At 40.3% G+C, this 63100-nt stretch overlaps 3 protein-coding genes across 3 annotated transcripts; all 3 read left to right on the top strand.

The window, feature by feature from the left end:
- The first annotated feature begins 5090 nt into the window (after window positions 1-5090).
- Window positions 5091-10044, top strand: LOC115782633 (kelch repeat and BTB domain-containing protein 12-like). Its single transcript, XM_030732927.1, has 10 exons — window positions 5091-5227; window positions 6102-6285; window positions 6453-6634; window positions 6776-6908; window positions 7243-7476; window positions 7590-7948; window positions 8038-8311; window positions 8724-8871; window positions 8956-9153; window positions 9354-10044. The coding sequence occupies exons 2-10, from the start codon at window positions 6115-6117 to the stop codon at window positions 9500-9502; spliced, it is 1848 nt and encodes a 615-aa protein (XP_030588787.1). The 5' UTR covers window positions 5091-5227; window positions 6102-6114; the 3' UTR covers window positions 9503-10044.
- Window positions 10045-10653: 609 nt separating this feature from the next.
- LOC115783459 (bone morphogenetic protein receptor type-2-like) lies at window positions 10654-31089 on the top strand. Its single transcript, XM_030734289.1, has 11 exons — window positions 10654-10700; window positions 23685-23882; window positions 24349-24504; window positions 25105-25206; window positions 26041-26147; window positions 26235-26453; window positions 27660-27774; window positions 28130-28287; window positions 28727-28877; window positions 29387-29523; window positions 29597-31089. The coding sequence occupies exons 1-11, from the start codon at window positions 10664-10666 to the stop codon at window positions 29711-29713; spliced, it is 1497 nt and encodes a 498-aa protein (XP_030590149.1). The 5' UTR covers window positions 10654-10663; the 3' UTR covers window positions 29714-31089.
- Window positions 31090-40537: 9448 nt separating this feature from the next.
- On the top strand, window positions 40538-52103 carry LOC115782483 (NUAK family SNF1-like kinase 1). Its single transcript, XM_030732661.1, has 7 exons — window positions 40538-41083; window positions 44632-44752; window positions 45414-45565; window positions 46884-46949; window positions 48552-48671; window positions 49132-49264; window positions 49354-52103. The coding sequence occupies exons 1-7, from the start codon at window positions 40751-40753 to the stop codon at window positions 50517-50519; spliced, it is 2091 nt and encodes a 696-aa protein (XP_030588521.1). The 5' UTR covers window positions 40538-40750; the 3' UTR covers window positions 50520-52103.
- The last annotated feature ends 10997 nt before the right edge of the window (window positions 52104-63100 follow it).

The raw sequence follows: 63100 nt of genomic DNA, 5'->3' as shown, positions 1-63100 counted from the left end.
CCGTCATTTGTGAAACTGCTGCACAGAAACATCTTATCTTTATGGTCAGTGAGCTAAAGTAAAGAGATAAAGTAACGACAATTTCATTGTCAATGGAAACTCTGTACCACATGATGCTTCTTTCAGTGTTCAGTATGTTTCTTCTAATCTGGTGGTCGAAGAAAACAGATTACACTCTCCTGATCTAAATGTGACCAACTGATATCCCAACTGCATGCTGCATGTAAGGTAACTTTCTCAAACATGAGAAGTTTGAAGACTTATTTTATTACATACTGAAAGTCAGAAACAAAACAAAAGATTTAATTAATGCAAAAAAAATAATAATTTTTTTTTTCATTTTCCATTTTTCACAGAACATGAAATATTTGGCCAAATTCATCAGCCACACCGCTGCCACATGCATTGTTTAAGATGAGCTACTGAACATTTCGATTAAGGTAAAGGTTCTTTGTCAAAACGACGTTTACTGTTGAGCACCCAAGTGGCTCAGTGGTGGAGCAGGCGACCACGTACATGTGCTACCCTGTGGTGTGGGTGGCGCATGTTCGAGTCCAGGCCAGTCGCCAATCTGCCCGTGTGCCTTTTCCCCATTTCCTGTCTCTACACTGTCAACAAAGGCTGCTGTGGCCAAAAATCAAAAAATTCTTCCACTGTTGGCTGGACTCTTCACATTGTGGAAAAAGAAGAATCATAACATAGTCAGAAAAAAATGACTGTACTAGCTGAAGGGTTTGTAATTTTATAGTCAATAGGGTTTATAGTCAAAAAGGCAGGTATATTTTGAAAAGCAGCATGGTCTTTGTTGTCTTCAGTGTTTAATTTTATTAGATTTTATCATTCTTTTCATTTTTTCTTTCTTTCTTTTTTTACATCTTTACATCTTTTTTTTTTCCTTTAATGCGCCCATGGCAGCATTCCAATGAACTGGGCTCAGCAGGACATGTACTGTAGACAGATATCATTTATGGCGTTTTGTTCTTAATGGTTCACATTTTAAACGTTGTCCTCAACATTTCATGCTTTTATGATGGTTATACTGAGGATGAGGAGTTGCTGAAGAAGACCCATCCATATCAGTAAAAAATAAAGCTGTAAAGCCTAGCCTTTTTTTCTGTTTTCAGTTAACTTAAGTTGTGAATAAAATGAAGTTGTTTCTCACTCTGCGACTCTGAATGTTAAAAGAAAAAGTTTAGATTCATTCTGCAGCCAGTTTGCATTTCTTTGTGTTTACATGAACCTATGTGTTTATTTTGTCATTTGAAAAGAATAGAATGCCTTTATTATCATTATACAGGATATACAATGAGATTTGAGCATCTTTTTTGGCTTTTTTGTGAAATTTGTATGATCGAGTGACAGCAGACAAAGCAATCATTATCACAGGTCTATAGTATCTGTGTGTGGGAGCAGTTTGCTCCCAAGAGGACACCCCCCCCTCCCTTTTTTAAACTCAAATAACTAACAGCAATAGGAGAGTGTTCCAGGTGTACCTGTACATATTAACCCTGATTCCTGTCACACACATGTAAACGTGTGTAGTTAAAGCTGGAACATTTTGATGACCAAGCAGCTCAAAGGATAACTAGCATGGACTGTGAGAGGATTCTCCATTAATTTATAATTCTTTAAACAACCACTGCTAAACATATACTTAAGCCAACCTGAAAGTAGTTCAGTCAAAAATTGTGTTGTTTTGATATTAAACTTAAACTTCACTCTGCATACTTTTATAAAAGTGTTTCCTGTTAGAGGGACTCATCCATATTTAGATCTGGTATCTGTAATTAGCTGGATTTGGAAAGCTGGATGTTCTCCAGCATATTCTCATTTTAGCAAAACAATTGGACGCCAGTTACAGCTCTGGGGATTTTGAGGGAAATTAAGCTGCATCCACAAGCTTGTCCATGTAGCCCTAACTGTGAGTTTCACATTTATTACAAGCAGAACAACTAAGTGAAAGAAAAACAAATATTTATAAAACACACTCACTGTCATGGTGTGATGATGTGACATTAATGGAAATACATACCGAAAGACCTTTAACTGCAGTGATGAAAAGGTGACTAGCTGGGGTCACTCCGAATTATCAACATTTTACCCCCCCAAAAGTGTACAAAAAAAATGTTGATATTGTTTTATGATATTTAATTTCACCTGGTTCTTTGTTCTTTTAATGTAATAGGAAGTATTAAAAACACATTCCAGTGTTGAAAAATGCTGGAAATCTTGGTATCAAATTACTCTATCTATTAAAATATTGTATTGTTGCACTAATAAAAATCCGTCCATCCATTCTCTTCAGCTCATCCTTTTCAGCTGATATAGGGTGAGAGGCAGGATACACCTTGTAATAAACAGATATACCTATACATTAGAATTTATAGGGTGCAATAAACTGATTTGAATTTCAGTGTCAATATGTATTGCACCACATGTACACAAAATATACATGCCGCCACAATGAACACAGTGGCAGTGGAGCAATTTGTCATCTGAATAGCTGGTCTTGTGTCAAAAAGTGATTTCCAGTACTTGCTAAAAAAATTATTGCTGGTATTTATATTGTTGTAAATGACTTGTGGACCTATAATCTGTCAAGCGTAATTCAAACATTATCTCTTAGTAATGATATCAAATAATTTTGAGTCATAAAGAACATTTCTGTCACATGGTAGAAGCTGCAATCAGTTTTTGGCAACAACAGCAACCTTATCTCCACCCCCAAGACTCCAGAAATCTCTCTCACTGAGCCTCAGAACAGTGGACTCTCTGATTTCTTTTAAACAGCAGCTAAAAAGAAAATTATCTTTTTAAACTTGCTTTTGGGTAACTTTTTATAGTTTTGTTTTTAGCTCTTTAACTCTATTATTTTTAGTTACTTGTTGACAGTTTTAGATTTTTTTTGTGATCATTTGTATGTTCTCCCCGTGTCTGTGTGGATTCTCCCTGGATACTCCAGCTTTCTCACACAGTCCAAAGACATGCATTTAGTGGGGTTAGGTTAACTGGCGATTCTAAATTACCCATAGTGGTGAATGGTTTGTGAATAGGTTTCACTGGTGAAATTAAGCTTTGTTTGGTCTTTTTCCACCTTTTCCTGACCTGACGGCCTTTTTCCTGTTGACTTTTGTTCAGATTTAACATGGAAACACTCCTACATATCATTTCAGATGGCAATTCACTAAAATACCTGTGTAAGGATTCTAAATCTGGGTTTACCAGTTGCGATGTGTAAAGTTTCATGCTCCCAACTTTGTCAGATCAATTTGAGGATGACCTCTTCCTGTTCCAACATGACTACACACCGGTACACAAAGCAAGGACCATGGATGAGCGAGTTTGGTGTGTAAGAACTTTACCGGCCTGCACAGAGTCCAGACCTCAACCCAATAGAACACTTTTGGGATGAAGTAGAGTGGAGACTGTGAGCCAGGCCTTCTCCAACATCAGTGTCTGACCTCACAAATGCACCTCTGGAAGAATGGTCATAAATTCAGATAAACATGCTCCTAAACCTTGTGGAAAGCCTTCCCAGAAGAGCTGAAGCTGTTATAGCTGCAAAGGGTTGGCCGACATCACATCGAACCCAGTGGATTAAGCACAACATGTCACTCAAGTTCACATGCGCGTGAAGGCAGACAAGCAGTTTGGCAATATAGTGTATGTGGCCAAAGGTCCTGATGGAAAATTGGAATCAGAGCTGGCAGTGTGACAGCAGGTCAGGTAACACAAGGAGGCACGTTTCACATGTGAAGCTGTTGCTATACAGACGTTTGGAAAATGTGTCACCGATTAATCTACACTGGCTGTAATCTGCAAGGACGACACTTTGTGCTCATGCTGTTGTGTACTGCAGTATGCTTGACTGTGTGTCTGAACAGTGTCAGAGAACAATTAGACAATTATGACCTGTCTGGAAATTTATATCACCTCAAATAACCTGTCTGTACAGTAGACACACCTCCTGACTATTTAGCCTGGTGAATACGTTTATACACTATACAGCAATTAACATCATGTGCTTTTTGTGTGTAGGCATTTTTGAGAACATTTCACTGTGTCCATTCAGTTTAAGGGACCCACATAAAATGTTCCACCAAAGGTTTATTTTCAGCAATCATTTGCTTCTGTCAACGTTTGAACTAAGCTGCCGCATGATAGCATCAGCGGAAGCCAGTCCACCTAGCCACTGTTATGTTTTATGCTTTTCATGTGCTTTCCCAACAGTCAACAGTTTTTTGATTATAGCATCTAAAAACTGTCTGGTCTTTCTTCTCTTTGACAGACTTACTGAGGAAGGTCTTTTTCTATAAATGTTTTATAGATTACCTTTTAGCTTGCAGCCAAATGTAGCTCAGACCTTTCTTCCATTTTTTCCCAGTATCCCTGACTGTCACAAACGTAGAGCCTAACAGGATTTAAAGCTCTAAAATCCTGTAATTACCATCTGTGCCCACAGACGCTGCTTTTGCCCCTGCTCAGGAGAAAGTTACACAATGCTCCTTTAAGTGACAGAATGGTTTATAATTTACAGGGTCTGTAATTTTTATTTACAGACCCTGCAAATATAGCCTTTTATTTATGGAAAACATATTTATTGAGCTATATCTGAAATATTTTATAAATTTACAAGTACACATGTATAATATGTGTTCATTATTTCATTCAGACTGACATATATCCCACTGCAATGTGTGGAAACCTGTTTCTGCCACTGAAAGCTTTTTTTCCACCCATACATTTGCAAACTTATGGAAATTTAGAGTTAAAATTTCAAGTTAGGTGTCTCAGAATTTTGATTAACTAACTGAAACATCAGAGAAAATACCTCAAAATTAAGAAAAATAACTTTTTAGTTAGTAATTCAAAATTTGGGGATAATAACAACATAATAACATTTTGACTTATGGATACATACCAAATAGTTTTTTTTTTCTCTGTATGGGTTGAGTGTCACACAAAATCTTCACACACATCAACCAGCAGCTGACACGACTGGAAACCTGAACAGGCCAACAGTCCCACCAGCATTTGCTGGTCTATTTTAATCTTGTCTTTTCTAGTGAGCACACTATTGCCCCCTCTCCCTGAAAGAAAGTGGCACAGAACACAAGAGAGAACTGCCAGCAAGCAAAAACAGCCCAGCCTGTATTGTAGCTTTTAGGTAGAAACTGACATCAACTCATTGCAGAAACTTCTAAATCTTGGCCTGTAGACAGCACTGGTATGATAACTGTTTTTCTGCATGCGCCTAGCAAGAGTAATGCATGACACTAGCCCTTTTCTGAACTGCCTGTGCATGTCTGTTTGCTGTTTATGTTTTGCTTACCCTCTGACACTGTCATTATCGGCTGCAGGGGTGGAACCAGTTTGAGATAACGCCAACACGTAGAGGAAGGCTTCTACGAATAGAACACAGCCATTTAGTTCCCCTCATAGCCAACAAATATGCAGTCTCAGGACCTGCCTTTTCTTCTGTTTATAGTAGTAAAGTTTTATGGCGCATATTAAATTTCTCAAAAGCTGAGGGAAACAACTTTGTATTGATTGGCATACAGGTTAAAGTGATTCATAAAAACCAAGGAGTAATGTAGCCATTTTACAATACCTGCTGTCTCCACTTAACAGCATGACCAGGGTTGACACTGCTTATGCTTATATAATGTACCTGTCCGGGGTTAACTCACTCATAAAAACACTTCATGCTGAGCTAATGAGTGTAGCAGAAAGAAAAAAAAAGTGGAACTAAATATGCTCTGTGCATGGATCAGGCTTGCAGGAAGAAAGTGCATATTCATGATTCATTCTTAGTTGATTCATTCAACTTCATTCTTTGTGTGTGTGTGTGTGTGTGTGTGTGTGTGTGTGTGTGTGTGTGTGTGTGTGTGTGTGTGTGTGTGTGTGTGTGTGTGTGTGTGTGTGTGTGTGTGTGTTTAAATATGCAGTACTGAAAATAGAAAAGGTGTACTAGTGGAAAGCAGGTAGATACATTTGTGACTGTATACAATTGTATACAAGTGTGTAGGCCAAACTTTTCACAGATGTTGATGGATGTTATTTATTTATTTCACTGTGTTCACTAATGTGTTTTGCCGAAGGTTTTTTTTCCCCATGGATGATGAAGTGTCGCACTCTGCTCAGGTAGAGCATGGCTCACTTTTGCTACGGCAGCTGGAGAAGATGAGAGCAGCTAGGGAGCTCACTGATGTGGTGCTGTTTGCAGAAGGGATTCCCTTCCATTGCCACAAGGTGGTGCTGTCTGCATTCAGTCCTTACTTCCAGGTAAAGCAGTCAGGAACAACACCAGCCCGAAGGAAAATGCAAGAAAAAAATATTGCTTTTTTTTTTTTTTTTTTTTTTTTTAGAACTGCTGTGAGCAAATATGTTGATAATATCACAAGGCTGTAATTGTATCATTTCTTATTGTTTTGATAAATCATTGTATCCAGGCCATGTTTACATGTGGTCTAAAGGAGACCCAGGGAGGAGAGGTACCTCTCAGAGACACCCCTGCTCAAAGCTTAAGGCTGCTGCTGGACTACATGTACTGTGCTGAGCTCCCACTTTCAAACAGCAACATCCAGGGAGTGGCTGCTGCTGCCTTTCTGCTACATGTAGACGGCGCCTTCAGGTGAAAAAGAAAAATGGGAATGGGGTGAAACTGAAAGAGGGGTACATGGTAAAGGTAGCACCTGTTAAAGTGAAAGTGGCCTGCTTAAGAGATACTGACAAACTTTCACTCCCTTCATCTCCTTGTTTTTACTGAGTTAAGGTTGTGTCAGAGCCACATGGAGGCCTGCATGGACCCATCAAACTGTGTTGGTCTGTACCACTGGGCCAGAAACTTGGGAGCAACTGGTCTTGCTGACTGTGCCTTGAGATACCTTTGTCAACACTTTGCACAGGTGGGGCATTCAGTAATACCAATGTAATCCCTCCACTAGTGAATTCTTCTTGACCCCAAGATTAATGAATCCACTTAGATTCAGCCTGCCTCAGAAGAATCACTCTTTGGAGACCCTCTTTTGTGAAGCTTGTGAGCACTGCCGGTTGGGGGCAGAAATGCACATTTAAAGAGAGGACAGTGACCAATTTGACAAGTGTGCATGTTCAACAGTCTCTACCATGCATCCATTATATATTATGTGTTGTTTTTATTTATTTATTTATTTTTTTAAGATTTCCTTGTCATTACTTTTACATCCTTTTTTTTTTTTTTTTAAATCTTACATTCTCTAGGTTTGTGAGGAGGAAGAAGTGCTAGAGCTGGATGCCCAAAGTCTTGGGGAACTGCTTGGTTTAGATGACCTTAATGTATCACAGGAGGAGGTTGTTTTGGACCTGGTGTTGCGTTGGGTGGAAAGACGTAGGGGTAACTTGCAAAGCGAAACCCAGGCTGTGGAGTTACTCAGACATGTCCGGCTGGAGCTTGTGGACCCTGGATTTCTCCGTAAAGCAAGAAGGAGAAACCCGGTATGAAAGGATGGGAGTAAGGTGCAAGTATAATAAGGGACAAGACTCCATATCTATTTTTATCATCAGACAAGTATATAGAAATATCATTCTTATATTTATGACTCTCTTAGGTGCTTCTGCGGGACGATGAGTGCTTTGGGATGATTGATGCTGTTCTCCAGACCTCAGGCCTCTGCGAGACCTCAGCTCCTCCTCGCCGAGCTCTTCGCTATGGCATGGAGACAACTGATTTGCTGCTCTGTTTGGGTGGAGTGAATCAGGACGGGGTGCCTGCCCGGCGTGGAGGACTTGCTGACCTCAGTTTTTGCTTTGACCCCCATGTTAGGAAGATTTGCTACATCCCCTCTCCACTGAAGGCCTGCGGCAGTGTGGGACAGATCACAGCAGGAGCAGTGAGTCGAGAAAACATTATAGTAGTGGCTGTAGAGGCAGAAGACCAACATCGAATGAAAACGATTGATATCTACAGGTGTTTATGCACTCATATATCAGAAATCCATCTTTTCATCAAAAGACACTATATTAAAATAAGAAATTGACTACTTGCTTATCTTCCAGGTATGACAGTTCAGAGGAGAACAGCTGGGTGAAGCTGTGCTCTGCAGCGTACAGGGACATGTATGCATTAGGGCTCATAGGAGACGCCCTGTATTTGATCGGTGGCCAGATGAAAGTACGTAACCACTATATCATCACAGACAGCGTGGAGAGATGGTCACTGAGGAGAGGAGGCAGCTGGCTCAGCTTTGCTCCACTGCCTCTTTCATTAGCTTGCCACTGTGTTGTGAACCTAAAGGAGCATCTTTATGTGCTGGGGGGCTGGACACCACAGGTACACAGGCCTACCAGTAGATCAGATTTTGCAGCTTCTGAAACAGTCTCAAGTAATGAAGTCCTATATTAGGTTCTGGTTAGTGCCATTTTTATTTAAGGTAGCTACTGCTTTTACTTTATAGTTTTAACTGTGTGTAGCTCAGCTGGATGGAGGTAAATTAGTGATATTAATATTCAAATGTGATGGCACTTATGTTTTTTTTCCCCTCTGGTCATATCACATCCACATGGACCTGAAGGAGCACACTCATTTTTAAACTTGATAAATAAAGGATTTTTTTACATGTGCATTACATTTAGTTGAAAACTCTTATTCTTTTACAGAAATACTTGGCTGAAAACACAGCATCTCTGTTGTTATATCTTCCCATTTCCTCATCTATTTCTTCATCTCTCTTCCCATCTTTCAGGATCACCCTGATGATGAGCCTGACAAGCTCAGTAATCGTGTGTTTCAGTTTGACCCCGGCAAAGACAGGTGGACAGAGTGTGCCAGTATGAAGTACTCCAGGTACCGCTGTGGAACAGCTGTCCTCAATGGTGAAATCTACATATTAGGTCAGACTACTAAAGTACATTGCTGTATCTGTATTAGTATTATTAGCTTGATGCACTGGAGAAAAAGAATGTGTTTGTTTTCAGGTGGTATAGGATGCGATGGAGAGGACCGTGGACAATCACGTCGTTGCCTGAGCTCTGTGGAGATCTACAACCCAGATACAGACACCTGGAGGGCAGGACCAGCCCTTCCTACATCCCTACTTTCCCTTCGAACCAATGCCTCCAATATAGGAGTAGTGGAGGGAAAGCTCTACCTCTGTGGATACTACAAGGGGGCCGGTCAGTTACTGAATATCTGCCAAAGTGCTTTTGCATGCTCTCCAAAACTATTTTCTACTGCATTCTTGCTGTTTCCCAAGCACAAGGCACACTTTCTCTTTGCACCGGAGTTAGGCAATTTAAACTAACTGATGAGGCAGCGTCTCTGGAAATGAGATATTACTCAGTCATCATTTATATACCTTCTCTCATGGCTGCAGGTCGTCATGAGATCATCACCAAGGAGATTTTGGAACTGGACCCTGCAGACAATGTGTGGACAGTTGTGGAAAGACGAGCAGCCATGCACGACAGCTATGACGTCTGTCTGGTGGCTAATCTTAATCCTCGAGACCTCCTCACACCCTAATGCATCCCCTCCTATGTATATAGAAAGTAAGCCTAAACTCATAGAGCCTTATTCCATAAAGCTTTATTTGCTTTTGGAAGTTAAAAACTCAACTTAGGTTGAGTCTTCGAGTGTCTGAAAAACAAGGATATTTTTCACATTCATTATTTATCACACCAATTTGAAATCAAAAGGAGAGAAGAACATTCTTTATCATTAACTAGCAATTTTAAAAAATTTTTTGGACATCACACTTTGCACAATGTAATTTAATTGCCACATGTAAATAACATGTCAGTGTTAGCTTAAAGGAAATGTATATTGTCTTGTATGATATATTTGTAACTTACTTTAATTTTTAAACAAAAAACACCTGTTCTGTGGAGTCACACCACAGTGTAAGAAAATGCCAATTCTGAGGGGTTTTTAAGGTGTGCATACTTGTTGGGTCACATAAGACAATAAGATCCATGAAGAAAACTAAATAGGGGTTAAAAATGAAATACTGCATATGTTCAGTCAACAGTATGTGTGCTGCATGTCCTGTCCAAACAATTTATTTTACCTGTAAATATAAATGGGAAAAAATTTTGTCCTGTGTATTTTCTGCATGCAGCATGAACCCTTACACTAATATGTCTTTAAAGTGACAAATATCATCTCCACAAAAGTCATTTCCACCACTTTAAATCTCCATTCAATAAAAGGTAAGTAGCAAATTGTGCATTTGTAAGTAACAAAAGTAAATGTTTTAAGCGTTTCAAAAACTATGTTCTTTTTCATTGCATTCTCACAGTGCCTGGTCTTTTCATGCACATTAAAAAAAATATTAAAGTAATATAGTCACACACAAAAAACTTGTTTTAATTGTTGAAATACATAAATTTGAATTCTGTAAGCTTAATACAGATTTCAAAGCAATATGTAATACACCTCGATCAGAAACATAAGTCTACGTCTCACATACAGCTCATATCTCTAGTGTTCTTTGAAATTGCCATTTTGTCAGTCCTTGATGATGATGGATGATGGGGAGGCTACATTCAATCATGTTTTAGACAACAAGTGTCCTTCTGCAAGGATACAACAGCAGGTGTGGGTGAGTGGGAGGGAGGCAAACGTGGGAAACTCCTCACACATTCCCAGGACTGATTCTCCCAGCTTGGCTTGGACTCAGAGTGGATGATCATGCAGTGGTGGCAGTTGAAGTTGGCTGTGGGTAAGTTTCCCGTCTTCTGCTACGGTGTGTGTGTTATTATCTGTCTTTTAAAAATTGATTTATGTTGTTTTTGATGTACAGTTTGCAATTTTAACCCTCTGGGTTTAATATGACGTAGCAGCTGGATGCTGCTTCGCTGACTCTCCATTTCAACATGAGTTGAAAGTGCGGACTTCAAACTATGTACCAGTTTTTAAATCGTGCCGATCATACAGAAGCCGCACTGAGCGCTGAGTTGTACATTAACGTCGCTGCCATATTAGATGTGGCAAAATCGGCAAACATAACACAACAGAGATGCCTCACTGCTGTGCTGCGTGGAGTTGTTCCAACCATTTCAACGTTGAAACCGGATCACATGGGATTACTTTTCACAGGTAAGAATGACTTTTTTTTTTATTATTTATTTATCGTATTTGACCATTCTAACATTTTGAAAAAAGAATTTGCTGACCTTGATACTGTGAAGTCCCGTGCTTTTATTATGAATTCCATGGTGAAACCAGCCTCCAAACAATGACAAAGTCTGTCTTACTTAAATTACAACTCTGATTGTTGTTAAGTGATTGGCTAATATTTTTGATGCCCCTGGTTATATTCAAACTTCATGTCACCCCTACCCCCTTCCTCCATCTCCCTTTCCCGCACTTTCGGATATACGTATGTACACATGTGCACAACCCTGTAATGGACTGTGGCTATAATATTTCCTCCTTGTTTTTACTAGGACCACTCCTATACTCTGCCTTCGTCACCTGACGATCTTAGAGCCAGAGTCAATGAAGCCACAGCTGGAAAGGGTGGAGAGTCTGGAAAAAGAGAAGATGAATGCACAGGACAGAGAAAGAAGAGCAAAGGACAATGTGCGTGGCCTTCTGGAGGATCTCAGAGGGAAGCAGCTGATAAATGAAGAGCTGAAAGAGGCTCGATTTATACTATACTACAATTTATACTATGTTGTGATTTGTTGCCAGACAAATAAAGATTGACTGATAAAAGAAAAGTTGGAAATAGCTCTCTGTTTTTACTCTTTTAACCAAGAAATTTGATTATTTATAATAAAACAAAGATGTACAATTTTAGTATATATATTTTCACAGCTAAAATAAAATGAAGTAGATCACTGCCAATTACAATCTTATTTTGATTAGCAAATTGTGTTAATTTTTTTGTCTCAAATATTAACATATGTAGGTTTATTTAATTACCAAAAGTAAACATATAAACATTAGAAAAATATGTTGGTAGTAGAGTATTCAACATTTATAATTATGAGGGTGTTTTTGTAGAAAGGCGCTTCTGGAAGTTCAGTCCATTTACTTTTATTTAAAAGGCAGATCTGCCACATCCAATATGGCGGACCCGCTGACGTATCGCAGCAACGGGCCGACCGGCTCAATGTGTGAACCGTCTTGTGCAGGGGTGTAGGAATGAGTTTCCTATTGGGGGGACACAGAAACCTGACAGATCCATAAATACTCTGAGAAAAGCATTTAAAAAATGCTATTTGATCCTTTACTTTCTTATTTTTCAAATGTTTCTTGGAAAAATAGCGTTGTGTACACTTATATGATTGTATGTATAATTTACATATGTATATGTTTTATAATCGTAGGATGTGGGCAAACTGGCTTGAGCACAGATAAATGTTACCAGTGCATAGTTACCAATGCACAGATAATTGTTACCAATGCATAGATAATTCTTACCAGTGCATACTTACCAATGCACAGATAAATGTTACCAGTGCACAGATAAATGTTACCAATGCACAGATAAACGTTACCAGTGCACAGATAAATGTTACCAGTGCATACTTACCAATGCCACAAATGTTACCAATGAACAGATAAATGTTACCAGTGCACAGATAAATGTTACCAATGCACAGATAAGTGTTACCAGTGCATACTTACCAATGCACAAATGTTACCAGTGAACAGATAAATGTTACCAGTGCACAGATAATTGTTACCAGTGCATAGTTACCAATGCACAGATAATTGTTACCAATGCATAGATAATTCTTACCAGTGCATACTTACCAATGCACAGATAAATGTTACCAGTGCACAGATAAATGTTACCAATGCACAGATAAACATTACCAGTGCACAGATAAATGTTACCAGTGCATACTTACCAATGCACAAATGTTACCACTGAACAGATAAATGGTACCAGTGCACAGATAAATGTTACCAATGCACAGATAAATGTTACCAGTGCATACTTACCAATGCACAAATGTTACCAGTGAACAGATAAATGTTACCAGTGCACAGATAATTGTTACCAGTGCATAGTTACCAATGCACAAATGTTACCAGTAAACAGATAAATGTTACCAGTGCACAGATAATTGTTACCAATGCACAGATAAATGTTACCAGTGCATACTTACCAATGCACAAATGTTACCAGTGAACAGATAAATGTTACCAGTGCACAGATAAATGTTACCAATTCACAGATAAATATTACCAATGCACAGATAATTGTTACCAATGCACAGTTAAATGTTACCAATGCACAGTGCACAGATAAATGATACCAATGCACAGATAAATGTTACCAATGCACAGTGCACAGATAAATGATACCAGTGCACAGACAAATGTTACCAATGCACAGTGCACAGATAAATGATACTAATGCACAGATAAATGTTACCAATGCACAGTGCACAGATAAATGTTACCAGTGAACAGATAAATGTTACCAGTGCACAGATAAATGTTACCAATTCACAGATAAATATTACCAGTGCACAGATAATTGTTACCAGTGCACAGATAAATGTTACCAGTGCACAGATAAATATTACCAATGCACAGATAATTGTTACCAATGCACAGATAAATGTTACCAGTGCATATTTACCAATGCCACAAATGTTACCAATGAACAGATAATTGTTACCAATGCATAGATAATTCTTACCAATGCATAGATAATTCTTACCAGTGCATACTTACCAATGCACAAATGTTACCAGTGCACAGATAAATGTTACCAGTGAACAGATAAATGTTACCAGTGCACAGATAAATGTTACCAATTCACAGATAAAGATTACCAGTGCACAGATAATTGTTACCATTGCACAGATAAATGTTACCAGTGCACAGATAATTGTTACCAATGCACAGATAAATGTTACCAGTGCATACTTACCAATGCACAAATGTTACCAGTGAACAGATAAATGTTACCAGTGCACAGATAATTGTTACCAGTGCATAGTTACCAATGCACAGATAAATGTTACCAATGCACAGATAAGTGTTACCAGTGCATACTTACCAATGCACAAATGTTACCAGTGAACAGATAAATGTTACCAGTGCACAGATAATTGTTACCAGTGCATACTTACCAATGCACAAATGTTACCAGTGCACAGATAATTGTTACCAGTGCATAGTTACCAATGCACAAATGTTACCAGTAAACAGATAAATGTTACCAGTGCACAGATAATTGTTACCAATGCACAGATAAATGTTACCAGTGCATACTTACCAATGCACAAATGTTACCAGTGAACAGATAAATGTTACCAGTGCACAGATAAATGTTACCAATTCACAGATAAATATTACCAATGCACAGATAATTGTTACCAATGCACAGTTAAATGTTACCAATGCACAGTGCACAGATAAATGATACCAATGCACAGATAAATGTTACCAATGCACAGTGAACAGATAAATGATAACAGTGCACAGACAAATGTTACCAATGCACAGTGCACAGATAAATGATACTAATGCACAGATAAATGTTACCAATGCACAGTGCACAGATAAATGCTACCAGTGAACAGATAAATGTTACCAGTGCACAGATAAATGTTACCAATTCACAGATAAATATTACCAGTGCACAGATAATTGTTACCAGTGCACAGATAAATGTTACCAGTGCACAGATAAATATTACCAATGCACAGATAATTGTTACCAATGCACAGTTAAATGTTACCAGTGCATATTTACCAATGCCACAAATGTTACCAATGAACAGATAATTGTTACCAATGCATAGATAATTCTTACCAATGCATAGATAATTCTTACCAGTGCATACTTACCAATGCACAAATGTTACCAGTGCACAGATAAATGTTACCAGTGAACAGATAAATGTTACCAGTGCACAGATAAATGTTACCAATTCACAGATAAAGATTACCAGTGCACAGATAATTGTTACCAGTGCACAGATAAATGTTACCAGTGCACAGATAATTGTTACCAATGCACAGATAAATGTTACCACTGCATACTTACCAATGCACAAATGTTACCAGTGAACAGATAAATGTTACCAGTGCACAGATAATTGTTACCAGTGCATAGTTACCAATGCACAGATAATTGTTACCAATGCATAGATAATTCTTACCAGTGCATACTTACCAATGCACAGATAAATGTTACCAGTGCACAGATAAATGTTACCAATGCACAGATAAACATTACCAGTGCACAGATAAATGTTACCAGTGCATACTTACCAATGCACAAATGTTACCAATGAACAGATAAATGGTACCAGTGCACAGATAAATGTTACCAATGCACAGATAAATGTTACCAGTGCATACTTACCAATGCACAAATGTTACCAGTGAACAGATAAATGTTACCAGTGCACAGATAATTGTTACCAGTGCATAGTTACCAATGCACAAATGTTACCAGTAAACAGATAAATGTTACCAGTGCACAGATAAATGTTACCAATGCACAGATAAATGTTACCAGTGCATACTTACCAATGCACAAATGTTACCAGTGAACAGATAAATGTTACCAGTGCACAGATAAATGTTACCAATTCACAGATAAATATTACCAATGCACAGATAATTGTTACCAATGCCCAGTTAAATGTTACCAATGCACAGTGCACAGATAAATGATACCAATGCACAGATAAATGTTACCAATGCACAGTGCACAGATAAATGATACCAGTGCACAGACAAATGTTACCAATGCACAGTGCACAGATAAATGATACTAATGCACAGATAAATGTTACCAATGCACAGTGCACAGATAAATGCTACCAGTGAACAGATAAATGTTACCAGTGCACAGATAAATGTTACCAATTCACAGATAAATATTACCAGTGCACAGATAATTGTTACCAGTTAACAGATAAATGTTACCAGTGCACAGATAAATATTACCAATGCACAGATAATTGTTACCAATGCACAGATAAATGTTACCAGTGCATATTTACCAATGCCACAAATGTTACCAATGAACAGATAATTGTTACCAATGCATAGATAATTCTTACCAATGCATAGATAATTCTTACCAGTGCATACTTACCAATGCACAAATGTTACCAGTGCACAGATAAATGTTACCAGTGAACAGATAAATGTTACCAGTGCACAGATAAATGTTACCAATTCACAGATAAAGATTACCAGTGCACAGATAATTGTTACCAGTGCACAGATAAATGTTACCAGTGCACAGATAATTGTTACCAATGCACAGATAAATGTTACCAGTGCATACTTACCAATGCACAAATGTTACCAGTGAACAGATAAATGTTACCAGTGCACAGATAAATGTTACCAATGCACAGATAAACGTTACCAGTGCACAGATAAATGTTACCAGTGCACAGATAAATGTTACCAATTCACAGATAAATATTACCAGTGCACAGATAATTGTTACCAGTGCACAGATAAATGTTACCAATGCACAGATAAATGTTACCAATGCACAGTGCACAGATAAATGATACCAGTGCACAGATAAATGTTACCAGTGCACAGATAAATGTTACCAATGCACAGATAAACGTTACCAGTGCACAGATAAATGTTACCAGTGCATACTTACCAATGCACAATTGTTACCAATGAACAGATAAATGGTACCAGTGCACAGATAAATGTTAGCAATGCACAGATAAATGTTACCAGTGCATACTTATCAATGCACAAATGTTACCAGTGAACAGATAAATGTTACCAGTGCACAGATAATTGTTACCAGTGCATAGTTACCAATGCACAAATGTTACCAGTGAACAGATAAATGTTACCAATGCACAAATGTTACCAGTGAACAGATAAATGTTACCAGTGCACAGATAAACGTTACCAATTCACAGATAAATATTACCAATGCACAGATAATTGTTACCAATGCACAGTGCACAGATAAATGATACCAGTGCACAGATAAATGTTACCAGTGCACAGATAAATGTTACCAATGCACAGATAAATATTACCAGTGCACAGATAAATGTTACCAGTGCATACTTACCAATGCACAAATGTTACCAATGAACAGATAAATGTTACCAGTGCACAGATAATTGTTACCAATGCACAGATGAATGTTACCAGTGCATACTTACCAATGCACAAATGTTACCAGTGAACAGATAAATGTTACCAGTGCTCAGATAAATGTTACCAATTCACAGATAAATATTACCAGTGCACAGATAATTGTTACCAGTGCACAGATAAATGTTACCAATGCACAGATAAATGTTACCAATGCACAGTGCACAGATAAATGATACCAATGCACAGATAAATGTTACCAGTGCACAGAGAAATGTTACCAATACACAGATAAATCGTCCTCTTAGAATTATAAGGTTCTGACATTTTGATGAAACTGAGTTATTGTTATATACTTATTTGCTGACCGCTTATCAACAATATGTAAGAGATTTTTTTTTCAAATATATATATTTTTGGGCATTTGGTACTATAAGGTTCTATCTGTGACCCAATAGGCACTTGAAATGTTCACAAGAGAGCCAATCAGGCTGCTTCTTTTTTGTAATGTTGGTCCCAATGTCAAGCAAAGGAGCAGAGGAGATGCTAGAGAAAATGTTTCATGGTAAGCTGGGGCTGTTTACAAGACATCTAAAGCTTGAGAATTTCAAAAATGAGTTGACAACAGACAGAAGTACTAATGGCAGGAAAATTCTTAACTTTTGATTTTTTTTTTTTAATATTGAGAATAGTCAAAGGTCAGAATATAAGTTACCTCACTTATACAATATTATTGATTGAAGAATGACTTCCGATTTTAATATATTCTGTGACCTAGCAGTGGTACCATGCTAATGAGCTCTGTCTATTTTTATTTCTGTCATCAAACTCCAGAAGAGCAAGTAAAAGGAAAAAACACCAGAAAAGGGACGGCAAAGAAATTGTTACATTTTTCCTGAATAAATACAACCGAAAGAAAACAGTTCATTGTCAGTGGCATTTTTATTTTTACATTTTTTAATTAAAGATCCAAGTTTAAAAAATCTACCTTTTAAGTGGGATGAGTTTTTATTTGGATTTTTGTACTCAGTGGACATGGACTCAGAATCTAAATGCTTATTCAGAATTTTAAAGAATGCTTTTTCAGGTAGATTGCAGCTTGTAAAATTTAAGAAGATCTAGGCTAAATGAGAAAAAAAAAACATTGTGGTAAATTATCCAGAATTTGTTTGACTCTCTGTACAAATTTTATTGAAATTTGAGTTTATTTATATGTCAAAGTATACGCCTCCTAAATTTATATCAAATGTTTATTTTGTTCTATTTATTTATTATAAATTTTATTTTTACTTGTTGGTTTTCACATAATTATATGTTGAGTTATCTTAAGAAAACTTTGGAAAAATAAAGGATGGGAAAAAAGAGGGCTCAGTCTGCAAACATGAGTTTAATGAAAAGTTTGACTTTCTTTTTTTTTCTATTACACAATTTTAAAATTGTGTAATAGATGTTGTGCAGCAAGGCGGCATGGTGGTTAACACAACTGCCTCACAGCTAGATTGACATCTAGGTCCGGGTTCGATTCCACCTTGGCCCAGGTCTCTCTGTGTGGAATTTGCATGTTTTGCCCGTGTCTGTGTGAGTTTCCTCCCACAGTCCAAAGACATGCAGTTACTGGGGTTAGGTTAATTGGTCACTCCATAGGTGTGAATGGTTGTCTGTCTCTCTGTGTTAGCCCTGCGACAGGCTGGCGAGCTATACAGGGTGTACTGTACTTCTCACCCTATGTCAGCTGTGATAGGCTCCAGACACCCCCCCCCCCCTCCCTCATGGAGATGTTGAAACATTCAAAGTTCAAACTTTGTCAAGCATCATCTTCTAGTAAAGGGAAGGGAAATGTGTCCGTAAAAACAGTTTACCATGAAAGAAGAAACTTAAAAAATGTCACAGAATTCATTAAATTTGATTTAACCATACTTGTGGACACTCTATTATATCTATAATTTTATGGTTTAAAACTTACTATAAGTTAACTGTTTTTCATTCCTTGAAAATCAGTAGTAGTTATCACAATTTGCAGATAGAACCTTATAATTCCAAACAAAAAACGAGTTTTTAGAATTAGAAGGTTCTATCTGCATTATACTTGTTCAAAAAAACAAAAAACAAAAAAACATTTGCACTAATAGCATTTTGATATTACTGATTTAGAATCCATATAGGGTGTGTTTCATAATCATGTATGAACAAGACTTATTCCATGTGTAATTTTTGCTATACAGAGTGCAAAAACTTTAAAGCTCAATATCACAAAACTGGTCAGAATGTAGATAGAACCTTGTCATTCTAAGGAGACGAAATGTTACCAACGGACAGATAAATGTTACCAATTCACAGATAAATGTTACCAGTGCACAGATAAATGTTGCCAGTTCACAGATAAATGTTGCCAGTTCACAGACAAATGTTACCAGTGCACAGATAATTGTTACCATTGCACAGATAAATGTTACCAATGCACAGATAAATGTTACCAGTGAACAGATAAATGTTACCAGTGCACAGATAATTGTTACCAGTGCATAGTTACCAATGCACAAATGTTACCAGTGAACAGATAAATGTTACCAATGCACAAATGTTACCAGTGAACAGATAAATGTTACCAGTGCACAGATAAATGTTACCAATTCACAGATAAATATTACCAATGCACAGATAATTGTTACCAATGCACAGTGCACAGATAAATGATACCAGTGCACAGATAAATGTTACCAGTGCACAGATAAATGTTACCAATGCACAGATAAACATTACCAGTGCACAGATAAATGTTACCAGTGCATACTTACCAATGCACAAATGTTACCAATGAACAGATAAATGTTACCAGTGCACAGATAATTGTTACCAATGCACAGATGAATGTTACCAGTGCATACTTACCAATGCACAAATGTTACCAGTGAACAGATAAATGTTACCAGTGCTCAGATAAATGTTACCAATTCACAGATAAATATTACCAGTGCACAGATAATTGTTACCAGTGCACAGATAAATGTTACCAATGCACAGATAAATGTTACCAATGCACAGTGCACAGATAAATGATACCAATGCACAGATAAATGTTACCAGTGCACAGAGAAATGTTACCAATACACAGATAAATCGTCCTCTTAGAATTATAAGGTTCTGACATTTTTGATGAAACTGAGTTATTGTTATATACTTATTTGCTGACCGCTTATCAACAATATGTAAGAGATTTTTTTTTCAAATATATATATTTTTGGGCATTTGGTACTATAAGGTTCTATCTGTGACCCAATAGGCACTTGAAATGTTCACAAGAGAGCCAATCAGGCTGCTTCTTTTTTGTAATGTTGGTCCCAATGTCAAGCAAAGGAGCAGAGGAGATGCTAGAGAAAATGTTTCATGGTAAGCTGGGGCTGTTTACAAGACATCTAAAGCTTGAGAATTTCAAAAATGAGTTGACAACAGACAGAAGTACTAATGGCAGGAAAATTCTTAACTTTTGATTTTTTTTTTTAATATTGAGAATAGTCAAAGGTCAGAATATAAGTTACCTCACTTATACAATATTATTGATTGAAGAATGACTTCCGATTTTAATATATTCTGTGACCTAGCAGTGGTACCATGCTAATGAGCTCTGTCTATTTTTATTTCTGTCATCAAACTCCAGAAGAGCAAGTAAAAGGAAAAAACACCAGAAAAGGGACGGCAAAGAAATTGTTACATTTTTCCTGAATAAATACAACCGAAAGAAAACAGTTCATTGTCAGTGGCATTTTTATTTTTACATTTTTTAATTAAAGATCCAAGTTTAAAAAATCTACCTTTTAAGTGGGATGAGTTTTTATTTGGATTTTTGTACTCAGTGGACATGGACTCAGAATCTAAATGCTTATTCAGAATTTTAAAGAATGCTTTTTCAGGTAGATTGCAGCTTGTAAAATTTAAGAAGATCTAGGCTAAATGAGAAAAAAAAAACATTGTGGTAAATTATCCAGAATTTGTTTGACTCTCTGTACAAATTTTATTGAAATTTGAGTTTATTTATATGTCAAAGTATACGCCTCCTAAATTTATATCAAATGTTTATTTTGTTCTATTTATTTATTATAAATTTTATTTTTACTTGTTGGTTTTCACATAATTATATGTTGAGTTATCTTAAGAAAACTTTGGAAAAATAAAGGATGGGAAAAAAGAGGGCTCAGTCTGCAAACATGAGTTTAATGAAAAGTTTGACTTTCTTTTTTTTTTCTATTACACAATTTTAAAATTGTGTAATAGATGTTGTGCAGCAAGGCGGCATGGTGGTTAACACAACTGCCTCACAGCTAGATTGACATCTAGGTCCGGGTTCGATTCCACCTAGGCCCAGGTCTCTCTGTGTGGAATTTGCATGTTTTGCCCGTGTCTGTGTGAGTTTCCTCCCACAGTCCAAAGACATGCAGTTACTGGGGTTAGGTTAATTGGTCACTCCATAGGTGTGAATGGTTGTCTGTCTCTCTGTGTTAGCCCTGCGACAGGCTGGCGAGCTATACAGGGTGTACTGTACTTCTCACCCTATGTCAGCTGTGATAGGCTCCAGACACCCCCCCCCCCCCCCCCCCCCCCCCTCATGGAGATGTTGAAACATTCAAAGTTCAAACTTTGTCAAGCATCATCTTCTAGTAAAGGGAAGGGAAATGTGTCCGTAAAAACAGTTTACCATGAAAGAAGAAACTTAAAAAATGTCACAGAATTCATTAAATTTGATTTAACCATACTTGTGGACACTCTATTATATCTATAATTTTATGGTTTAAAACTTACTATAAGTTAACTGTTTTTCATTCCTTGAAAATCAGTAGTAGTTATCACAATTTGCAGATAGAACCTTATAATTCCAAACAAAAAACGAGTTTTTAGAATTAGAAGGTTCTATCTGCATTATACTTGTTCAAAAAAACAAAAAACAAAAAAACATTTGCACTAATAGCATTTTGATATTACTGATTTAGAATACATATAGGGTGTGTTTCATAATCATGTATGAACAAGACTTATTCCATGTGTAATTTTTGCTATACAGAGTGCAAAAACTTTAAAGCTCAATATCACAAAACTGGTCAGAATGTAGATAGAACCTTGTCATTCTAAGGAGACGAAATGTTACCAACGGACAGATAAATGTTACCAATTCACAGATAAATGTTACCAGTGCACAGATAAATGTTGCCAGTTCACAGATAAATGTTGCCAGTTCACAGACAAATGTTACCAGTGCACAGATAATTGTTACCAATGCACAGATAAATGTTACCAATGCACAGATAAATGTTACCAATTCACAGATAAATGTTACCAGTGCACAGATAAATGTTGCCAGTTCACAGATAAATGTTGCCAGTTCACAGATAAATGTTACCAGTGCACAGATAATTGTTACCAATGCAAAGACAAATGTTACCAATGCACAGATAAATGTTACCAGTGCAAAGACAAATGTTACCAGTGCATAGACAAATGTTACCAATGCATAGATAATTGTTATCAGTGCATGCACAAATATTACCAGTGCATAGATAATTGTTACAAATGTATAGATAATTGTTACCAGTGCACAGATAAATGTTACTAATGCATAGTTACCAGTGCACAGATGTTACCAGTGCACAGATAATTTGGTACCACTGCACAGATAATTGTTACCAGTGCATAGACAAATGTTACCAGCGCACTAGCATAAAGTTTCATTACAAATGTATGTGAGCTTGGGGGCCCCCTGGTGGTGGTAGCCGCATATGTCGCCTATGCCTCAGTCCGGCTCTGTTCATGGCAACAATCCAGACAGACCTCATTCAAGAGTTTCTGACTCCTGCCGCTGTCTCCCACCTCCCAAACACTCAGAGCTGTTCAGAAGAAGGGAGGGGGGGCATGTTGTACCTTCAAAATAAAAGCACGCGAGTTAAAGATTTCAAAATCAAGTATTTTTCTCCTCCGCTGTGTAATTTTTGGTTGGGACAAATGCGCCTTTCTCCAATATTGGGGGGGACACGGCTTCTCCTGTATATTATCCTCAAGTGCAGAAAACAGAAACAAAAACGGTAAAAACTGGATTTTCGCTGGCAGGAAGGACTTGCACGTGAAAAAATTTAAAAAAAAAACACAAAAAAAATCACGACGTCCTTTTGTCCTATTTGGGAAAAAATGCACCACATCAACCAATCAAAAACTTATATGGCAAGGTGTGGCATTTGGTTGCTGAGGGACAGGTGAAAGGTGGTGAAAGACTGGTTGATGGCAGGTTTTGCCTGTGATGGGCTTCTCTGTCTTGTGGAGAAGAGGAACTGTTTTGTCACAAATAATTTGTGAAGCATCTTATTGTGGGACCTTTTTTTATATATATATAAAACGAACTAGATTTACAACTTAAATCACAAATATAAGTTATAAATTTCAAGAATGTATGCACAAATTTAGCAAACAACAAGGCTATACAACAATTTACATTAATAGCCCAATCTTTATAATCACAACATGCGGGATGGTGTAAATGCAGTAAACTAGTGTGCTGGTTAGTGGTTCTAAGCTAATTTAAACTGATTTTGTTTGGCTGACTTAATCATCGTTGTCATCTTACAGCATTAATGTGGTTTTCTTTTTATTCCCAGAATGCATATTTTTATGTGTCTCCAGCCAGTCCTTACAGCAGAAGAGAAGGTGTTTTTTCAAAGTGAATGAAACAAGTAAGAAGTACGTACTCACTGCTGGTGGCAATGTGAGCGGGTCTGTGCAACTCTGTGAGAACAGCCACTGCTGTGTGGGCTACTACGTGATCATTAACGGCACACCAAAAGTCAACGCTCTTGGTAAGAAGCCTGAATGCCTGGACAAGCACTTGATAGTTTAAACAAAAAAACAAACAAACAAAAACATTTTTACCACAATAGCAAAAACATTGTCAAATGATTGATGAACAAGTTTAATTAAAGCCCTAAAACCAACCAATATCAACTGAAATGGACCGCTTGCTGTGAATTATTGTGTTATGTGTGCATTGTTTGTTGTACTGCTGATTTTTTTTCTTCAGTTTTTATTGCATTACTGCACTACTTCTGCTTTGCACTACTAAACCCCCCAGACTGAGCATTTTATTGACCTCTGTATAAACACTGCTCATGTTATCATATGCTCTCTCTCTCTCTTTTTTTTTTTTCTTTTATCACAGCTCAAGCACTTCTAGTTAAATGCAGTCTGCATTTCATTGCACTATAATTGTGACATATGCAATGACAATAAACTGAATCTAATCTAATCTAATTTTTTCGGTTGCAGCTTGTGACAGGTATGAAAAGTCATGCCCAGATCCAATCTGCAAGGCACAACCCCGCAGCAACAATGAACATTTTGTATGTGTGTGTAACACAGACTTCTGCAATGGCAACATTAATTGGGGAACAGAAGAGAACTCATACAACAACTCTTTTTCAGGTATAATAATAATAAGATTATATGACAGTGAATTTCTGAATAATTGCTGGATATAAATAGAAACATTTATAAAAAGCTTAAAGTAACCCCTTTTGCTCAGTGTGTGTTACAAGGGGTCACCACAGCAGGTAGTGCTACATGTTTTTGAGCTAGAAGATTTTACTACACCTCGTGCCCTTCATGACCCCAAAGGGATTTGTGTCCACTCTCAGGTTCAAACCAGGGGTCGTTTGCTTATTAGGTGAATGCATAACCCACTCATTCACTTGTGCTCAGTATATACTGAATATACATTCAAATGGGTGACAAATTTAAAGATTGATATAAGTGTCAGATTAAGCTGGCCTTGGTGTTGATTTTTCTCTAGATCTTTACTGGAGGGAGCAACACACTGTTCAAAAGATAGTCCCTCATTTGCTGCTTTATTGAAAGTGGCATAGAGCACCCAAACCATGCCAGCAAAATGGTTCACACACCATTACAGAGACGCACCAGAGCCCCTCACTCAAGGGTTTGAGTTTTTCCTTTAATATGTCAGATAAATAGCACCCCTGTATGTATATAACAATGTTTTGTTTTGCTTTTTTTTCCCCCCTTTAGTTGTGTTCATGAAAACTGCCATAAAGCTGGTTGTGATTTTGATCTTCATGTGTTTCCTGATTATTGCTGCTGCTAAATGCAGAAGTGGAGCAGAAAAGAAAAGTAAGGTCCTTTGTGCATTCAGAGGCATTATTTAAATCCTGCTTTAGTAATTCAGTTTGATTTGACTCCAGTCTGCCTGTTGCTGTTTTTTTACCGCTTTGCATTGGTACCACAGTGAGCACACAGCGCTTAACAAACATATTAGACCACCACCCAATGTGCATGCTCTTCAACTGAAATGAAAATTGTAATGCAAAAAAATATAATTATTGTTTCTATTAATGTTCAAATGTACTTTTTTACAAAACAAAGCAGAAAATAGTAAAGCACATTATTCATTTTTGATTAAGATGCCAAATTATAGTTACATGCATTCTAGAATAGAAAAATAAATGCAGGGAAAATGATGCACATGATAAAAGTTGACACATTAAGCTTGCCAGCCCAGAGGTTTCAAGTCAAGATTATATTCTCAGCCTTTGGGCAGATTATATGTATTAAGTTTTACATCATGCATACTTAATGCTTGCATTGCATGTTCACATCAGTCTACTATTTTTATGCCTATTACTGTGGTACTGTAACAATGTATCCATTTGCCTTGTTAAGTTCCTCTGCAGAATGAAGCAACTGTTTCCACATTTTCTGAACTTAAATTAAATTCTCATGATGTCTTTGTTTGACCTTGAAATGCTTTCATTCTATGTGCTGCACTGACCTTGCTTTTTATCTGTGCTATGGTCCTCCCTTTTACCGCTGCCTCTCTTCAATCACATCTCTGTCTCTCAGTAACTTTCTAATCAGGCACCTTTCACATGAATGGTGCCTGTATTGTACTGTCAGATTATCTTCAGTGAGTGGCAACTACAACACTTCTGTGCGATCATATTTTAGAAGAGAAGCTACAATCCTGCAGTCACGATTTTGGGGTCCTGCCCTCCTGTTCCTCCCAAATGACAAAAGCCTCTGAGATCAACATCAGTCAGATTGAACTACAGCAGGTAAGCTCTGCTATGAAATGAGATTAAGTATCGTGTACACAGTATTTGCAAGAAGCTTCTGATATTTTATTTGTTCATATCTTACAGATCGTGGGCCGAGGGCATTTTGCAACAGTTTTTCAAGCAGCATACAAGGGCTCAGTGGTGGCTGTTAAATTTTTACCTGCAGCCTATGAACAGTTTTTTACCACAGAAAAGGAGATTTATAAGCTACCATTGCTGAAGCATGCTGGGATTGTGAACTTTCTCGGGACTGGGAAAGCAGATGACAAAAGCTGCTTCATCGTGCTGGAATTTGCTGAATATGTGAGTGAAAATCTTTGCATGAAGAAAACCGCTGCTCAAGGAAAAGGGGCACGGAAATGACCACAAAAATATTTATAAATGTCAGTGATATTAAAAGTCCTTTAAAAGCGACAAATAGAATATATAAGAAAAAGAAAATAATAGACAATAAAAAAATGAATTATTTGAATTAAAGTAAGTAAATGTTAAAGAAAAATTAACACATTCAAAAACAAGCAAAACAATAAAAAAATTAGAAAAAACCCTCCTCAAATTACAATAATACAAGAAAATATTAATTCGAAAATTAAGCTGCAGAATACAGTCAAAACAAACTGAAAATTATAAAAATATAATACTATTCTACATAGACACTAAACAGGCTAAACCAATAGGTTTTGAGTCTACATTTCAGATTACTCTATCTATATCTCTTGTTCATTCATAATAGTTTCAACTCCTTTCAGATCCTGTGAGAGGCTGAACAAAGCATCTCTGAAGGATGATTTGTAGGACTGTGTTTCATTCATCATTAGTATTTCTGATTGCCTCATCCAAGACTGTGTTATCATGGAGTAAGGATAATAAAATAATTGCAAACACTAACAGGCAATTACTATAAAGATTTTAAGATGGGTATAATGGATGTCATATTAATTAGTTATAAACTGGGCATAGATCAGAGAATACAGCACTGTGTGGGCAAATGTTGCTTGTTGCACTTTGATTGGTCAGTAAGACTAAAAACATTACATACAGCAAACTAATGCCTACTAAGGGCTGAAACAGAAAACAAACTTTTTTTTTTAATAAAATAGTTTTTCTTTGTTAAGGGTTTAATAGTTAATGTTCCTAGCCCTTAACATATCTATTGTTTATACCTCGTTATGTATTTGAAACCGTGTCTGCGTGGGTTTCCTCCAGGTACTCCGGTTTCCTCCCACAATCCAAAGACATGCAGTTGCTGGGGTTAGGTTAATTGGTCACTCTAAATTGCCCATAGGTGTGAATGTGAGTGTGGATGTTGTCTGTCTCTCTGTGTAAGCCCTGCGACAGGCTGGCAACCTGTACAGGGTGTACCCTGCCTCTCGCCTAATGATAGCTGGGATAGGCTCCACCCCCCCACCCCCACCCCCCCGCGACCCTGAACAGGATAAGCGGAAGAGAATGGACGGATGGATGGCTGCATACTTCAGATATAAATAACTGGTATTCCTTTGATTTCAGGGATCTCTTCATTCCTTTCTGAGCAAGAACACCATGAGCTGGATGTCGTCACTGAAGTTGTGCCAGTCTTTATCACAGGGACTGTCCTATCTCCACTCTGACCTTCTCAGCCATGGTAGTGGCCAGAATAATATTGCAACAAATTTGTATGTGTGTGTGTGTGTGTGTGTGTGTGTGTGTGGGCTATCTGTTTGATGGAGAAAGCATACAGTGTGTGCTTTTAAACTATCATCACACAGAATAAAGGTGAGTTAATTTTAGCCAAACAACTATATATTGCAGAGGTTCATCTAATGTGGCCACATATCCTGTGCTGTATATGTGATGTACATGTGTATGTGTATACATCCTGTGCTGTATATGTGATGCTGTCTTGATATGGGACAACCACTGCACTCATACATACAGTAAGTTACAGGGACAAAATCTTTTTGCAATTATACATTTTGTTTTGGGGATTTTTCATACAGGTGTGCACAAACCTCCCGTGGCCCACAGAGACCTCAACAGCTTCAATGTGCTGGTGAGAGCAGATGGTACCTGTGCCCTGTGTGATTTTGGATGTTCTGCCATCCTGTGTTGTTATTCAGGGGGTTACCGCTGGCACAACCAGAGCACAAATATAAAGGTGAGACACAAGCACTACAGTTAATCCAAGGTATATTTAAATCACCTTATTTAAACAGGCAAACAAACAAACAAACCAATAAAACCCATGAGGATCGAGATTTGCTTGGCTGTAAAAGGTTGCTGCTTTTTGAAGCAATTAAAGTTTCTCCCTAGAATTAAAGAACCAATCAAATGAAAACAAAACATCCATCATTAATATATTTAACATTGGCAAGTTTTTCATAGGCTCAACCTACAAATGTATTTTCCTTACAAATGTGGTGCCCAAAAAATAAACAAAACAAAAAGAACAAATGTGGTGCCATTGGAGGGGAAATAAACAGCCTTTCCACTGGTACAAGATTTATTCCCAAGAAGCATTTTTACAACAATAAATGACCAAATACAAATTTCCTTACTTTTTGTGCTAAGTTTATATTTAAAATGCATTTCTGTAGGTTATCAAACTGGGCACACTGAACTACATGGCTCCTGAGATCCTGGAAGACTTTGTAAACCTGAACAGCATGTTCCTCATGCAGGCGGACGTTTATGCTTTGGGTCTACTGCTGTGGGAGATCTGGATGCGCTGCTCTGATTTATTTGAAGGTTAGTCATTGTGAGTAGATGTATGGCATGAGTTCTAGTATTCTAGACTCTAAAACATAAATGTCAAGTCATACATTGTGCATTTCTGATGTTTTGAGGGGCCAAAAATGATATTTCAATGTAGTCTGAATTAAGAAAGAAAAACATTACAGGTCATTAAGTCTTTAGTGTCTAAAAGACAGGCTTATTGTTGTAATGGATTGTCATTATTACCAAGGTGTACAACAGTACAATCACCGGGGTGTCCAACTTTCATTCCTCTCAACAGAGACCGATTACCTGAGTTGCTTTTTTAGTGGGTGTGTCACTGAAAGGAGAAAACAAACCTGAATCAGAAACTGAAATCTGATAGTTAATGCTTTGTTTTCCATTCTGATGAGACAGGCTTTCAATTCACTAAGCCGAGACAATGCTGTGACGAGACCTCATTTACTACAGATACCATTATCAGAAAAAGGACACCTGAATGTATGTTAGCCAACAACTAACACAAGTGTTTCCACTGGTAGACAACGCTACACCACAACATCTTATGCCATACGAATTGGAGCTGGGAACCAATGCAACATTGGAGAATTTCATCCAGTACGTGTCGTATATGGACCAAAGACCCTCTATACCTGAACACTGGGAGCTGCTACCACAGGTATTCTTACTTTGTAGTTCCACTTACAGCTGTTTTGGCTGTAATATATTGACTAAATGTTTATTGTTTTCAGGGAGCTGACCTGACGGAGATCGTAACAGACTGCTGGGACAGTGAGTCAGATGCTCGACTGACAGCTCACAGGGTCGTGGAAAGATTAATCTCTCTTCAGTCTTCTTCCTCTCTGTGACTTATTTGTCTTGGTTTTAGGTTTACCCGATTTTTACTGTTTTCCTCTAGAGACCTTCAGTTAAAGAGTCTTCTAAGAATTATTTAACATTTAGTAACAGTCAACATTTTATTTCTCCTAATCAGAATGAGACAGAACCTGTATCTTCCTGTGGTAACTCAAAGCTGAGTTCAATTGCAGATTAGATTTGATCTCATTACAACCACTGATGGATAAACTGGTTTTGCTGTTTCTTTGAGTGTCCACAGCATTTGTGGACATTTGTCCTGCTATATTAAGCCTCCAGCCTGCTCCTAAAAAGGAAGAAAAAATAATCTCCAGTCTTTAAAACATCCTTTGTAGCCCTTAAATTGGAAAATTATCTTTATTTAACCAGGAAGTCCTGGGATCAAATATATTTTACAAGAAAGACCAAGGCCAAGGTAGCAGCCATACAAGTTCAAAACATCTCAAAAATGCTACAGATGTATATGTATTTACAAGATCTTCAACATAATATATAAAATACAAGCACTCAGAACATAAACTATTCCTCCAATTGTTGCTTCAGACATACAAACGCAATTTAACTTTCCCTAAACTGTGATTGCAGCACTGAAAAACAATGATCATCTCTTCTGTACATATCCTATATGGACAAAAGTATTGAGGAAGGTGTAATGTGTAGGCGGTCCAGTACTTTCGTCCACATAGGCATGAAGTCTTTTTTTTTGTTTTGTTAAATTTGGCTTTGTAATTGTCTATTTTATTGTGCTACAAAGACTGAAACACTAACTATTGTAACCACTGTACACTTACACTACATGGTAGTGAAAAGAACTCAGTCACAGCACATTTCTTTGAATGGCAGTGCATAGGACATACTCCATTACATGATATTCACAAACATTTCTGTAGCGTGCACGATCACAAATGTTCACAAGCTAAAAGTTATCTTTAGTTGTTTGACACAAACAAAAAAGCGAGTGAGTTTATACTGTTGTTGTTGTTGTTGTTATTTTTTAAACCTTATACATTTTTTTAATGCACCATTTTTATTCTTGAGAATCCATCCATCATTTTCTTCTGTTTATCCTTTCCAGAGGGCTGAAGCATGTCAGTATTTTTACTACAATACTTGTAGTAAAAATAGCAACTATGGATGTTGTATTACTGTTACCAGCATAATAAAAAACAAAAACATGTTTGTTTTTTTAACTTTAATGAGTAATTGATGCGGTGGGTGGTGTTACCTCACTTGACTGTTTCAGAAAGCTACTTTAATAATTAAATCTAAGGCTTACCTGTGAGTTAACTAACGGTCTATGACTAAGATGGTCAACAATGATCAGAATAATCAGGTGGATTCAGAGGGGTAAATATAAATGTAAGATGTACTGATGCCTGGACATGGTCACATTCATTGCTGTGGATCAGAGGATGTGCAGTTTGGAGTTCACTGAATCAGTCATCTTCCTTCCTGTGAAAGCACACTTGACAGTTACTCAGTTTTACTAGAGCTTTGACATACTGTAAATCCAAATGCTCAAATTAATGAAATAAATGACAGTCCTACTAACTCAAACAGCTTAAGTTTGTCTAACATTTTTCTTCCATTTGAACTAGTTCAACTTATTATTTTTGATCAATGTTAACTACTTGGCAAGTTATGTCCCTGCCGCTTAAAATAATTTTATTTTACTTATTTATTTCAATTATATGGCAGTCGTCTTTGGAAGGTTTTGATTGCTGAGGTGTATTAGCTGGATTGATTTAGATTTTGATAAAAGACAATGGAGTAAAATGTCTTTTTTTTTTTTTTTTACACATTTATTTCTTCTATTAAAGAGTCCACTGGGAGGTAATTTCCTATCAAATAAGGAGATCCACCAACTCTGCAGTTGTTTGCTTTTCAAATGTGTGCAAGCCTAGAAACACTGGCCACAGACGATCAGGCATATTAGCAGGTATCACCTTTGATATGAAAAATGACATCATGTGTTTGGACTGGGATTAATGTTTCTTTTATTCTCATATGTTGCTTATATGTCATGTCATACTGAGGTTTACAGTTACAAGTATTTATTTCAATTTTAGATTTCTAAATAAATCTCAGTTTCAGGAGGTCCTCAAACACAAAAACGTGAAATTAATATTCATGTTATTGATATATAGTTTTCACTAACTTTACTATCTCAATAATTGAGTGCAATAATTGTTGAATCCCAGAAGACTCCCCAGTGCAGATTAATTCAATTGTATAAATGAACTGCTTCTAGTTTAATCTCTATAATGTTTTTAATTTTTAATGCCGTCCACCATTTATGAAGCAGATGATGACGGCAGGGCCGAACTCCAGTCTTTTATACCCATCAGCGGCTGTAGCTGGGCTTTGGAGGTGGAGGAAAACTTTTGACAGTCGAATGGGTTACTACACATTACTACACATTAACGTTTGAATTTATGGTCCTTATTGAATTTATTTTGAAGATGCTTTGAAAACTCTGGCCACTAGATGGCAGTGTTCATTTACATTTATCTACCATTGAGGAGAAATAATGAATTATAATCTCATCATAAGTCTACTGTTCAACATGTGGCCTAATTATCAGTTGCTTTTTGCTGTTATTAGACTGCTTAACTTAATAATGTCACTACAGTCTGCGCTCACTGGTGAACCAGACAGTAAAGATTAGTATCTGTAATAAAGTATCACCTTACTCAAGATGTTTTAAATGGCTTACACTTAAGCTGACCATGTACTGATAACACTTTAGCATTCAACAGAAATGTTTTCTTGTTGTTTCAGTGGTGAAGCTTCCTGCTATGCATCAGCAGCACGTATTTGGATCTCCATCCTTCCATAACTTCAAAACTGTTTCTCTGACATTGTGTCACTTAAAGCTGGAGTAGCTGAACACATCAGATTACATGTGTTTATTGCTCATATGTGATGGTCTTCACAAAGTGATTGTGCTTAAATGTTTGTGATACCTTTTAGAAATGTATTTCAAATTTTAACAGCAGTCTTAAAGTAGATAAAGAGAGTTGTTATTAACCTGAAAATAGATTCCCACCTAAATCCACACAGCGTACTACACCTCGCTTCAACCCCTGCATATAACGGCCATCTGAGCTCTTTTGATGTTATCAAACACAAAAGTAAGAGATGTCATATATGGCAGGCTAACTCGTTTGCAGATATTCTGGGTGATTTGGTCATACATGAAAACATTCACAAGAGTGGTCACAATCATGCTGACTCTGCCTGAAAAAAAAAAAAAAAAAAAAAAAAAAAACTAAATAAATGCATCCATTGCCATCAACCTGTTTTTTCTTTTCTTTTAAGAAGTAGGGTCATTGCGGTATTTTGTTATTTCATCAGCCTGAAACACACTGGCTTCCTTGTCCAACATACAATAAAGCTTAGAGCTTTCCGCTGAAACTGCACTGACACAACTTATTGCTTAGAATAACTTTTGCTGCTGCTGCTTCACTCTCTCTGGCTGTGTCTGAAATTAAGAGCCACACATTCCATGGTGTTAAATCCTGCTCTGTAACTTTGTTAGATATGATGTCGCATCTGATGCTGGCTCATCATCTTTACAACTGCTGGCAGCTAAAACATTCTTAACCTGTTAAATGTGCTCTGTTCGCCTTTCTTTGGTTAACAGCTGACTCCCCTCAGTTTGAATCCTCTCCCTCTTCTTTATTTCTCTTTTTTTTTTTTTTTTTAAATGATCTGCATCACCAGTGACCTAGAAAGTCAGTACGGGGTCATTTGAACCATTTGAAACCATTTTGCTTCATTTGTAAGAAGTGAAAGCTGCATCAGAGAGCATCCAGTATTTTTATTATTATTATTTTAATTTTTGGAATAAAGGTTCAGTCACCCTTCTGTTTTATTCAGACTATTTGCTTATGACACGAATTACTCAGAAATAAGAAACTGCAAACAAAAACTTTTCATTCCAGGCTTGCAAGGGCCCTCCTTGTATTGTATCGCAGTGTATTGTACCTTTGCTGAGCAGACCATATAAGCTATATAAGCTTAATAAAATTTGTTTTTGATTGTTTGAAATGCAAATAAAATAATAATTAAAGCCGCAAGCGGCGTTAAAGGCCCTCGCCGCCTGCGAGCCCCCACAAACCCCGCACGAGCCACATGCAAGCCTCGCAAACTCCCAGCGAGCGGCTTCTTCTGCCAAATGTAAAACCCGAGTTAGAGCTGTTACTGCACGTGTTTCCAGTAGGTGGCGCTGCAACTGGCATTCAATAATGTCATGTGCATGAGTGCAGGAGTGGATCCTTATCACACTTGTGAAGTGTGGTCCAGATTGGACGTGTTTGAAATAGAGCAACTTCCTGTTTCCACTAGGTGGCGCTGTGATTGTCATTCAATGTCATATGGATGTGTGCAGGGGTGGGTCCTTATCACACTTGTGAAGTTTGGTGCAGTTTGGACAATGAGTGTTTAAAATAGAGCAACTTCCTGTTTCCACTAGGTGGCGCTGTCACTGTCATTCAGTGTCACCTGGATGTGTGCAGGGGTGGGTCCTTATCACACTTGTGAAGTTTGGTGCAGATTGGACAATGAGTGTTTGAATTAGAGCAACTTCCTGTTTCCACTAGGGGCGCTATATCTGCATTCAATAATGTCATGTGGATGTCTTCAGGGGTGGGTCCTTATCACACTTGTGAAGTTTGAGGGTAATCGGATAAAGTATATGAGAATTAGAGGCAATCGAAACGTCATGGCGAAGGATCGAAGCTCGCCATGGCGCCAGGGCCACGCCCCTCTGCAGTGTAACATCAAGATGGCGCCGGTGAGGTCAGCAGCCGTCGTACCTGCTCCTACGCTTTGTTTGTATATATTAGGTTTAGCTCTAATTTTGGACTTTATAATTCCGCCTGCTCTGTGTCATATCATGTATGACAGACAGACTCTTTTTAATATCAGAATACAGCACTCTGGCTGTATTCTGACACCTTTTTCTCCCGACCCGACTTGGCCTCAGGAGATACTGCGTTTCCAGTGGGCCAGCTCAAACAAAGGACGGACCAGGTCACGGACAAGGCCCCGAGGGAAAAGAGCCGGCGTAAGAGAGAGGCTGAGGCGCAGAGCGCACCAAACGCCACTGCCGAGCATCCTGTTGGCTAATGTCCAGTCACTGGATAACAAGCTGGACGAACTCAGGGCCAGGATACAGTTTCAGAGGGACATAAGGGACTGCAACATCATCTGTCTCACGGAGACATGGCTGACTCCCCTCATACCGGACCACGCCGTACAGCCGTCGGAGTTCTTCAGTGTTCATCGCACGGACAGAACGAGTGAGTCTGGAAAATCAAGAGGAGGAGGTGTGTGCCTAATGATTAATAACAACTGGTGTGACAGTAGGAATGTTGTCCCTCTGAAACAATCATGTTCACCTAACCTGGAGCTCCTAACCCTGAAATGCCGTCCCCACTATCTGCCCCGCGAGTTCACTTCGGTCATCTTCAGCGCAGTCTATATTCCACCTCAGGCGGACACAAACACTGCACTATCCGAGCTACATGAGGCTATTTCCACCTATCAGGCTAACCAGCGTGATGCGGCTCTCATCGTAGCCGGGGACTTTAACAGTGCAAACTTGAAAAAGCTGATACCGGAATTGATTCAACACATCGACTGCCCCACCAGAGGAGAGAGGACCCTAGACCACTGCTACTCTACATTCAAAGATGGCTACAAAGCAAAGCCTCTTCCGCCTTTTGGGAAGTCTGACCACACCTCTGTCCTTCTCATGCCGAAATACAAACAACGGCTCAGGCAAGAACCCCCTGCTGTGAGAGAAGTGACATGGTGGCCTGATCAAACAGAGGCCGCTCTGCAGGGCGCGTTGGATTCAACCGACTGGGACATGTTTCGCAGCAGCGCGGGCGGAGACATCGAGGAGTTTACGGAAACTGTTGTGGGATTTATTGGGAAAGTTGTTGAAGACACTTCACTTAGGAGGACCATCAGGACTTTTCCCAACCAGAAGCCGTGGGTGGATAAATCTGTCCGCGACGCCCTGAGGTCCCGCACCGTTGCCTACAACTCCGGCCTCGCCTCTGGGAACATGGAGGACTACAAGGTTGCATCATACAACGTCCGCAGAGCGGTGAAAGAGGCAAAACATCGCTACGGCCGCAGACTGGAACAGCAACTACAACAGTCTGACTCCAGGGGACTGTGGCAGGGACTACGCACCATCACGGACTACAAAGCACCACACACACACCCGGTGAGTGCCGACGCTTCTCTGGCTGATGAACTCAACATCTTCTTTGCGCGCTTTGAGTCAGGAAGCCGACAGCCCGCTGCGCTCCCGGCCGGAGGGGCGGAGACACTCACTGTGACGGAGCGCGACGTGAGGAGGGCGTTTAGACGTGTAAACACCAGGAAAGCAGCTGGACCAGACGGTATTAGTGGACGTGTCCTTAAGACCTGCGCTGACCAGCTGGCACCTGTGTTTACACTGATATTCAACCTCTCACTGAAACTGTGTGTGATTCCCACCTGCTTTAAAAAGTCCATCATAGTCCCTGTCCCAAAGAAACCACACCCCAGCAGCCCCAATGACTTCAGGCCCATAGCACTCACCTCTGTGGTGATGAAGTGTTTTGAGAGACTCATCAAGACATTCATCACCTCCTCACTGCCCACCACCCTCGACCCACTACAGTTTGCATACCGGCCAGACAGATCCACAGATGACGCCATATCCTTCCTCCTCCACAAGACCCTTTCACACATAGACACTGGTAAGGGGAACTATGTGAGAGTGCTGTTTGTAGATTACAGCTCAGCATTCAACACTATAGTTCCCTCCAGGCTGGTCTCTAAGCTGCTGGACCTGGGCCTGGGCCCATCCCTGTGCAGGTGGGTTCACAGCTTCCTGACCAGCAGACCACAGGTGGTACGAGTGGGTCACCTCACCTCATCCTCCCTCACCCTCAACACTGGATCCCCCCAAGGCTGTGTGCTCAGCCCTCTGCTGTACTCACTGTACACCCATGACTGCGAGGCCACGTCAGAGTCCAACGTCATCATCAAGTTTGCTGACGACACTGCTGTTGTGGGACTAATCTCTCACAATGAGGAGACAGCCTACAGGAGAGAGGTCTCCCGCCTGGAGAACTGGTGCCAGGAGAACCACCTCCTGCTCAACGTCAGCAAAACGAAGGAACTGATCGTGGACTTCAGCAGGAAGCAGCAGAGGGACTACCATCCACTTGTCATCAGTGGTGCTGAGGTGGAAAGAGTGGACACTTTCAAATACCTGGGAGTGACCATCTCACAGGACCTGTCCTGGACTCATCACATAAACATCACTGTGAAGAAGGCCAGACAGCGTCTCTACCTCCTCAGGCGGCTGAGAGACTTCAAGCTCCCACTCAAGGTGCTCAGGAACTTTTACACCTGCACCATCGAGAGCATCATGCATGGGAGCATCACCACCTGGATGGGAAACTGCACCAAGCAGGACTTCATGGCCCTAAAAAGGGTGGTTCGTTCAGCTGAACGGACCATCAGAACCACCCTCCCCAACCTGCAGGACATTTACACCAAGCAGTGCAGGCTGAGGGCCATGAAGATCCTAAAACAGCCCAGCCACCCCGGACACTCTCTCTTCTCCCTGCTCCCATCAGGCCGGCGTTACCGCTGCCTGAGGGCTAAGACTGAAAGGTTGAAGAAGAGTTTTTACCCACAAGCCATCCGTCTGCTCAACTCTGAGCCCTAACTGGACCATTATTGCACAATGTAAATATTATAATTTATAAAAGTGTGTATAGTGTATAGTATATAGAGTATAGTGTATAGTGTGAATTACTTTTTTTTAATTTTTATTCTTCTTATTTATATGTGTGTGTATATATGGTTGCAGGTACAAAATACATTTCACTGTACATTGTACTGTGTATAACTGTGCATGTGACAAATAAACACTATCTTATCTTATCTTATCTTATCTTATCATGGGCTTCACTGGAAATGTTTGTGGTCAATATACAGCTGAAAAGACGTGAATAAAGTGTGTCATGCAGAAATGTTAGGTTTTCCATTGAAAATGAATGGGGAATTGGGGGCGTGGTTACGGGGGTGAGGTGCAAAATGAGGCATGGGTCTGATTGACTTTTTTGATCAGGGTCATATACAGAATGTGTAAACTAAATTTCAGAATTCTAGGAGTAACTAAAATTTTGCAGCTCCATGTAAATTGTAGTTCGATTATGTAGGGGGCGCTATTGCAGGAATTGCCATTGTTTCTCCATTTATGGATTCATGGTGGGTCTGTACATGAGTTATTAAAGTTTGGGACAAATCGGGCAAAGTATGCATGAGTGATGACAGAAAAGGTGAGACAAAAAAAGGCCAAAACGAAGGCCAAGTTTAGCGCCCCCTTGTGAGAAGACCGTTCAATATTCTACAAAACCCCGAATTGTGTAGATTATGCTGAGCGATTTTGGTGACTGTAGTATAACGCCCTAGGAGGAGATGATTAAAATACGAGGTGTACATAATGGCTGACTTGGCAGAGGGCAAAGTTCAGGCCAAGATGGCTGACTTCCTGTTTGTTGTGTGGGGGTGCTCCAAGAGGATTTTGTGCTTGGCTTGACACGATCTCTGTGTGACGCGAATTTCATGGTTCTGGGACAAAGTTGACCGTGGCCTCTCCCATAGAGGGCCGAAAAATGAAATTTCCGGGGGGCGCCGTGGAGCCCCCTTTTAGAATTTGTCCTTGGCGACATTAAAAACACAAATTTTTCACCAGACCTGAGGTCTGCAGCGAAAATGGTGACTTTTCGTATTAGGCGCTTTTCCAGTCACCCTCATATATACCTTTTCGGAAACGTCTCGACCTGGCGCACGTCCCCATGAGGTCCGGGGTCACATGCGACCGCGTCCCATCCCCCCGCCCCCATTTTTGCGCCCACGCCCCTTAGGCTCCTCGCCGACCCTTCGGTTGGCTCGGGCCTAATAAGAAATACTTTTTTAAGCCACCCTTTTCTCTGACTCAGTGGCGGTTTCTGATATGGGCGACATGGGCAGCCGCCCAGGGCGGCATTTCATCTAGGGCGGCATGACCGCCCCCCTCCCCCCAACGCATTGCGATCGCCGCAGCAACGCCTACCGCACTACTCCACTTGTGGGATAATGGGCGCCCTCTGCTTGCTGTGTATTGCATGTAGCTTTCTGCCATGGTCTGACAGGTTGTAACAGAAGGAAAGGGGCAGGCGGGGGATTCTCTCTCTGTCTCGCTGTCACTGCTTCACTCGATCGTCACACACACAGCGCTGCCCCGCCCCCTTCTCCTCTCAGCCTGGGGTGCGAGTCGAGTGAAGCAGTGATGGCGTGAGAGTGAGACTGTCAGCCGCGTTCATTCATTCATGCCTGTACAGTTTGGGCCTGGTTACAGCCAACAGTAACCGCTGAATTATAAATAAAGGCGACTTTTGCTGGCAGTCTCTCGCCAAACCTTTCATCCTCACGGACACTGCCATATCAAGATTAACGCGAAGTGTATGTCCTAATATTGAAAAGTTTTGCGAGATCTCGCAAAAGTAACTCAGGATCTCGCAAAACTTTTGCGAGATATGCAAAACTGACTCTTTTTTTTTTTTTTTTCCTCCCAAGTTCCACAGAATGAATCTGTGCGTCTAATAAAATTAGATGCACACAACTGATAGAACACAAAGCCAATTTCATTTATAATACTGTAAATATGGTCATTAAATCACAGTATTTGTGTGAACCCGAATCCTGATAAAAAAAATAACACAAATACGAATCTAGACAGTTTGGACAAATGTTGGTGGATGGCGCAGTGTTGCCAGATTGGGCAGCTTGTGAACACATTGGGGTGGAATATTATATAGATATTTCTATATAATTATAAAATTATATAGATATATAATTTTACAATAAAAACTTCCTAAAAACCTACCAAATATGGTGAAAAGCAGCCAAAATTTTAACAAGTTACCCAAAGCTTGTATATTTAAATATATATCACACCTGGTGCTATTAACATGAGTTTCAGTGGAGGTTTTGTTGTGTTGGGCTGGCAACTGTCAGTCAGATCTGACAACCCTGGGGATGGGCGGTGGTGGTGGCGAATTGTGGCAGATGGAAAGGAAAAGGTCAAAGCCATCAGGTGCACAGTTTAGGAAAAAGAGAAAAGAAGAAGAGGAGAAACAAGCAAAGATAAAGGTAAGCAGAAGCTGTGTAATATTTCAGTTTCTTCCATGTTTTTTCAAATAAAAATTTAAAAGAAATTCTGAGTGTGCCTGTGATGGTGGGGGGACCTTCTGTTAAAGCCTGTCTGTCAGACCATGGCAGAAAGCTACATACACCACACAGCAGTCGCTCATTACCCCCCCAAGTGTAGTAGTGCGGCGATCGCTATTGTGTGTGTGTGTGTGGGGGGGGGGGGGGGGGGGGGGGGGGCGCCGGCGGGGATGCTCGCCCAGGGCGCCAAACAGGCTAGGACCGCCACTGCTCTGACTACATAGTCTCTGCCAAAGCCTTCAAAGCTCACCGCATGGCAGAGCATCACCACACTTATCTGACTGAAGTGGTGGATTTAGGGTGAATCAGACCTTAAGGACATTCCGCACATTCCTCCTTCTCCTCTCTTATGCTGCTTAAGCAGGTCAAGTATTCGCTGGAAAAACCCAAATTGATCCCAAATGAGCGTGACGCTCAGGGATGTTGCTGTGAGAGCTGGTGTTGGAATGAAGAGGCTCCACCCCTCGACCCGGACCATGTGGTTCCCATCGGTCCTGTTGCTGTGTTTTTGAGGGTGGGGGTAGAATACAGCTGCTGGCCCGATGGATCGGACAGGTTTCGGAGTTTCTTTATTTTCAAACCATTAGACTAGCCTGTTTTCAGCCGTGTGACTCTCTATATGGGCAACTCAGTCACAAACAAGAGCTTCAGCTGCTTTTTTTCAGAACTTAAAGTAATTTGGGGATCCGGTCCCAGGGAAGGCTGCTACTGACAGGTGCGCACAGTGCGCAGAGAGGATGGGTAGACGTGAGGCGGACGGCAGAGGCACAATGAACACCAGCGGCCGCTCCGAGCTGGGTTGTCTGCAGGACGCGGCATTCAGCAGCCACCATGGCGGCGAGCAGTCTCCGAAGATGGACAGGCGTCGTGCCTGCAACGCGGAGAAGCGACAGAAAAACAGAGCGGTGGAGGAGGTGGGTCAGGCGTCGGCCGCCGCAGCAGCGCCAATGGAAGTAAAGAAGCACCAGCACAAGCACAACTTAAAGCACCGTTATGAGGTGATGGAGACTTTGGGGAAAGGCACCTACGGCAAAGTGAAGAAAGCGGTAGAGAGAGCGAGCCAGAAGACGGTAAGCCATGCCACGGTCACCATATTTCGTCAAATGACTCTATGTCAGGCTTTACACAGCTGTGTATTTTCTAAACACAGAGTGAAATGGCGTGATGGGAAATGATCAATTATCAGTTTCTGAAATTGATTTGATCTCTTAACCTCATCGGTTGACCCTGCAAAAGCCTATAAAAGCGTGATTTGTTGTCCACGCTTTTACTTTATGACACTTCGCCTGTGTTTGTGTGTTGCACTTGCCACAGTGTTGCTCACTGGTGATTAAATATTAATTTGAAGGTGGAAAGAACTTCGTGGGGGGTGCTCTGTGTGTGGTAGGATATGTGCGAGTGAGCTCATGCATGGATCCTGAACCCACTTCTGGCTTCTGGTGCTGCCAGGCTGAGATGCCTTTGGTCTGACTCACTCAGCAATTGAAGAAAGGGGATAAAATCTCTACAATAGGTCTACTCCAACTAGAGTCTGACACCACCACCACCCCCTTCACCAGAAACACACACACACACACACACACACACACACACACACACACACACACACACACACACACACACACAGGCAGACATAATAACATAGTGTGTTTCTATTTAGCTTTACATTCTAAATATCTAGGTTACAACAGAATGTGGTACCAGATTAGTTTGAATAATCGTGGGTTTATGTCTGGTCAGACCTTAATCCCTCCCTCTGTGCTGTGATCAAAAAGGACGGGGGCCTCATCGGTCTCCAGTTCTCCTGTTTTATTTTAGTAAACAAGCACATAATACATAATAGGGATATATTTTTTTCAGATTGTGTAAGTGAGACTTTCTCAGTTCTTCTGGCTTCTTCCACTGAGACCTCCATCACTGAGAAAGAAAGACATAAGACATGGAGCAAAAGGTGGATAATTGATGTAAGAATATACAGAGAGAGGAAAGAAGCCCTGTAGTGTGTGTGTGTGTGTGTGTGTGTGTGTGTGTGTGTGCGCGCGCGTGCAGGGTGAGTGAGTTTGGTAGGACATGGGGGAAAAGCTGAATTCCTTGGGCCATTAGCCGGCACATGCCGAAGATTCTTTGAAACAAAACAGGCATTATTTTTGGAAACAAGGCTAGCGGGCAATTTTGCGAGTATGGGAAGAGCGGAGAGGAAAGCGGGAAGAAGAGCAGGAAGAGAAGGCACTCTCAGTGATTTTAAATTAAAGAGTTGACTTGAGATGTCAGATGTGTCTGAGTGGGTTTTTTTTTTTTTTGCCTGTGAAGCTACAAGAAAGGAATGTAACTCATGCTCATGAATGCCCAGGATGAAATAAAAGGAAAGATGAATGACCAGTCTTGCTATACAGGCTTACTATTTACACTGACCCCTTAAAGCTGAAACATGGTAGAAAAAGTAATTGAAGCATTGTGCATTTGTGTCTATTTTTTAATCAAATAATGCTGCAGAAAAATTCACTTGTTTCCTTCATGGATTTAATGTATATGCATTTGTGCAATTCCCTGCCATCATATGCAGCACAGTTCTGCAGTTCCTGGTTAAGGAAAGGAACCGCTTAAGGCTCTGTGTAGCTGATCGGAGGTCAGAGGTCTCTCTGGCAGGAAGCCTGTATAATCCTGCTGCTAAATCATTCACAGATGCAGCAGGGACCTTTAGTGATGCTCAGGCACTTGGGATGCATATGTGCGTGTGTGTTTGTGAGAACAGCAGGGTAAGAAGGAAGTGTTGGTGTACATCTGAACCTCCAATGATGACTTCACACACACACATACACACACACACACACTTGCAATAAATCAACAGTAGAGTCAGCAGGGAAAGAAGAAGGGGATGGGAAAACCAGTGTTCAATTTTGTACATCTGAAGTGGCCGTGGTGTCATAATGCAGACTGTACTTCTCACATTTTGTATTGATGTCAAAGAGCGCCTGAGTGGCTCACAGATGCTGCTTTTGTTTCCTTCATGTGTCAAGTAGCCGTTTTAGAGGAAACAATGAGATATTGTTGGTGAGAAGGATACTTTAGAGGTCATACCCCTGCATGATGCATCCGCAGGATATTTGCGTGTACAAGGGTGAGCTCACACAAACACACACAACCACAGCTTCCTCTACTCACAAATGCTCCTTTAAAATCAGCAAAAATTATTAGAACTTAAGTTCCCTTTGCCCTGATGGACAAACCACACCCAGTGTGCATCTATTGTCGGTGCTCTGCTCTGTCATGTGTCGGAGTATTTTTACTCCTAGTTTACATATGTTAATATAATTCATTCCTTTCATCTGTTACACTGCACTACATCATCCCTGCAGCCCAGGTTACAGTCTCCCCTTCTCTTCCTCACACTGCTTTAAGTATTTGGGTCAGAAATGACTCTTCATGAACACGGCAATCCACATGTTAATACCTCCCTAACTTTTGGACATCTGTCCTTCACCTGACGAACACTGAATGTGGCACAGCCTCTTGCCCAACACCCACTGAAATAACTGACACGTCAGCCTGGAGTCTGTGCTGATAAGAGAATATTTTTTTTAAAACGAAACAAGCATTTTTAATTACTGCATAGCTTCCACGTGAGTTTCAGAAGGTCGCTTCAGTCTCAGGGGTTCCCTGGAGTGTGTTTGAGTTGTGTTGCATAACTATCGTGGTTGATGGAGCGTGCGAATCGTGTCTTCCGATTTCTTGTAGGCATTTTTTTCTTCCGGCAGCTGAGAATGCTGGGAGCTCACCCACAGGGACACTGTAGGGCAGACAAGGTTATACAGTGCACGTTTAGTCCCATGTTTAGATGTCATCCTCACAAATGACTCCCAGAGCCCCAGCTACTCTTTATATCCCACATCTCAGATGTCCATCATGTATTTTAGGGAAACTTCGATGCCTGTTTGTCTGCCTGCCTGCATGTATCTTGTCCTTGTAAGGTGCAGTTTCTGTGATACTAATTCTATCCACCCAGATTTAGAGGCTGATTTTAGGATGTATGTTTTATTGCAGTTCTGCGTGTGTGTTCAGGAGCTGGGGGTTGCTTTGGGGTACAGAGAGATTAAGGAAGCAGAGTGTGAACGCTGCAGCTGTCAGCCTTCTGCCTCTGAACGTCCTCACATCACGAGACCTGCTCTCACCATGTGGCCTTTAAACCCATCTAATCATGTCTAATACCTAGACATTTTGTGTGTGTGTGTGTGTGTGTGTGTGTGTGTGTGTGTGTGCGTGCGTGCGTGCGTGCGTGCGTGTGTGTGTGTGTGTGTGTGTGTGTGTGTGTGTGTGCGTGCGTGCGTGTGTGTGTGTGTGTGTGTCAACAGTAAGTATGTACAGTATGTCTTTGTTTCCACGTGTGGCTATGCAAGTGATGCATGAACTGATACATGTTCATTTATCTGTTGTTTTAATGGAAGTAAAGCAGAAAATGGTTTAACTGGTGTGTTCTCTGAGAAATATGGAAATTAAATCTGCCGTCTAAAGTTTTATTGGTTTTTAAAGGTAACTGTCCACACTCAGTCATTAGATTCATCAGATGTTGTTAGACTCGGACACAAACCTTCATGTCTCTGCTTTGTGCCTTCTCTCCCAGGTGGCGATCAAGTCGATCCGCAAGGAGCGCATCACTGACGACCTGGACAGAATTCACATCCAGAGAGAGATTGAAATCACCTCTTCACTCAGGCACCCCAACATCATACGCTTCCACGAGGGTAAGATGGCGCCGACACGCCTTCATGCATAATCACATGATTCCGTAGTCTCGTCTCCAGATAGCATTTAGGCACTGAATATTTTAACTGAAGTCAGTCAAAAGATGTTAAGTCCCACAACACACACAGCAGCATTTACACGAGTGTTGTTCAACAATGCCAGGGGCCTAAAGGATAATGCTGGTAATGCTCACAAATCCCATTTGAAGCCCAAAACCAACAATGACGTGATCCAACTAAGTATTTCCTATGGATCTAAAGAATGATACACAATGGCTTCTTATTCTGTCCCACAAACCTGCACTGTTGTCCAAAAACTAACTTAAAATCATATCAGTGATCCACTAATTTGGGGTGAAATATCACTACCACGAGCACAGGCACTGCCCTGTTGTTCATAAGAACAAGTGAGCGAGGTGTTATATTAGATCCCCACAAGGGAGCAAATAATTAGCTTCACACCTGTCACTGTACTTGAATATATTATTTTGATTGGTAGCTGTTCATCAGGTAAGAATCTTACTTCATTAAATTTGTGCACGTGACAGATGCTCTAAATATTTCTCTCTCTGTAGAGATTTTATTGAAAGCAATAAGCCAAATCTCCAGAATATCAGAAATATTCATTTCATTAAATATTTCCTTTTTTGCGTGTTGACAGTGTTTGAGAGCCGGGATAAGATTGTGATTGTGATGGAGTACGCCAGCAGAGGAGAGCTGTATGATTACATACAGGAGAGGAGGCGACTGCCAGAAACCGAAGCCAGAAGCATCTTCAGACAGATCACATCGGCTGTCCACTACTGCCATAAGGTTTCTACACACCACGCAAACTGCACACATACACTCTGCACATGCGCAACAGGAACAAATGACAAATCAGGAAGGTGCACACAGGCACGTGTGGAATACTTCAGTATTCAATTGTGCATATGCAAATACTGTACCGGTTAAACCGATAAATCCTAATCCTATTACTGCAGAAAAACTTGACTTGAGTTTTCAGATCTCTTTGGGTTAAGAGCGCATTAAGGCTCGATTGTTCTTTGCAGTCACACACTGACACATTTACCAAATACTTTGCTTAAATGAGCCTCCTGCAACATTACTGTAAGCCTCAGCATATGAACAAATACTTCCTTGTTTCTCTGTTTTTATTGTTGTGTACATCAAATCAGGCCAGAAAGCAGGAATTATCGAGGAGTTATTAAATCCTATTCATACAAAAGTGCATTACAATAGAAGTGACGATATATGCCTGACAGTCAGCTGAGCTGGATATGAGAGAAAGGCAGTTGTTTTGCTTTTCTTATTTTGGCAGTTTGGAGTCTGTGTGAATCCCTCACATTAAACTCAGAGATTATCATTCAGCTTCTGCGTCTTTATAGTGTGCAGGGAGGTGGAATTTGTGCTCCTCGTGCCCTTGAATATTGTCCCAAAATAGACATGAATGTTCCAGCATGAATGAATTATTGAATGTGCCTCAGAGGTATGCAGGGCACATGGACAGATTATCAAGGCTTCACAAGAAAAATGGAAATAATCAAGAGTTATTCACTGCTTCTTTTTTTTTTTTTTTTTGTTATTCCTCCAGTCAGTTCACAGACATTTTAAAAGATTGTAAGACAATTAACCACAGCTTTCATATTTTAATCAGCAATGCCTACACACATACACACACACACACACACACACGCACGTGGAGTGCTGTTATATATTGCACACCAAGTATTGTCTAAGGTCACGGGCCATTTCCTCCACATAAGTGCTCAGAAGAGAATGTAATTCATGAAATAAAGTTTGTTTAAGACAAACTGACAAGAATGTTTAGTGTGCCTGTGTCACGTGACTTCTTGGGTGGCCACACATTTCTGTTGTAACATTTTTCTGCTGACCACTTAATCCTGCAATAGACGGTACATATTTTGAGTCTTCCTCGCCAGGCTACACAGGGGGTGCGCTTCTTGCTGGCACACTGGTGCTTAATGCCAGTCAGGAGCTCAAACCCTGATCCAATAAATTAACCTAAAACAAAACACTTTCTCATGCCCGAGGACAATTAAACAGTCTGCTGATCTTCCTCAAGACTCTCCCAGAGCAGGACCTCACATGTGTTTCTCCTCTCTTGCAGAACGGGGTTGTGCATCGAGACCTTAAGCTGGAGAACATCCTCTTAGATCAAGATTTGAATGTAAAGGTAGGATCCCACAAACATACCAGGCACTAACTGAGCCAAAAAGCCCCAAAAGAATAATAGTTACAAATGAGAAATGAATGAGGGTTTCTAAAACAATTTACTTTTGAGAAAAGAATTTCTGCCCTTAGAATTCAATGCATCAAAGGTTCTTATAATCATCTGACCCTTGCTGCTTGGATATTTGTGCCACCTCCAAAATAAAATGCAAACACAGAGCACCTTCAGCACATATGTTGGAGCACTTTCTACCCACAGGAATTTTAATGTGTTGTTGAGCCACGCATACTGAACCTGGAAAAAACACAATGTAAGGGCTTATAAAGGAAGACAGGGAATATTTCTAGCCTTATTTGGTCATTGTTCTCCTTATGTCAGAGCTGTGCATGGCCAGCGGGGAATGCAGGGAATCTAGAAACAATCTTGGGATTCATGCCAGGGTTTATATATGTGTCTGCCCGTCAAAAGAAAACATTACATGCAGACCTCTCTGCAGGCCTCTGTTCGCTGCCAACCACATCACTGGAGGTTCACCGCGCTGGCCCTTCTCGGCATCTGCTGCAGGAAATGACCAGGGCTCCGTGTAATGCGTGTGTCATTATGTCTGCACAATAGCAGCTTAATGGAATGTGTAGAAGGCAGACAGGCGGATATGTTGGGTCATAAGTTCCATATTTGTCTGCAGAGTGTAATTTTCTGTTTGAGTATTTTGAAAACATTTGGTATTTATTCATATTTCAATCATAAGTAAACACGGACGGCAGCTTGTCTTACACAATAATTCACTGTGAAGCTGGCAGAGAGTTCCAAAGAACCATCTCTGGTGGGCAGAGGCAGCTTTCACTGCAGGCTGAACGCACACAAACACAGAGTAGCCCAAATAAATGTGTTAATTGCCACTGGATCTATATACACAGTGACCTGGCTTGCATATACAAAGTCATCTTCTGTAAGTGAGGTCTGTGTTTCCCTGTATCTCTACCACGGAAGTGAAGCTGTCACTGTGAATATTTTTAACACCATGGAGCCTGATAGTGTGCATGTTTATAATCTTCGCAGATAGAGGACAGACACAGTATATCTGTGTATGGCTCTCGTAGCCTCGAGTGAGTGATTATTCCGTTACGTGGGTGTAAGCAGCCTGATGCTTTTGGCCCTCTTCCCTTTCCTCACTCACACTTACTCTGGCAAAAGCTCAGCATACCTGCAGTATTTTGGACTCCTTTAAAAGGAATTGCTTTGAGTTATTGTGTATTTTTTCCACATGACTAAAAGCTTGCCGTACATAGTCACTGAAGAGGAATTCAAATTGTGTGAGGATGAGTGTTAAAGTTTACGTGGTCAGTGTTGCCGGCTATGGAGAGACTGAGCTCTGTTGTTTTGTAATGCGACAGCTGTTAGGTGGTTATGCCGTCTATGACTGAGACTCAGTGTCACATGAACCCTTTTGTTTACTTGGCACAAACATATGAGCGCACAGATACATGTGCTGCATTCATCAAATGTTCCAGGAGCTGTGAAAGCACTGAATAGTGTTAGCACTAGGAAGGAATACAGATAATTATTATCAAAATATGTTAATTTGTCTTCTCTCTTTCTTTGCAGCTGGCTGATTTTGGCCTCTCGAATCATTTCCAGAAGAGCACGCTGCTGCAAACCTACTGTGGCAGTCCGCTCTATGCTGCCCCAGAGATCGTAAAAGGGCTGCCGTACCAGGGGCCAGAGGTTGGTCAACATGCTGTTACTTCCAAACATTATGGATGTGAATTGCTTTAAAATGTTCACAGATTCATGTGGGGGTTTTTTTTACTGCAAGACTGCAGTACTGTTTCTGGTGAGATTGGTGAAATTATATCATCTGGTACTGTTACCACATCTGGCTGATTTTGTTTTAAGAAGCAGTATTCTTGTACATTAGCTGATGCTAATAAGTTGCATTGTGGGTAATGTATGCGCCAGGTGCCGGCAAGAAAAACTTTGTGTCTGTCATGAGCCCAGCGTTGTTATTTATATTAGTGCAATGCTAAATTGGTGGAACAATATGATATTTCGATCTGGATTAGTGTAGCTTTAAACCAGAATATGTCAGTTTTTATTCATCAAACTTTTGAAGTTTTATGAAGCCCAATGCTTTGAAAGAATATTAAAACATGTCTCTTTCATTGTGTGTGTTTTTGTTTCTTAGGTGGACTGCTGGGCACTGGGGGTGTTGCTGTATGCCCTCGTCTACAGCAGCATGCCGTTTGATGGGGCCAGTCACACAAAACTCACAGAACAGATCACCCAAGGTCGCTATCGCAGACCCAACCCTCCCTCGGGTAAATCTTTACAGCATTATTGTTTATATTTTTATTTTAAAATCTTGTGTGCGGTCACTCTTAATAACCGTTGACTCTGTTCCCTTCAGACGCCTGTGCTCTCATTGACTGGTTGCTGACGGTGCGTGTGGATGAGAGGGCCACGATAGAGGACGTGGCTAACCACTGGTGGGTTAACTGGGGCTATGAAGAGAGTGTGTGTGACTGTCCTTCATCTCTGCACCAAGAATGCCCCTCCCCGCTGCTGGCTCGCTACATCGACTGGCAGAATCAGGTTACTGCTACTAGCAATTTGACAGTGGATGCAGAGTGCTTATCGTCAGACTCCTCCGGTCCTCCTCAACACGCTTCCAACCCCTTTTACTTCAGCTTGCCCCTGAAGCAGGACTGCGGGGGAGGAGGAAGGGTACGTGGTGGAATGTCGAGCCTTAGGAAGTCTCGCAAGGAGAATGCAATTCCCCAGAGTGCACAGGGTGCTTCTGCTGGCGTTTGTCTAGCTGTTGCTTCTTCAACTGTGATTTCCTCCACTTCCACATTTGAAAGAAAGAAGCCCAAAGGTATTCTGAAACACCAGAGGAGTTTAGATTCAGTCTTTCACAGCCCTCCGAGGGAAAATTCTGCCTCTCAGCTCTGTAACACCGCTCCACAGCCTTGTCGAACACAAACTCTTGCTCACGTGTATGTTGACGTCCTGTCAACCAGCCTTCCGTCTCCGACGACATTCAGCCAGCCTTCATCCAAAATGCCCAAGAAAGGGATACTAAAGAACTTGTATGGTAGAGAGTCAGGTTATGGTTCATCATCAGACAGAAGGGGCTCAGGTGTAGGAATTATAGAAAATAATGCAGGTGAGTCATGTTCCCACAAACAACAAACATGTCTCCCAGGAGTTCAAGGCAGTCCCACGATGCACGCAGAAGCAGTAAGGAGACGAAAAGGTATTTTGAAACGTAACGGAAAGTTTTCTCGCAGTCTGGATCTTCCTGACAACCACCACTCATCTCCCTCTCCAACTCCTGCCATATTCCCTGAGGCTCTGCAACATCTCCTCCAGACCGCGGGGGATGCTGAGGGCCGTCACAGCCGCCCCTCTAGCGTGGTGAGCGAGGATAGCCTCTTCTCATCCGATTCCTTTGATCTGCTGGATCTTAGCTTCCAGTCACGTCGCAAGATTTTCTCAAGGGGGGTGCAGCACGGCTCTGAGGAGGATTTGGAGCAGCTGAGAGCTGAGGCAGACAGGGATGTTGAAGAATAACAGACAAAAAAGGAAATGCTATAATAGAGAGGGTAAAAGAAACTTCAGTGTGTTGAAAACTGGGTTTAATTGCAGTTCTTCAGTTCAGTTTTCTGCGATAATCGGTGTCTGCCATCTTGAAAAGACTTATTGAACTCTGGAACGGTTGCATCTCAAGTACACAGACTCTCGTGACATTGCACTGCCAATGTAAAGCACCATGTAAACTATAGTGTAGCCTGTTTAACTGTATTCATCTAAACGGGAGCTGATTTGCAGAGATGGGCGCTGACTGCGGCAGAATAGTTTAATGGACTCGGTCTGACCTCACCTGCACAACAAGATCTTGTAGATTTTGCAGATTTTTGTTCACGACTCTCAAAATCTTTGTGTAACTGCTGTAATCTGCTAATGTGCTAATCCACCCATCTTGGATTTACAGTGTCATGTATGAGTAAGTCAAAGGACTTAAGAGTGTTTCCATCCACCTGCATTTCTGGACATTTTTGTACATATGAAATTTGAGGAGTAAATTCAGAAAAAAGGAGAAAAAAATGACTGTAAATAAAGTAAAATGTTGGTATATTGATAGCAGTGAAATGAGGCAGTCGAAGCCAGCTGTTACAGAAAAACTGTACATGAGGTATGTTAGCTAAAAGCATACAGGACTGATGGAAAAAAGATCATTTATTAAATTAATTTATGAAACAAATATAAATGTAATTTCAAATTTTCTGCATTGTTTGACAGTGTTACTGTTTTTACTGGTGATCTTTTGCGATATATAATTTGCACCCTGTTGTTCTGCGGTGGTTGCGATAGCACCCAGCTATAAATTTAACATCATCAGCTACGTATCTTGAAGTGAACATCTTCACGCATTAACATTTGCATATGAAAATAGATATGCATATAAATTTGCTTTGCGCTTGATGATTTTCTGAAATTTGTTAGTTTGTGCAGTGTTTGGATGGAAACTAGACTGTAGCAGCCTCTGTATAAATTCTGCTGAATTGAACTTTGGGATACTTTGTGACAGCACTTTACATCGCTTTATAAGCCTTATATAAACATTAATACATGGTTATAGCACACTAAAATGTAGCAGATACTGTATCAGGACATTTTAAGTGTTCGGTATTAACCTATATTATTTGTCAACAATTATAATTTCTCATCTGAGGATAAATTTTGTTTTTATTCATTTATTTACCATCCTGCTAATATTTATACACTGTGGGCTCCCACAAGAGGGGCTGTAGTTGTTGACAGATACATCATATTGGTTACAAACCATTCATTAAATGTTTATGTTCCACTTATCTAAAATGCTAAATCTGGGAAGCTTAAGTATTGCCAATGTCACTATTTGTTTTTGAGTATATTTATACCACACAGTGTTGCACTGTGCACAGTTTGCTCATTTGCACCAACACACACAGTGTGCATAGCAGGTAGATCACATTGCTTTTTACCGTGACACCACCTGTGCTGCTCTGGATGTTTAAGGTGATGTATGCAGTAGATGTATGCAATTTTAAATCTGTGATTTTCATACTGTGACAAAAAGAATTCTCTTAAACTTTTTTTTTATATTTTTGTTCTTCTGGGCAAAATAAACTATTTGAATCAGAACAGTTTGCACTTATTTTTTTTCTGATGAAAGAATGCAAAGAAGCAGCGACTGTTAAAACACATATTGCATCTAGAAAAACTGCATTGATACGGTTTGAGTAGCTGGCTTGATTACCTCTCTGAACATGACATGATAGAGAATGTTTCTCATGGAAGACAAAAATCTATCCATTTAGTTACATTTATTTTTTCTGTATTTCTGTCTTCATAAACTCAGCTCTCGTTGGACTACAGCTCTTTTTCACAGTAGTTAATGTACTTAAGTTAAATGCAAGAGCAAAAGGAAAACATTCAGCACAAGCGGTCATGTAATGCTTTATTGAAACATTTAATAAACTCAGTTTACCTGAGTTAGTTTTCTTTTTCAACCGTGCAGAACCATAGATTTGAAAAAGCAGCAATGAGTCTCAGAGGTTTCATTTAACAGTTTCTAAGCTCTGTGTTTTGAAAGCCTCTGCAGTGAATAAACACTTTATAGCTCAATGTTTGGGGATTTTCATGCTTTTAGGTATATTGGATTATGGACGACATTTAAAAACTTTTCCAACATCTCCAACAAAACAAAACTCACCAGCAGGGCTTGTTTAGATGTGAAGAAGCCTGCCATGGTCTTTGGTAAACATGGAGTCTGCATGCAGGAACACTTAGAGGAGGTTTAAACTCCTTTAAGTGTTCTTCTCATTTTAGGATGTGGTATACAATGTGAATGATTGATTGGAGAAAAACCTGTTCACTTGGACAGTAGAGGAGGAATTCCAGAGCAAAGGCCTGATGGTGACTTTTTAGAACTGTCCTCATTTCCCTTCAGCATCATGGGGGCAATTATGTTACACAAGAACTACCATTTAACTATTTTTGGCTAATGTTTAAACTGCATGCACAGTGAGTAGATGAGTAAATGTGATGCAGCCTTTGTTGTCTCCACCCAGACTTCAGTATTCTGCATCACTGCTTAAGATCGAAAACAATCAGAGCTTAAAGTATCTCAAGAACATTTTTAACCAACAGTATCTTTAAATCATCTAAATATCCATCCATTTTTCTCCTGTTTATCCAATGTAGGGTCACTGGAGCCTCTAGCTTAGGAATGCCAATTAACTTAACATGCATGTATTAGGAGTTTAGGAGCCGGGACACAGAGAGAAAGTCAACACAGGCATGGAGAGACCATGCAAAATGCAGACAGAAGTGCACCAACTGGTTGGTGGATTCAAACCTGGGCTGTTTTTGCTGTGAGGCAACAGTGCTAACCACTGTACTGCCATGGTGCCCATTTACCAATTATTTAAAGACACTTATGAGTCCAAATTATAATCTATGTCCCAAAGCACACTCATACAGTACAGGATATTTTTTTTTCAAATTTGCTAATGGGGAAAGACAACCAGCTCACAGTTCTTTGTGATAGTTTTCTTACAGTTGAAGACAAAGCAACACTAGCCGCTATTGGTTCACCTGTCATGTGGACATGTCCGCTCACTGTCTGTTCAGAATTTTGAGCATTTTTGCTCATTGAAAGACATGGTTTTAGAGAATTATATGAATAATAGTTTACAGGGCTTCGATCAAAGAAATGTGGGAAACAGTTGTGAAAAGTAACTAAAGTAACTAAATGTACATTCATGTGAAGAGAAAAGCACATTCTGTCTTTTTATTGGTCATTTTTGCACAAGCAAGCATTTGATAGAGGAAGGTGATGTACTTAAATAACACTACAGGGAAAATGTGCTTTTTTTAAAGAAAAAATTGATAGATATAATAACTGTCTGTGGTAAATGAGCACAATCTTGGCCTCACAAGCTTGTTAGCAGAAATAACTTCTTGCAGATGGAAAACAGTCTGATGAAAATTCTCAGGCAAAATTTGTTCAGTTGCAGGATGTTTTGAGGTTTCCTTCCATTACACCTTTGAAAAGCTCAACATCTCATGGGATTCAAATCTGGGATTTTTTGTTCTTAAAGCACACCACACAGCAACTCTCTATTTCTTCTTATTGACTTATTCCATGGTGGGTTCAATAACAATGAAAGGTCAGTTTTCTAGTTTCACCTTAACTTTCAGACTGAATTCCTGACATTATGTTAAAGCACTGTTTTATTTAATGGATTGATTCCATGCACCTGATATTTTTTATTTAATTTTTTATTTAAACATTTTATGTGTTATTTGTGTGTGTATTCATAGGCACCATATGATGATTACATGTTTGCTTGTGCAAAGATGTTTTTGGTGTTTTGTAACACACAGTGAGTTCATGAAGAATAACGATTATCAAACAGCCAAGTTTAAAAATAGAAACAGCTGTTTTAGCTTGTGTTGTTGCCTAATCTGGATATTTTGTAATATTTCAGATGTCTTTGAGTTAACACAATTGTTGCAAAATTATACACTATTTAAACAAATATATTTTCTAAACATAATCATCTTACTGCTAGTCTGCTAGTTTTGATAGTTTGAATACCTCTTCTTATCCCATACCTGTCTTGATCAGTAAGCTGTATAATACCAGTAACTATCTTCTTAACCTTGGTCCTCAAGTCACTAAAAAACTTGGCTTCAACACTCAGAGGAGGATCACATTAGACTATTGTCAGCTTAAAGCATTTTAAAATGTGTGTGGGCTTCCTGTCAGTCACATTGGTGATTTCATTAAACCACATGGACTTAATAGTAAAGGACTTTAAATATTTTTAAGAACTCCAAATATTTGCAATACTTACTGAGTAGAAGGGGTTCAGTATTAAGTATTGCAGGCCAAGAGGCTTTTCTTCCTGTTCCCTCACGTGTGGATAAAAGTACTGCTGAGTGAACAAAAGCAGGCTGCTTACTGGGCCTCACGCAGCTGGTGAATGGTAGCATGACTGCGGAGAAATCCCCTGTTATCCAAATGCTGTGGCTTGATTTTGCTTTAGAAAACAGACTGAAAGAAATACAGGAGGAAGCAATCAAAGCCACCAACAACAATGACCTATTTATCACAAAAGAACAAAAGAACCACAGATATATTTTACATGATGTCCTCAATGCAGAGTTGTAAATTATTTTTCATTAGCTTCAGCGTGTGTGTGTGTGTGTGTGTGTGTGTGTGTGTGTGTGTGTGTGTGTGTGTGTGTGTGTGTGTGTGTGTGTGTGTGCGTATGTTTATAATACCTTGTGGGGACAATTTTTCTGACATATACTACGTTGTGGGGACCAATTGCTCCTTGTGGGGACTGGAACCTTGTCCCCACAAGGGGAAACCCTGTTTTTGGGTCAGGGGTCAGAGTTAGGGCTACGGTATGAATTGAGTTTAGGTTAGGGTTAGGGTTAGGTATGTGATGGTTAGGGTTAGGAAAAGGGTAAAGGTAAGGTTTAGGCTGTAGAAATGAATGGAAGTCAATGGAAATTCCCCACAAAGATAGCAAAACACACTTGTGTGTGTGTGTGTGTGTGTGTGTGTGTGTGTGTGTGTGTGTGTGTGTGTGTGTGTGTGTGTGTGTGTGTGTGTGTGTGAGATTTATGTATATGAATTTTTGTATATATGCATATTTATTTTATTTATTCCTTGTTTACACCTGCATTTTTCTTTCTATGCATTCTTACTTTTGGATATATATCCTAAAATTGTGTGATAAATTTATCATTATAGGTGTAAGACATTGCTTACATTAATGAAAAGGCAGTTTAGCCCAGAGAATTAAGCAATGTTGCCATCTTGTGGCCCAAAGTACACAATGGCGAAGGCAAAACCTGGATTTACAGTGAAGGTTTCAGTTTCTGTACATTTGAAAATTTGTGGGAATAAAGCAGATAAAAACATTTATGAGGATTTTGAGGCTTCAAGTACAGAGTATGACACAGCAGCTGTCCTGTAAGCTGATAGAATTGGCATAGCCACAGCTTTACATGCGTCATTTCTAGTCAAATAAAGTGAATTCTTGTATAGGACAAAGTACACAATCTGCAGTACATGTACATAATACAACATTACAGTTTACAGCTTTGTTCATATGTTAACATGCAGCTGATCTTTTCATTCAGTGACCTACATAAACACAGTTTCTTCCATTTTTTTTTCTTCAATTTCATATTCACTGTTATTATATACATTTCTTTTTGGTTTTTTTATGGAATATTGTCCAGAGTTGTCTTTATATAGTGTCCTCACATATAAGAGATTTTCAGCACTTCTGTTTAAACAGGTGCTGCCTGGAAAGAGCATCTAGAAACCTCAGCTGTCTCTCTAATTCACCAGAAGGAAAATCTCATTTTCAGTTCTCATATTCTTATGTGATATAGCTGCCCTTTAATATTTATTTATCTGTGTCTGGGATACAGATAACAGAAGTCATTGTTATCTTGCTTGTACAAGTTTTACAAGTTTACATGGTAACATCACTTGTTACAATTTTCCAAAGGAGCAGACAGCACCTGGATAGCTTTTTTGCTATCTATTGTTATTCATGGGCATTAAAAATTTTGGAACAAAACATGTTGGAATGGGTGAAACACTATAACTTACCACTGGCAATTCCATAGATGTAAATGTAATATTTATGTGTGATGTGAGCTGTCAGATGCCCCCTTCCCTTTCAGCCTGCATGCTCTATTTACCCCCCTCATATCTTGGAAAATATTCTATAAAATCATCTATAAATTGATTCTATAATGTTGTACTGTGAATAATCATTGTTTACAGTATATTATTGGTATTAAATAGTAGCATTAAAGTTATTTTTGGTGGACATCCCTTTTAGTAATTAGGACTAGCCAATCCAGTTCAAGTAGCCATACTTACTATTCTGACCTCACTATGGATTTCCATTTTCAAAGCTGGACAGCTTTGAAAACGCTTACTTTAAAAGTAACTTGGTACATTAAAGATTAGTGCCATTAAAAAATAATCCATTATTCCAAACACAACATTACCTGCTTCAATAAATGGTCAGTATTGCTAGAGTTATATTTGCTGTACCAAAAGTTAACACCCCTTCACAATTAGCTTGTACATGTTGGTTATATTGCAGCATACTCTGCATCATTGTCCTCACCAGCAATGATATGGGACTGTACTTAGTACTCAGGTGCTCCCTCAAAGAATAGACTTCTAAAGGTTCTTCTTAGACTTCTTCTAAAGGTTAATAGCAGTTCATAACAAAAGAGAACATAACAAAAGGCAACAACATCCAAAGAGTGATGCAATTATCTGAGGCAGGTGCAACAGGGACGCTGTAAGGAGACAATGAAAACCACAACCATGGATTCACAGAGACAGAATACACAAGGGAAGAGAGCAGACACAACAGGGCAAAGGAGGATCATAAAATCCACTGTACAAATGCATCTAAATATAGGCAAGAAAGCTGAATGTACTAGGCTGCCACACCTTGATATCATTCTACTGCAGACTGAAATTCAAGGCCATGGCCAAGTTACACGATTACACCATTTATACTATGTCATTTTAGGGTGTTAAATGGTAATTACTGCATGTGATTATGTGTGAAAATGTTTGATCTTACAGCTAAAAGTCTTCAATAAAACTGAAATGTAATTAATAAAAATATTTGGGTAACTTGGTCGTATAATGTTTCCATCCATCCATCCATTCGCTTCCGCACATCCTGTTAAGGGTCGCGGGGGGGCTGGAGCCTATCCCAGCTGTCATAGGGCGAGAGGAGGGGTACACCCTGAACAGGTCGCCAGCCTGTTGCAGGGCCAACAACTTGACATAATCTTCCATTTTTTAAGTTTATTTATTTTTGCCTTAAATCAGATAGTTGCTTTAATAACTATTATTTTTCATAGCCAGGGTGGTAAAAAATAAATAAATTCTGAACAAAACCTATTTGAATAGACAAAATCAGAATAAAATGTTCATCCATGCTTGAAGTATATGGACTAAGAGCCCTGACTTGAGTTGCTGAATACATTTCTCAGCTCCTGCTTCCTCCATAGCAGTAAATGCAACATTTGTGTATGATGTGAGACCTCAGGTTGCCTATTGCCATATGAGTTGTATCAAGGTACTTTAAAAAGTGTTGTTACAAGATTGTTACCAAAAATAATCCATAAGGCTACATCAAAGTGTTACATACTAAAATAAGTATCCTAACCTGAGTTTTATTGTACCAAACATATACATCCCTTTGCAATTAAAATTTGCCATTTGATTATATTGTAGTATATTCTGCACCATTCTCCTACTTAACAGGCCTCACCAGCAATGATGAGAAGCTGTGCTTAGCCCTCATTTACTTCTTCAAAGAACAGATGTACATTAGCAATGGGTAGCAGCAATTTATTGCAATACCTGAAGCGGGAGGACAAGGAGATTAGTGGATTGCACAACAATGATGGAGGCTGATGGCTGAGCAGGTTGAGACTAGATGAAGGCTGGAGAGGCTGGCAAGCCGGAGGTTTAGAGGAGCAGGGAGTAGGAATTAACAGCATCTTCTAACAGTGAAAACTGAACTCCACCCATTCGATTTCTGTAATTTAAACATAAAAATATAAAAGGCCTTTGTACTGTCCTGCCCCAACGCCTTGCCAGGGTCGACAGCTGGTTAACTCCTCTCCAACAAACCACACAAATGACAGGTTCCAGTTAACTCTTTATGGTAAGTTGAAGTAGGGTAAAACTGTGAAACAAAATACAATTCCATTCAGAGGGCGATTTGACAGTGCTATAGAAAATAGCTTAGAAGCTAGATTAGCTTAATCAACAAATAACAAATATAGAACTCTACTAAAAGTTAGCAGGGCTCTAAACTAGGTGGATTAACATTTATCTTGTTTTATATGCATATAATTAATACAACATACCGACGATGCCTTCAAGGGCTGACTTGAGACTCAACAGACAGAAATCGCGCATCAAGCTTGTTTTCCCGCACAACAATGTCCACTGCTCATGACGTCATCAGTCGATGCCGCAAGCATAAAAACACTACCCTTGTTCCCCAGTAGATGGCAGCAAAGGAACATAAAAAACTTATAAACACCAAATTTCTCAGCAAAGAAAACAGGAGGAAAACATCAAACAGAACACTCCCCGCCTGATACCCAGGGGGTTTCACACTTTTCTTTCCTTTACCTACGTTATCCTAAACATCAAAATAGGCTCAGTTATGCATTCATTTAACCTTAAGAAACCTTCTCTTTACTTAACACTTGAAACATTGCACACTTATTAATCTGGGGAAATCAGCAGGACCAGTTCATTAACAGGTCTGAGAAGCAGTTTGGTTCCGTCCTTCCTGACGATTCTCAGCTGAACCTTGCGTACTCGTCCATCTTTGCTGGGGTACACCTCTGTGATGATGCCAAGAGGCCAGTCATTCCTTTTGCAGTGAATGTCCTTGAGAAGCACTACACTTCCTTCTTTGAGATTGGGGTGGTCGGATGACCACTTCCTGCGGGGCTGTAGTGTCGCCAGGTACTGCTTGCGCCACCTGTCCCAGAAAGTGTTAGACAGGCTTTGAACTCTGCGCCACTGCTGCTTGTGTAAGTCCTTGTGGTCAAACTCGCCAGCTGGAGGTGGGCAGGGGCCTACCTTTTGAGTCAGCAGTGATGCGGGTGTGAGGATAAAAGGATCTGTTGGGTCAGTAGACACAGGCACAAGTGGGCGGTTATTCACAATGGCCGTGACCTCAGCCAAAAGGGTTGTGAGCACCTCGTGTGTGAGCTTAGATCTTATTTGCATGAGCATTGAATCCAAGATGCGGCGTGTGACACCGATCATTCTTTCCCACACCCCTCCCATATGAGAGGAGTGTGGGGCATTGAAGGTCCAACTGCAGCCCTGCTCAGAGAGGAATCTCTCCAGTGTCTTCTCATCAGCATTTGAAGGGATTTTGAGGTCTTTGGGGGCGCAGATGAAATTTGTGCCCCTGTCTGAGCGGAGGTGTTTCACTGGCCCCCGTATGGCCTGGAACCTTCTGAGTGCATTAATGAAGCTGGATGAATCTAAAGACTCGATGACCTCGATGTGAATGGCTCTGACAGATAAGCAAGTAAAGAGAACTGCCCACCTCTTGCTCTCAGCGTGTCCTCCCCTTGTGCGACGTGCAGCAACAGCCCAGGGCCCGAACACGTCCATGCCAACATTAGTAAAAGGTGGCTCAGTGCTGAGTCTGTCGGGTGGCAGGTCAGCCATCTTTTGAACTTCACATTTTCCTCTGAGTTTGCGGCAGACAAAGCATTCAAAAATTACTTTGTTTACGACTCTTTTGGCACCCAGTATCCAATAGCCAGCAGATCGGATGGCGCCCTCAGTAAAGTGGCGTCCTTGGTGTTGTGACTGTTCATGAAAGTGACGCACAATGAGGGTGGCTACATGGTGACCTCCAGGCAAGATCAGCGGTCTCTTCTCACTGGGTTCTAGATCGGCAGTTGTGAGACGTCCTCCGACTCTCAGCAAGCCTGCTTGGTCAAGAAAGGGATCCAAGGACCAGAGAAGACTGCCCTTTGGAATGTTTGTGTTGGATGAGAGGCACTCTAGTTCTCTCTCAAAGGTCTCCTGCTGGACTGTTCTAATGATGACTGTTGTGCTCTGGTTGAGAACATCCACTGTTGCAGGTGTGCAGCAAGGATGCCATCCCTGACACTGTTCGCTATTCTTGTCTTTCATGAAACACTTAACGCCCACCAGGCTGTTGTTGAGATCTGGTCCGGTTAGGAGCACTTGGTTTAGAGACAGGCCATTGTGCTGTGCGCTGGAGTCAACACGACTCTTATCTGAGAAGGCTTTTTCGGGTGATAAACTCCAAAGAACGGTAGGTACCAGTGTTCCTCTCCGGGTTTCAGTGGGGGAGCTTCTTCCGCATGCCCGCTCTGAAAGATCCTTTCCATGAACGTAATGAACTGCTGTTTCATTTCAGGTCTCCTTTTGAAGGAGTGCTGCAGCGAATTGAGGCGTTCCAGCGCCTGGGCACGGTTGTTGGGCAGCCGTGGTCGGGGAGCTCTGAAAGGAAGAGGAGCCACCCAGCTGTTTCCCTCGTCCTTGTAGACTCCATGGTCCATGATGCTCAGAAACTGCATGTCCTCTATGGACGGTGCCTCTGTGTCATCATCCTTTGTTGTCTGAAACGCATCACTGTCCAAAGTGTTCTGTATTGCCTTTGCATGACTGCCTCCATGCAAAATGAAGTGTGAGAAGGGTTCAGTGACACAGTATCTCTCCTTCACCGTGTAGCTGTTTGGGCATGGCTGAAAGAGAGAAGGGCGTCCGTTTCTCAGCACATTGGTGTAGTAGGAGTGGACAAGCGGCGGCTTATGCATGTCCCCAATACACACATCACCCACAATCACCCAACCCAGATCCAGTTTTTGGGCGTAGGGTGCATTGTGTGGGCCGTTCACCTGTCTTCTCACCTTGTGGGCTCTGATTATGTCCCTGCCCAACAACAGCAAAATGGGGGCTTGTGGGTCGAGATTGGGGATGTGCTTTGCGAGATGTCTCAAATGGGTGTGGCTGGAGGCGACCTCGGGTGAGGGAATTTCCCTCCGATTGTTTGGGATTTCGTTGCATTCAATCAATGGTGGCAGTGACAGCACAATGCTGCCATCCACAGGTTCCACCATGAAGCCACATGCCTGTCTACCTTCAGTCTCTATTGTTCCCGCACATGTTTTCAGGGAGTATGGCGAGGGCTGTCCTGAAATATTGAAAATACTGAAAAACTCTGTTCGTGCAAGTGATCGGTTACTTTGATCATCTAAGATGGCATACATACGGACTGCAGCATAAGAGTGGTTGGCTGGGTATACCTTTACCAGACATATTTTCGAACAGGAGCGCCCTGAGATGTCCTTTCCACACACCTTGGTGCATGTGGCCGAGACAGGAGTCTCCCCGCCATTCTCAGGTGCAGGGTTCTCTGAGCTGCTGCCTTTCAGTGCTGGGCCAGGGTGTAGCGCTGCAACATGCATGTTGCTTCCACATTCTGTGCAGCTTACCTCATCGTTGCAGTTTCTTGCCAAGTGTATGGCTTTGCAGCACTTGTAGCACACTCCATGTTTCTTTAAGAGTGCCTTTCTTTCCTCTATGGGCTTATCTCTAAATCCACGGCATTTGTGGAGAGGGTGGGGCTTGTTGTGCAAGAGACAACGTTTCGCTGGGTCCTCTCTGCTGGTGGACTTACTTGCAGATGGGGAGTCAGAAGGTGTTAGTGAGGTATCAGGAGACACTCCTGTCTTGAGAACAGCTACTGCCCTCTGGCTCTCTAACTTTGATGCAGGCTTGTGATAACCAGACTGTTCGTTGCTGGATGCTGCCAGCATGAAGCCAGGATCATTTCGCATCCTTGCCTGCAGGCACACAAAGTTCACAAAGAAGCTGAATGGGGGATAGGTGACCCTATGTTGTTCCTTATAATTAAAACCTAATGTGAGCCACTTCTCTTGCAGGTAGAATGGCAGTTTCTGCACAATAGGGTTAATCCCGCGGGGTGTGTCTAGATAACTGAGGCCGAACAGGTCCCCATCAGCCTTTGCTGCCTGTATTTCCATCAGTAAGTCCCCCAGCTCTCTTAGTTTGAGCTCATTCTTGTTCTGCACTTTGGGAAAGCTTTCCAGCCTTTTGAACAAGGAGTTTTCAATTATCTCAGGTGCACCATAGTACTCATTGAGCCGATTCCATACAGCCCTGAGTCCATGTTCTGGGTGATTCACGTGAACAGTTCTTATGCGTCTAGCATGTTCGGATGAGTCCTTGCCTAACCATTTTACAAGAAGGTCAAGCTGCTCACTAGCTGAGAGGCTGAGGTCTCTGATAGAATTCATAAAGGATGCTTTCCAAGCTCTAAAGCATTCAGGACGGTCATTAAACTGCACAAGCCCAGTGGAGATAAGCTCACGCCGGGCCATAAATCTGACAAGGTCTGATATTCCTCTGTTTTCATCAAACTGAGCATGTACAGGGCTTCTTTGTTGGTGAGCAACACTGGGTAGTAAGTGGGAATTGTCTAATGGTTGGTTATATGCAG

This window comes from Archocentrus centrarchus, chromosome 7, assembly GCF_007364275.1.
Source record: "Archocentrus centrarchus isolate MPI-CPG fArcCen1 chromosome 7, fArcCen1, whole genome shotgun sequence".
NCBI classification, from domain to species: Eukaryota; Metazoa; Chordata; class Actinopteri; order Cichliformes; family Cichlidae; genus Archocentrus; species Archocentrus centrarchus.
Note: the sequence above shows the minus strand (reverse complement) of the source record. Positions and strands in the feature narration are given on the sequence as shown.

What these genes read in the sequence shown, in the direction of transcription:
- LOC115782633 (XM_030732927.1), top strand. Translation starts at nt 6,115, where the DNA reads ATGGATGATGAAGTGTCGCACTCTGCTCAGGTAGAGCATGGCTCACTT. An exon ending in CATTCAGTCCTTACTTCCAG is followed by an intron (nt 6,286 to 6,452) that starts GTAAAGCAGTCA and finishes CATTGTATCCAG; the next exon opens with GCCATGTTTACATGTGGTCT. An exon ending in AAAACGATTGATATCTACAG is followed by an intron (nt 7,949 to 8,037) that starts GTGTTTATGCAC and finishes CTTATCTTCCAG; the next exon opens with GTATGACAGTTCAGAGGAGA.
- LOC115783459 (XM_030734289.1), top strand. Translation starts at nt 10,664, where the DNA reads ATGATCATGCAGTGGTGGCAGTTGAAGTTGGCTGTGG. An exon ending in TGCTGGAATTTGCTGAATAT is followed by an intron (nt 26,454 to 27,659) that starts GTGAGTGAAAAT and finishes CTTTGATTTCAG; the next exon opens with GGATCTCTTCATTCCTTTCT. An exon ending in CTCTGACCTTCTCAGCCATG is followed by an intron (nt 27,775 to 28,129) that starts GTAGTGGCCAGA and finishes TTTTTCATACAG; the next exon opens with GTGTGCACAAACCTCCCGTG.
- LOC115782483 (XM_030732661.1), top strand. Translation starts at nt 40,751, where the DNA reads ATGGGTAGACGTGAGGCGGACGGCAGAGGCACAATGAACACCAGCGGC. An exon ending in AGAGAGCGAGCCAGAAGACG is followed by an intron (nt 41,084 to 44,631) that starts GTAAGCCATGCC and finishes CTTCTCTCCCAG; the next exon opens with GTGGCGATCAAGTCGATCCG. An exon ending in ATCAAGATTTGAATGTAAAG is followed by an intron (nt 46,950 to 48,551) that starts GTAGGATCCCAC and finishes CTTTCTTTGCAG; the next exon opens with CTGGCTGATTTTGGCCTCTC.